Consider the following 72089-nt stretch of genomic DNA (forward strand, 5'->3'; position numbering starts at 1 on the left):
TTGCACACATTTTAATCTGCAGCTGAATGATCTTACTGAATTAATGCAATGCCATCATTTTCATTAGCTACACCTGGAAGTAAAAATGATGCATATTCTGAGCACAGTAAATGTGTTGATTGATTTTGCTAGATTAAGCATTTGCATCACTGGGTAAAGTGCATTAGTTTGTATTCATAACAGCGACTGACACTGAGAGAACAATATTATAGGGCTCGTTCTTCCATCTCTTTTACTTGCATTACTGTTTATGCTAGATATTTGCTGTGGCTACAGTCTCCTATCCATTCCCTACCCATCTCGAAAAGTTTCAAGTGTAACAAATGCAATGATATCTTCTTATTTATGTTAAACTCTTTCAACCTCGAAATGACCGACTGAAATAACATTCATTCTCACTACCTTAGCAAAGTCCTCTTTGCAGAAATTAAAATCAGTGAAGATCAGCAGCAAATGTTTCACCAAAATGTGAAGAGCTGCAGCTAGTCATTCGACTGTGATATCTAGTAATGTTGACTGACAGATGACTGGCTTACTTCCACAGTTTCCCGATTTTTTGTACTTTTGATAAGCATTGTTACTATTTGCAAACTCACAGGTTACTAATTTATTTTTACCACATAGATGAAATGTTGTGTTAAGCAACCTATACTGTAATTGATGTACTGCAGACTACACAAAGATCCCTACGTCAATGAGAAGTTGTAAAAGAGGTGAAATATAAAAAACAAAGAGTAGGTGAACAAAGGACCTTTTTTTAGCCCTGGAGCGAAATTATGAAACCTCCCTATCCTCTGACTTTTTTAAAGTTACATGCATCACAATATTAACAACATTGCACCAGTATCAAAGAAATAGAGCTATTGCCATTCCGCAAGATTGTGCACTAAAGATATCACACAAAGTCACAATCAAATGCCACTAGTGGTTCACCATTACAACTTTTTAGGCCTAGTGTTGGCCATGACATTTAGATTTTTTTTTAAATTATAGATATTGTACCTACGTTTTATTCAGTGCTTACCGTCTGACGTCAGCCTGATGTAAGAGGCTAATTTTGGTAAATAATGGTAGTGGAACAATGGAAGGAACAATAACTGGCCCACGATCACACTATTTGGGTGAGAGAAAGCTATGATCAATTCTCAGGTGTCAACCATTGAGCCACATCAGGGATGAGACAAAACTGGAAGAAAGACATTTAAAACAAAGCTTTCACTTTTCGTGTTTGCCTCAAACTTCCCTGCTGCTGCTAGGCGGCCGCAACTCAGTGCATGAGAGCCCCAAACAGGCAAGCCCTGGAAGGGGGTTGGTGGTGCAAGGACCACCAGATGAGAGAAGAATGGCTGCCAGCAGCCCCTTGACTGCCCAGACACCATCACCACACCACTAGAAAGCACCCAATCAATCAATCAATCACAATATTTATAAAGCGCGATACGTACCCGTTAGGGTTTCAAGGCGCTAAGGAGGGGGGGCTGCTAGTGGTCGAAGAGCCAGGTTTTGAGGAGTCTCCTGAAGGTGAGGAGGTCCTGGGTCTGCCGCAGGGGGGTCGGTAGGGTGTTCCAGGTCTTGGCGGCGAGGTAGGAGAAGGATCTGCCACCGGAGGTCTTGCGTTGGAAGCGGGGGACGATGGCGAGGGAGATGTTGGCAGAGCGGAGTTGGCGGGAGGGGACGTAGAAGTTGAGTCTGCTGTTCAGGTAGACGGGTCCGGCGTTGTAGAGTGCCCTGTGAGCGTGGGCGAGGAGCTTGAAGGTGATCCTCTTGTCCACGGGGAGCCAGTGGAGGTCTTTCAGGTGGTGGGAGATGTGGCATCGGCGGGGTACATCGAGGACCAGTCGGGCGGAGGCGTTTTGAATGCGTTGGAGTCGTCGGATGTCTTTTGCTGGGATGCCTGTGTAGAGTGCGTTGCCGTAGTCTAGTCTACTGCTGACGAGGGCCTGGGTCACCGTTTTTCTGGTTTCCGTAGGGATCCATTTGTAGGTTCTACGGAGCATGCGGAGGGTGTTGTAGCAGGAGGAGGAAACTGCGTTGACTTGCTTGGACATGGTGAGGGCGGAGTCGAGGACGAAACCAAGGTTGCGTGCGTGGTTGGCTGGCGTTGGAGGGGGTCCCAGCGCGGTGGGCCACCAGGAGTCGTCCCAGGTCGAGTGGGTACGTCCGAGGATGAGGACCTTCGTCTTGTCGGAGTTCAACTTTAGGCGTCTATTTCTCATCCACTCGCCAATGGACTTCAATCCCTCGTGGAGGTTGGCTTTGGCGGTGTGTGGGTCTTTAGTGAGGGAGAGGATGAGCTGGGTGTCGTCGACTTAGGAGAGAATGCTGAGGTTGTGCTGGTGGGCCAGTTGTGCGAGGGGGGCCATGTAGACGTTGAACAGCGTCGGGCTTAGACAGGAGCCTTGGGGTACGCCGCAGATAATGTTGGTGGCTTCGGAGCAGAAGGGTGAGAGTCGGACTCTCTGGGTTCTGCCGGAGAGAAAAGAGGAGATCCAGTTGAGGGCTTTTTCTTGTATTCCGGCTTCGTGGAGGCGTGTTAGTAGGGTGCGGTGGCAGACCGTGTCGAAGGCTGCGGAAAGGTCCAGGAGGATGAGGGCAGATGTTTCGCCGTTGTCCATTTGTTGTCTGATGTCGTCTGTGGCGGCGAGGAGAGCAGTCTCGGTGCTGTGGTTACGTCTGAAACCGGACTGGGAGGGGTCCAGAATGGAGTTGTCTTCGAGGTGGTGGGTGAACTGAGCGTTGACGATCTTCTCAATGACCTTCGCCTGGAAGGGGAGGAGGGAGATCGGGCGGAAGTTTTTGAGGTCGTTGGGGTCTGCCTTGGGTTTCTTGAGGAGGGCGTGGATTTCGGAGTGCTTCCAGCTGTCCGGGAAAGTCGCGGTTTCGAAGGATAAGTTGATGACATTTCGAAGTTGGGGGGCGATGGTGGAGTCGGCTTTGTTGTAGACGTGGTGTGGGCATGGGTCTGAAGGGGATCCAGAGTGGATGGAGTTCATGATCTTGCGAGTTTCGGCGTCGTCTACGTGGGTCCAGGCGGTAAGGCGGTTGGCGCAGGGGGAGTTGTCGGGGGTGGGGTCTGGCGGAGGCGTGGTGTTGAAGCTGTCGTGGATGTCGGCGATCTTCTGATAGAAGAAGGTGGACAGGGCGTCGCAGAGTTCTTGGGATGGTGGGATGTCGTTGACGTTGGCGATGGGGTTGGAGAGCTCTTTCACGATGCAGAAGAGTTCTTTGCTGTCGTGTGAGTTGTTGTTTAGGCGTTCTGTGAAGTGGGAACGTTTGGCGAGTCGGATTAGTTGGTGGTGCTTGCGGGTGGCTTCCTTGTGGGTTGCCAGGCTGTTAGGTGTGTGTTCGAGGAGCCATTTCTTCTTTAGTTTCTGGCAGGTGCGTTTGGAGGTGATGAGTTCATCTGTGAACCAGGCGGCTTTTTTCTTTTCTTGGTTGACGGTGGGCCTCTTGAGTGGTGCGAGGGTGCTGGCGCAGTCGTGGATCCACCGTCGTAGGTAGGCAGGTTCTGGGCGAGGGTGCTGGTCAGTTGGTCTTTGGTGACTTTGCTCCAGCGGCGGTGGGGGGGTAGTGGGGTGCGGTGGTGTTCGGTGTGTTTCTTGAATGTGAAGTGGACGCAGTGGTGGTCGGTCCAGTGGAGTTCGGTGGTGTGGCTGAAGGTGACGTGGTTGCGTGCGGAGAAGATTGGATCAAGCGTGTGGCCGGCGATGTGGGTGGGGGTGTTGACCAGTTGTCTGAGTCCGAGGTTGGAGAGGTTGGAGAGGTTGTCGGTCAGCGATGTGGTGTTGGTGCCGTTGTTGTTCTCCAGGTGGAAATTGAGGTCTCCAAGGAGGATGTAGTCCGTAGAGGCGAGGGCGTGGGTGCTCGTGAGGTCGACAATGGTGTCGCTGAAAGGGGCTCGTGGTCCTGGGGGTCGGTAGATGAGCATTCCCCTGAGGGTGGTGTTGGGGTCGGTGTGGATCCGGAAGTGCAGGTGTTCAGCTGTCTTGAGGGTGTCGTCCGTGTGGGTGTGGATTTTGAGGGTGGATTTGTGGGCGATGGCTATTCCTCCTCCGATTCCGTTGGTGCGATCTCTTCTGGTGATTTTGTAGCCGTCAGGGATGGCTATGGCGATGTCAGGGTCTGAGGAGTCGTTCCTCCAGTTTTCGGTCAGGAAGGCTACATCTGGGGCGTTGATGTCGAGCAGGTCCCAGAGCTCGATGGCGTGCTTTCGTGCGGAGCGTGCGTTGAGGAGTATGCAGTGGAGGTGGTTGGTGTTGGTTGTTGCAGGCTTCCTTGTTCTGTTGCAGGTGAAGTTGCAGGCGCGGCAGGAGAAGGGACCTTTGGTGTTCTTCGGTGTGGCCTGGAAGCAAGATGTGGAGGGACCGGGGTTGAGGGCGAAAGGTTCGCGGGCCGAGTAGCGACGTCTGGTGGTGCGGGGGCGTGCGGACCGGGGGGTGGCGCTGGGCGCGGTCCAGGCGCGGACGGGTGCAGACGGGCTTGCCTCTGGCGCGCCTCCTAAGAAGGGAGGGGGAGGGAGGAGCAGCTGGGAGGTGGGAGGCGGGAGGGAGCGGCGAATGGGGGTGCGAGGTGGGCCGGGCCGCAGGGAGGCAGCGGCAGGGGAAGTGGCAAGGGGGAGCGCCCAAGGGGCGAAATAGTCAGAAAATAAGGCACAAATTGGAAGAAAAGCACAAAGGCACAAAAGGCAAATCACAAAATACGGAATACAGTCACAAATACGGCACAATGCGACGCTTACCAGAAGCCCACTAGACACCAGGGATGAGGCGCAGGAGGATGCCTGCGGGTGGAGGAGGGCCTCGAACACGCTAGCAGCAGCGTGGGCGGGGGTTAGGGACACAGAGACAGCAAGGTGGTGCTGCGGACGTGGGGGGATGAGCTCTTGACCGAAAACAGGTCACAGGTCGCTCACCCTCGACGCGCAGCGCCAGCCATTAAGAAGGGAGGGGGAGGGAGGAGCAGCTGGGAGGCGGGAGGCGGGAGGCGGGAGGGAGCGGCGAATGGGGGCGCGAGGGGGGCGGGGCCGCAGGGAGGCAGCGGCAGGGGAAGCGGCAAGGGGAAGCACCCAAGGGGCGAAAAAGTCGGGGAAAAAAGGCACAAATTGGAAGAAAAGCACAAAGGCACAAAAGGCAAATCACAAAATACGGAATACAGTCACAAATACGGCAAACAGCACAATGCACAAGCGGAATGCACAAATGGGGGCAAGAGCGCAAGGAGGCAAGGCGCAGAAAGACAAAGTACACTCACAAATACGGTAAAAGGCACAAGCACAAGCGGAATACAGCAATCTGAAAAAAGGCAGAAATGGGGGCAAGAGCGCAAGGGGGCAAGGCACAGAAAAAACAAAATACACTCACATCTACGGCGAAAACGGCACAGAGCACACGGGTCTAGCGACGCTTACCAGAAGCCCACTAGACACCAGGGATGAGGCGCAGGAGGATGCCTGCGGGTGGAGGAGGGCCTCGAACACGCTAGCAGCAGCATGGGCGGGGGTTAGGGACACGGACACAGCAAGGTGGTGCTGCGGACGTGGGGGGGCGAGCTCTTGACCGAAAACAGGTCTGAGGTCGCACACCCTCGACGCGCAGCACCAGCCATTAAGAAGGGAGGGGGGAGGGAGGAGCAGCTGGGAGGTGGGAGGGAGCGGCAAATGGGGGCGCGAGGGGGGTGGGCCGCAGGGAGGCATCGGCAGGGGAAGCGGCAAGGGGGAGCACCCAAGGGGCGAAAAAGTCGGAAAAAAAGGCACAAATTGGAAGAAAAGCACAAAGGCACAAAAGGCAAATCACAAAATACGGAATACAGTCACAAATACGGCAAACGGCACAATGCACAAGCGGAATGCACAAATGGGGGCAAGAGCGCAAGGAGGCAAGGCGCAGAAAGACAAAGTACACTCACAAATACGGTAAAAAGCACAAGCGGAATACAGCAATCTGAAAAAAGGCACAAATGGGGGCAAGAGCGCAAGGGGGTAAGGCGCAGAAAAAACAAAATACACTCACATCTACGGCGAAAACGGCACAGAGCTCACGGGTCTAGCGACGCTTACCAGAAGCCCACTAGACACCAGGGATGAGGCGCAGGAGGATGCCTGCGGGTGGAGGAGGGCCTCGAACACGCTAGCAGCAGCGTGGGCGGGGGTTAGGGACACAGAGACAGCAAGGTGGTGCTGCGGACGTGGGGGGGCGAGCTCTTGACCGAAAACCCAGGCACAGCACGGAGGCAGGACGGATGGCACCTCTGGAACGAGGGTAGGCAGCAGTTCAGCCCGGAGGCAAGACATGCAGCTAACTGGCCCAGCATAATCCCCAGACCCAGGTCGGACAGCAGCTCCAGCACAGCCTGGCAGCATGGCGAGGAGGAAGCAGCAGGGGCACCAGCATGCAGCAGGTACTCAAACAAGCTCTTTCTGCCACTGAGAGTCATGCGTTATCCCTCCCTCTCATGCAGGGCACATGCACAGCAGTTCTTCCTCCCAGAGCTGGCTCTGTAAACCTTCCTCTCACTCAGGGTATTCGCTTTAACCACACAGTGCACTGCTTTTCCTCACTCGGGCGCACACTGCACATCCCCTCTCACTGTTACCTCTTCCTGGACCTCTCACTACCTTGGCTCATGCTGCATCAATTCCTCTAACTTGGGCCACGGACTCTATCCGTTCCCCTCTCACTTAGGGCACAAACTGGATCACTTCCCATGAGGGCACATACTGTTCTCGGGGACCACACTGTATGCTTTCTCTTACTCAGGGCACTCATTGCAGCCTTTTACTGTAGGCTTTCTTTGATCTGCCCTACCTACCGGGCTCAACACTTGACCTCCTTGTCACAGGCGCATTGGAGACCCCCCTGCCCTCCACAACTGGGATATCTTTTGTTGATTTGTTTTGTTGATTTGCTGACTGCAAAAAGGGAAAAAGAACACTTTTCTACTCCGATCTACACTGGAAAGAGGTCCACAATTCCTCCCATCAATCCTTCCCAAAACCAGAAACAGAAAGAGGACTCCCCTCTGTTGAGAACCTTCATATGGAAACTACCAAGGAAGGCGGCCAACTTAGAAGGGAGCCCTGGTTTGCAACAGTTTACCTGAAACATGATCTATCCTTCAGATGGTAATGCTTTCTGGCATCGAATGTAGATGGAAAAGGATGAACATGAGAAGGTCTCTTAACAGGAAGGACAGACAGTAATTATATAACTGATTTGCACTTTTCTAGGATTTCAAATTCCATCTTGGAATTTTATTTTTGTTGCACAGCAATGATCTGGCATGAAAATGATCTTCCAGTAAATTGCTAATCTCGATAACCTCGCAAGGTGGTGGCCCTAGCGTGAGGATTTAAAGCCACCCGGGCACACAAGTCTCTGCTTACTACTACACTCTTTGAGACCTATTGCTCAGGAACCTCTCCTCAACTCACCTCAAACACAACCCCAATAGGGATCTGTCTGGAAGACGTTGGATCCTTACACACTTTTCCTCAACAAACCCCCAACCTCAATACCTCTGAGAACTATCTGTAAGAAGTTGGTTCCTGGCTTCAGCCCCCAAAATGTTGTCAACACCAGCTGCCACCCCCCACCCCCCACCAAAGCCCCTTTCCAAATCCGGCGCAAATACTTTCAAGATCAAATACCCCCAAATCTTTCCAAACACGCAATGAAAAACTTTAAACACAGGACCTTGAGAGACTTCCAGAAACCCTCTTTACAGACCAATACCACAGTTAATGCAAAGGCTCTCTTAAAGCTGACCTCCTCCTTTTAACACACAACACTGATCTATGGATTAGGTCCTTATGTAGTTTTCTCCCATCCTCATCTCTCTCTAACATCCCCTTTGGACGCAAACTTAAATGCTGCTCCCCCTTTGTTTTTTTGGGCAACCTTTCTATATCTATTTACAACAATGGGAAGATCATGTTCCAAACCAACTGCACAATTCTGGACACAATTGACTTAATTTATCTCACCCTCAGGCCCTCCTATGATCCTCCGTGATCCTCCCCTCTGTTCATCCACAACACCCCACACCTACTCTCCTCCCTCCTTCCGGTCCACCCATACAACTTCTCTCACCCCGGACTCTCCTAAAATCTGCAGTGCTTCCCACAATTCATAGCTCACCGCCAAATCCAGATTTTGAACATCCCTCCCACAAACCACCTCCACACCATTCTTCTCCCACCTTACACAAACCATTATCTTTCACTCCAGCTACCATCACCACCCCTCTTTCATCCTCAGTCAGTCCATATGTCTCCCCCTTCCTCCCTTCTTTTTTTGCCTCCTGCCCCAACATCTCCAGACACTAACAACCAGCACCTCCCCACTCACACCTCAACCCCTCAGAAGCCATTCCTGACAGTTCACCCCAATTCTCCCACAATTACGGAACACAACTGGCCTCTTCTCAACAAGCTCCTTTCCTCGTTCTCACACCTCTATCTAAGAATGGACATCCCCACTTTGGCTATTTTCCAGCTCAGTGACTCTCTGTCTTCCTGTCACTCCTATCCTCATCACCTGCTGTGGACCAACCCCCCACATGTCTCCAGCATACTGAGAGACAGCCGCCTACCCAGGCCCAAAAAACCTCAACCTCCCCTTGACAATTCAGACTTACTCCATCTCCTATAGAGTTGTGCTGCTTCTAATTCTGCTACCCTTTCATGCTATCTGCCCTCTACCACCTCCTTCTATCTTCCCGAAGGAGGCTGCCAGATTTCCACTATCATCTCTGACTGCATTGGAACTCACACATACCACCCCTGTGCATGCTCATCCCCTCGTAACTTGATAAAAATCCCAACTATCCTCCCGGATGACCCAAGTGAGAAAGACAACAGCTTCTCCCTGAACTGCATGCTACACAATTGTTGATCTGCAGTCAATCATTGTTTTTAGTTATCATACTCAATCTTGACCCATAATGTTGACATTCTGATCCTCACAGAAACCTGACTTAATGTCACATCTAACCATACACTTGGCCTTCTTCTTCCTCCCAACTATTCCCTTTTGTGCCGTGACCTGGAAGATCAATATGGTGGAGGTCTTGCACTCTTTTATTGAAACTCTCTGAGAAGCCAAACCCTCCTAATGACTCACTTTCAGTCTTTAGAAAGCTTGTCAGTGGACCTAGCCACATTCTCAGCCTCCAACCTCAGATTGAATTTGACTTATCATCCACCGGGTCAAAACAACACCTTCACCAAGGAATGCATAGATTTATTCACCTATTAACTGATCAGCTCTGTAAACAATATCTTCCTTGGTGACTTCAACATACACTGGGGAGACATGGGCAACAGTGATGTGGACACTTTTACCTCCTTTCTCAAAGCCAACGTTCTCCAACAACACTGCCATAAACCTACTCATCACAAAGGTGCCATTCTGGACCTGATAATCTTCAATTACTCCTACCTAAAGACATAAGACCCAATTCCAGTCAACTGATCTGATCACATGCAGATCCCATTCCCTCTAACCGACTCTTACACCATAACATATGAGCAATCCAAGAAAGAGAAAATATGGTTGAGAGACACATCCAATCTTGACACAGAAGCCATGCCCATCAGGACCTTTCCCACCCTAATTGCAATGACACCTTATCTTGACATCAACGAGGCCAACAATAAGTTCAACTCCTGCATGGAATCCCTTATTGACAAATGTGCACCACTGAAGTGCAAATCATCCAGACGAAAACCCTCTTGGCCCTAGTTCTCTAAAGAGCTTTATGGAGGATGAAAGCTTATCAGAAAATATGAGAAAGGGTGGAGAAAAGCACCATCCTTCCTGAGTATGACTAAGCTTCGCAAAGCAAGAAAACAATACAAAGACCAAATCCTCAGAGCCAAATCCTCCCATATCAGAACCCCTGTGAATTTTGTAAAGAAAAGACCGAAGCACCTGTTTGAATTTATTGCACAGTCTATTAACCCTGGTATCACTTTGGCTCCTAAGCCATCCGTAGCCTGTTGCAATGACTTTGGGGATTTTTTTGGTAAAAAAGTCAGAGACATCCATTTTTCTGTTCCCATTAATGAATCCCTGGGAACTGTTGAGTCATTACCATGCAAAGTAATATAATTACGGTCCTCTTTCTCTCCAATCTCCAGTACCTACAACAAACAATCTCCAAAGTAAAGCCCTCAAACCAATATCAGGACACTATTCCAGGCTCTATCAGCAAACGTCTTGCCTAACACCTGCTCCCCATATGGACCACCGTGGTCAACTCCTCTGTCAATCACGGTCTCTTCCCTGAACAACTAAAAATGGGTCAAATCACTCCGCTTTAAAAAAAACAACCTTGATCCAGAGAAACTGAACAACTACCACCCAGTCTCCACACTCCCATTTTTAGGAAAAGTAATCAAAAGCTGCACAGCATACCAACTAGACACACACATCCAAACAAACAACCTCCTAGACTCTCGCCAATCAGGTTTCCGCCAGGATCATAGTACAGAAACTCCTATCCTCCAAATAGTAGACTACTCCCTAAGAGTCCTCGACTCCAGCAACTCCTGCCTTCTGATACTCCTGGATTTATCCGCAGCATTCAACACTGTCAACCATCATGACCTCCTTCATATTCTTGAACTGCACATGGGAGGTGGAGGCTCAGTCATCGACTGGTTTTCCTCTTACCTATCCAACAGTTCCCAAATTGTGAAATAGGGCAACTCATTCTCGAAACCAGTGAGCATTCATCAAGGTGTCCCCCAAGGTTCAATCCTCTCACCAACCCTCTTCAAACTCTACCTAGAACCACTGTGTGATTCTCAGAAACTCTGCGATTCTCTTCTACATCTACGCTGACAATACCCAAATATAATTTTAAAAAACTCATCCCCAGAGGATGTTGCCGTGCTTTCAAATACACTCGTAAAGATTCAAAACAGAATGTCCAACCACCATTTAAAACTCACCCCAACTAAAACATAATTTCTTTTGATCTCACCTCCTAAACCACAAACGCCGGCACAAAAAATGGATGGCCAACTTTCCCACCTTCACAGGCTGCCCCACCATTGTCACGAGTGTCACATCACTCGGCATCAGCCTGGACAGTCATCTCAATCTTCACAGCCACATAGCAGTTATGGCCAAAAGTGCACAACACCAACTGAGGCAGCTTTGGGGCATCAGGCAACTGATTCTGGAACAAGACCTCAAAACAATGGTGCAGTCTCTCATTCTCTCTAGACTATGGAATTACCCTTTACTCTGACATTCCCAAAGTTCACCTTGGCCCACTGAGAGCAACACTTCATGCAGCAGCATGCTTCGTCTTATGTCTCAAGAAATGTTACCACATTTCCCTTGCCCTGCTAACCCTCCAATGGCTCCCCATTAAATCGCTGGCCCAATTAAAAATTGCTTGCATCACCCACGGAGCACTGCACTCCTCCTTACCCTCCTATTTAAATGAAAATCTGAAAATCTCTGGAACATATAGAGGTTCCAGAAATGTCTAATCCCTGCTCCTAGAACCCCCACCTTCAGGCGAGAACAATACATGAATAAGTCCTCCTCTGGCAGCGCCATTAGAATTTGGAACTCTCTACCTCCCTCACTATGTCTAATCACCTGCCTATCAACCTTCAAAAAGGACCTCAGGCTCATCCTATTTGATAGACATCTTGGTTAATTCTCCCTCAACCAGACTTATTTACCTTCTCCAAATGAGCCTTGATCTGCCTTCGTTTAACTGTTCGTGTCCTCTGCCCTATTGTTGTAACTGTCCCTTAAGGTAACTCTTGTATACATACACTGATGTAAATGTCTGAGTTCAGCTAATATTAATGTAACCCACTGTATACCAGTATTCGGTGTGTTGTTAAGCACTCTGATGCCTCCGAGCCATGTCCGCGCTATAAAAAACAAGCATTTGCAATGTAATGGGTCTCGTGTTTGCTCGAGTTAAAGCTATTAGTGTTGTAAACTCATAACCTGACTTTTCTTGCTCCATAAACTGAAAATGAAAAGGAAAACATTTACACAGACGCAAGCCGATGGCTGCCACTACAATGAGGATGCTTTAAAGAATGCAATGGTGCACTAAGTATTCACCTGTTTATCATAAAATCCAACAGGCACCCAAGCATTGGTGCACGTTCATCGGTTAAATGAAAAACTATGTGCGATTCCTTTTTGTCAAAGGACACGCGGTAACATGGATCAGCACCGAAAAGCAAAAAACATGGATGGAAAGAGAAATAAAATTTAGTTATTATAGAATACACGAAGAACAGTCAAGAGCAATGGGCGGAGGTTTTAATAGTGTCATACTCCGAAGTAACCAGCAACACTGACTTTACTGTTTTAATTTAACAATTATGTAATAGCTTTTCTAACAGCATTAGAGAAACTTGTAGCTACTGTATAAATGTTAGCATTCCAAAATTAAGCAGTTAAGGCAGTCACCAGCCACAATCAAAGCCTATTTTATCACGCCTACAAATAAAGTTGGTGAAATATCGCCTCACTGAAAGGACTAACGCTTTCTTGCTCAAGTTTCACTATACTGGCAGCCTAGTCACACTGTTGGGCATCAGAACAGCAAGTGGAGCTTAGGCTCAGAATATAAAAGCATGGTTTGAGACATAATATACAGCACAACATATGTAACTAAGGCAGCACACTTTACAAAGACTGAAGGGGCCCTAGAACACAAACACTCAGAAGAAGTCACAAATGTCAATGTTTGCACCGGACCGAATTCCAAACTGAATACTGCTACTGTTTGAAATGGCCCTTTTTTCCAGGGTTATCCCCAAACTTTTTGCTTTCTACGGTATGAATATCCAGGCAGATAGAATTCCCGGCTAAAAAAAAGCATTTTTTTAATCAGAATAAACTCCGTCATCAGGGAAGTAAAAAGGGCAGTAGGTTCAGTACAACAACCGGTCTTACCGGGAAGAATTCTTCAGTGTGGGATAGTGTAGATAAACAGCAGGGATGGGAGGACAGGAAGGACAACACGTAGAGAGCAAGGGCGGTTTCAAGGGACCCCTTAAAGAGGCAATGCCAGTTATAGCCTTGTGGGACCCAAAGCTGCCCTCAGAGTGTTTTCTGCATGTTTTTGTGCCTGTTTCTCATTTTTTACAGTGTATTTAGTTTGTCAAAATAAATTGTAAGGTGCATTTTCGCATTTTCGCTGTATTTAAAAGCAGGCTTGTGGGATCATACTCATACTTTCAGTCAGTAGTCAGCAGGGCACACCCTTGAAGCAGCTCCAATCGGAGCACAACAGCTGGTCTTTTCCAGCTATGGCAGAGGCAACGAGGAAATTAAAGCTCTCCATTCCAAGCCAAACATGGGAGCTAAGGTAAATGAGGGCAACTGAAAAAGCCTTTCTCTGCTGTTGGTTTTATATTTGCAGAGGGAGTTGGTGGGGAGGTGGGACTGAAAACACACCCACAGTGTAAGACCAACAGGCAAATACTAAAAAAAAACAAAAGTCCCCTACAGAAGACATAAACAGGACATAGTGTAATTATACAGTAGTTGCTGCTGCTCCCAAAGTGAAAAAGGCAGGACATAGAGGCAGAACTGACCACTAGCAAGCAAGGATTTTTAAATGACATTGGAACCAACAAATGAAATAGCTGGAACCCACAGTATAAGTATACTTAAAAGTACACAACAAGTCAAACGCCTGGGCTCAACCTAATTACAAAAATAAAGAAATAAACTTGTACAGGCTTTCAGCCAGCCCTTTTCATCCATTGGTATATTACTATGTCATTTTTCATCTGCCCACTACAGCATATAGTATTGGGCGAAGAGTCAGCGCTCTTAGGACATTGAAAAACTTCCACTTTCCTGTGAGTGACACCATTGTACAGTTTCACAAGGAACACATCGGCGCACAAAGTTGTTCCATAAGGGCGAGGGACTACTAGAGCAATGTGGGGTTTTGACCGAAAAGAGTTTTGCTTTTACCCAATGTTTTTTGTAGATTGATGAGTGACACCAGGTTCCCCAACAACATCTTTTAATAAAAACAATGACAAAAAAAGCATTGACAAAGCCAAAAGGCTGTCATCCAACACCAGAGCTATTGGTTTTGCCTATGCTTGTTTCCCAAATGCATCTTTATTAGATTTTTCAACATGTGCATTATATTATCTGACAAAATGATGATATCATATAAAGCTATGGATGATTTTTCTAAATGATTCACCCTTTGTGTTATCGTCGTTCTACTAAAATATTTACCTGCAATAACATCGACTGCAAGCTATCGACTTGTGGAGTTAGAACATATTTCTCTCTGTCTGCTTACCTTCTTGATACTATATGAGTCAACATTTTGTAGTTAATATTGTTGCAGGCCGACATTTGTGTTGTTGATATTTTGACATACAACCATTTTATCTATGTCTCTCTTCTTCATTGTTGTATATCAATGAAATTCAAATCTTTTTAAAAGTGGAATTTCTTTCTTCTCGCCACCAAATGAATCACGTCTCAGGTCAATACTATCTTGTCCCTTTAATTAAGACCCCAAATACATCCAGAGTCTGTATAAAGTTGCTGGTGTAAGGTAGCCGCCAAAGAAGAGGATAACACTGGTATAACCTGTTCACCAGCACAGAAAAAACAGGCACATGCACTTCAGACTCTGCACACCACCACATGGCTTAGGAAATAAGCCTACTCTTTCATTAGGAAACAGGATGTATAAGGCACCACACAGGATTTAGGACTGGGTAGGTGACAGAGACAGGAAAACAAGGGCCTCACATGGCAATTTATGAGTGGGAATTTGTGTGCACCCCATAAAATGTTGGGATCTGTGCAAATGCAAATCAAAAGAGGAAATATATGCTGTGTAGATGTCTGCATTTTGGGGTCTATTCACAAAGGCATTTTGTAGTACTTAAAGTAGTACTCCTGTTATACTCTTTTTCATACTCACTCTAACATGCTTTGGGGATTTGGTTCAGTAATAGCAGGGAATATTCAAACTCAGTACAAACAGAAAAGACTGTATCCTTCCTGCACTTTTGTTATTAGGGTTTTGGACTTTTTGGGGCCAATGTACAAAGGCATGTAAGAGTATGCTCCTATAGCGCTATTCAGGGGCGTTATACAAGCCCCAGCAGCGCAAGGAGCTCTCCCACCCTTCCTGGCACCCCAAGGCTGAGGATTAAATTTGAGGCATTCGCGTGGCTCACACATTATGCTGGACTTCCCCTACATTTTGAGCAACGCCACTGGTACCACTCTCCATATACACTTTAATCATAAAACCACAAAAATTGCCAGGGCTGCCTTGGGTTCCCAGTCCGGCCCTGGTCCGCAGCTCCTTTTCCTGCCCCTGCGCTGACTGGTGGCCCTTGGCATTCTGTAGCGCGCCGACGACGCCGTCTGCTGCCCGCACTTCATCAAGCAGCAAACGCGCTTCGCCTGCAGCGCTTCTGGAGGGATGAAAGGAAAGTAAAATGGCGCTTTGTTGGAGAGGACGATATGGCACGCATGAGTGAACAGCAGTGAAAGGGATTTAGCGTGGAAAATTATGAATAGGCGTGCCCGTGACATACCTAGTTCTTCGAAAGTGGCAATGAGTGAGCAACAGCCGATCTTTGTAAAGCCGTGACGTGCTAATTACTATAGAATAGAATTGAGGGGGGTGGGGGGGTGCGGGGGGGGGGGGGGGAGGGGGGGCAGCGCAGCAGCGCCGCGACTAATGTCATAACTTTTAAAGAAGGCTAGCTGCAGAGACTGCAGAGCAAATGAGCATTCATGTGAGACAGACATGGTTAGATACTTGTAAAACGGGTCTTCCAATATTAAAATGTTCAGATTGTTAGTCAAGTCACAGAAAGAATAAGGGGAAAAAAAAAAAAAAGTGAGCGCAATTCATTAAAAGATTAGCCGGACAGAGGAGCAAAGACAGCGTGAACGTATCAACACGTGGTGTATCAACACGACCAGACGAGGTGCAGACGAGGTGCTGCCTGTGAACAGCAACATTTCAGAACACCAATGAGTACAAGAGTAACATGGGCCTTGACCGGAATGCAAGGCTGGGAATGTGTGGCAAACGCTGTAAATAACCCGGAGGTCAAGCAGAGGTCTGTCTAGAGGTCAGGTCACTGTCGGGCTAGCTGGACTTGTCCAGTGTTATGTTTATTCAAGACAACAGGCGCAAAGCAGAAGAAGGTGTGATTAAGTTCAAAGAGTTGTGGTATGCTGGTGTGTGGAGGCAGGTGGTCTCCTGAAAACTGTGCGGAAAGAGAAGCTCTGAACCCCTTCAGTGTGCTCCAGTTAGCTGCCCGCTCTGTGGTATTTATGCCAGTCAGTGGATTCTATACGGTAGGGTGTCGGTACTTGGTGTTCCAGCACAGTCGCAGCTTCTTTTTCCAGCTATGATAGCGCTTGTTTTTCCTGTGTTGATGGTGATTGGCGCTCCAGCACTGACAGTGCTTAGTGTTCCAGCAGTATCAGCACTTGGTGCTCCAGCAGTGATGGTGCTTGATGCTCCAGCAGAAATGGAGCTTAGTGCACCAGCAGTGATGGCTCTTGGTGCTCAGCAGTGTCAGCTCTTGGCACTCCAGCAGTGGTGGTGCTTGGTGCTCCGGCAGTGATGGTGATTGGTGCTCCAGCAGTGACGGTGCTTGGTGCTCCGGCAGTGATGGTGATTGGTGCTCCAGCAGTGACGGTGCTTGGTGCTCCAGCAGTGATGGCTCTTGGTGTTCCAGCTGTGGTGGTGCTTGGTGCTCTGGCAGTGATGGTGCTTGGTGCTACAGCAGTGACGGTGCTTGGTGCTACAGGAGTGACTGCGCTTGGTGCTACAGCAGTGACGGTGCTTGGTGCTACAGCAGTGATGGTGCTTGGTGCTCCAGCAGTGATGGTGCTTGGTGCTCCAGCAGTGACGGCGCTTGGTGCTACAGCAGTGACGGTGCTTGGTGCTACAGCAGTGACGGTGCTTGGTGCTCCAGCATTGATGGCGCTTGGTGCTCCAGCCATGATGGTGCTTGGTGCTACAGCAGTAACGGTGCTTGGTGCTCCAGCAGTGACGGTGCTTGGTGCTACAGCAGTGACGGTGCTTGGTGCTACAGCAGTGATGGTGCTTGGTGCTTTAGCAGTGATACTGATTGGTGCTCCAGCAGTGATGGTGCTTGGAGCTTCAGCAGTGATGGTGCTTAGTGTTCCAGCAGTGACAGCGCTTGTTGCTCCAGCAGTGATGGTGCTTTGAGCTTCAGCAGTGATGGTGCATGGTGCTCCAGCAGTGACAGCGCTTGTTGCTCCAGCAGTGACAGCGCTTGTTGCTCCAGCAGTGATGGTGCTTGGAGTTCCAGCATTGATGGTGCTTTGTTTTGCTCTGCTGATGCTGCTTGGTGTTACAGCTGTGTCACTTCTTGCTGCTCCAGCAGTGACAGTACTTGGTGCTCCACCAGTGACGGCATTTGGTGCTCCACCAGTGACGGCATTTGGTGCTCCACCAGTGATGGCATTTGGTGCTCCACCAGTGATGGCACTTGGTGCTCCAGCAGAGGTGGTGCCTGGTGCTCCAGCAGTGACAGCGCTTGGTGTTCCAGCAGTGATGGTGCTTGATGCTCCAATAGTGATGGCGCTTTGTGCTTCAGCAGTGTCAGCGTTTGGTGCTCCAGCAGCAATGTTGCTAGGTGCTTTAGCAGTGATGGTGCTTCAGGAGTGATGGGTCTTGGTGCTCTAGCAGTGATGGCTTTTAGTGCTCCAGCAGTGGTGGTTCTTGGTGTTCCAGCTGTGATGGTGCTTGGTGCTCCGGCAGTGATGGCGCTTGGTGCTCTAGCAGTGAAAGCACTTGGTGCTTCTGTAGTGACGGTGCTTCAGGAAGGTCAGGTTTTGGTGCTCCAGCAGTGATGGTGGGAAACGGCCTTTACTATGCAGGCCATAACCATGCAAGCCATCACCATTCAAGCATTATCACACTTGCCTGAACCACGCATGTGCCTGAACCACGCAAATGCGTGGTTAAGGCACCATGCATATGCGTGGTTCAGGCATACAGCAGGAACAGCCAGGAGAAGAATGAGGCGGTTGGTTAAGTGGGGCTGGAGTGGATGAGGGGCAATTTAGGACAGGGCGGGGTAGGTTTTAGGGTAAAGAAAGGTGGTGGGGGAGTCGAAGTAGTTTTTAGGACAGTGTGGGGTAGGGTTTAGGCTTCAGGGTTGGGGGAGGGTCTGGGTAGTTTTTAGGTCAGGGTGGGGTAGGTTTTATGGTTCAGGGTGGGTTCGGAACAGTTTTTAGGACAGGGCAAGGTAGGTTTTAGGGTTCAGGGTGGGGGTAGGAGGTCAGGGTAGTTTTTAGGACAGGGCAAGGTAAGTTTTAGGGTTAGGGCTGGGGGTCTGGGTAGTTTTTGGAACAAGGCTGGCTAGGTTTTTAGGGTTCGGGTGGGGGTCGGGGTAGTTTTTAGGACAGGGCAGGGCAGGTTTCAGGGTTCAAGATGGGGGCAGGGGTAGGGGTCGTTTTTAGGACAGGACGGGGTCACTTTTAGGGTCCAGGGTGGGGGTGAGGGTAGTTTTTAGGACAGACGGGGTAGGTTTTAGGGTTCAGGGTGGGGTGGGGGTTTGGGGTAGTTTTAGGACAGGGCAGGGTAGGTTTTAGGATTCAGGGAGTGGGTGGCAGGTTTGGGTAGTTTTTCGAACAGAATGGGTAGGTTTTAGGGTTCAGGGAAGGGTGGGGGTAGGGGTAGTTTCAAGGGCAGGGCAAGGGTTACCTTTAGGGGGGTCAGGGCAGGGGGTGTAGGACTCATGGCAGGGGGTGGACGGGGCATTTTTAAGGGCTGGGGCGAGGTGGATTGCAGAGTATGGTATCATGTGTAAGGGGGCAGGGTGGGGGGACAATTAATCACGCATGTTCCTTTACTAAACATGCTTTTACAAGCAAATTTGATGTAAAGGCATGCATGGTAAAGACATGTGTGATAAAGATGTGGTCGTTGTTGGTCGTTGTTGTGACTGCGTTCTTAAGGCATGCATGAATCCATCAAACAACCGTGATGATGGTTGGTGCTTCAGCAGTGTCAGAGCTTGGTGCTCCAGCATTGATGGTGCTTGGTGCTCCAGCAGTGATGATGCTTGGTGCTTCAGAAGCGATGCTGCTTGGTGCTTCAACAGTGTCAGCTAATGGTGCTCCAGCGGTGATGGTGCTTGTTGCTCCAGTAGTGATAGCGCTTGGTGCTTCAGCAGTGTCAGCAATTGGTGCTTCAGCAGTGATTGTACTTGGTGCTCCAGCAGTGATGGTGCTCCAGCACTGTCGGTGTTTGGTGCTCCAGCAGTGATGGTGCCTGTTGCTTCAGCAATGATGGTGCTTGGTGCTCCAGCAGTGATGGTGCTTGGTGCTCCAGCAGTGCTGGTGCCTAGTGCTCCAGGAGTGATCATGCTTGGTGCTCCTGCAGTGACTGCGCTTGAAGTTATTGCAGTGATGGTGCTTCGTTTTGCTCTGGTGATGGTGCTTGGTGTTACAGCTGTGTCACTTCTTAGTGCTCCAGTGATAGCACTTGGTGTTCCAGTGGTAACAGCACTTGGTTTTCCACAGTGATAGTGCTTGGGGTTCTACCAGTGACAGTACTTGATGTTCCTGCATTATCAGCGCTTGGTGTTCCAGCAGTGTTGCCACTTGGAGTTCCAGTGTTGTCGGTGTTTGGTGTTCCAGGAGCAATGGTGCTTGGTGCTCCAGCACTCCATGTCTCCACCGAGATGAGAAGGAAGAAGTGTAGCTGCATCCTCTCATTAGGGGCTTGGACTTCAGAGAATACGTTGCAGCACTATGTTCTTGTGCATAAAGGGCGGAATGGGTAATACTGTCTGGACCGTGGACTGCTCATGCTACCCCTTTGCCCTCTACTTAGAATAGTGGGTTTACATACATTTGGCAAGTATGATATTTCCCCTTCTTAGCTTTGGGACCTTATTGAAATTAACGACCTTTCATGTCTTTTGCCTAAATATAATTCACTCCTCCCATTTGATATTTTAACACTATTTCATTTGACCTTCCAGATTTGAATTGCCTTGTTCCAATAGCTTAATATTCCCACATGAAACTGATTTCTCTGTAGTTAACACAAAATATGTACACTCATTGCAGACAAACTAGTTCCAATATAGAACATATGCTCTATTCCGAGCTACAAAATTAAAAGTGGTGACAAGCAGTACATCAGCAAAAATGCATATATTATTATGGTAATTTATAATGTGGCTGAAATGATTGCCACCTGGTTTGACCACAAACTGATTATTTTTCCTATACAAATCATAAAGTTTTGCATTTATTTTAGCAACAAACATACCAGCTAAAAAAAAATATACATTTACTTTGTGCTTCCATCATTTCTTTGCCTTTCCAGGTCACTGCCTTACGACTAGGTGTGGGCATAATTCATGTAATTCTGTGTTGCATAATCATGTGGAATTATCCAAGAATTCAGCGAGATTATGGGAGAAGAGTGATTCTTCTTTTAGCGCTATTTCTTAGCACAAAAATGGCCCCTCACGTCCAAAATGGATGCAAGGATGCATTTTGCACTAAGAAATAGCTTCAAATGCAGCAAAACATGAATCGCAAGCACAAGCATCCGCTAATGCTTGCTCAATGTGCTATTGGGGTACAATTTCCCCCCAACTTCTAACTGGCATTTAGTGCTAATTTCTTAGTGCAAAATGCACCCTCACAATCAAAATGGACACACAGATGCATTTTGTGCTAAGAAACAGCACTAAATGCAGCAGAATACAAATAGTGAGCATGAACGTCTACTTGCACTTGCTAAATGTGCTCTTGCAGTACGATTATTTCCCCCCAAATTACTGTTTATTACGCAAGCAGGAGTAATCATATAATTAATGGTAATTCTGCATCAATGAGTAACACAGAATAACTGAAATTACTCTGGCGTAATCCAGATTCTGCTCAGGACTACTCACTAGAATAGGGCATGTGCTATTAATAGTTCATAAAAGGAAATCTGGAAAATATGTGGGAATAATAATTTAACCAATTTGATCACAACACACAGTGTTTTATAATTTGTTTTCTCTCCATTCATATTTACTAAAAGGGGTATTAATGTAACCTTATATTCTGAAAAATTAGATGATAAAAATGAGAGACTTAGAATAGGAAGGAGGCTTAGCCAAAGAGAACAATGCTCTCATTGTTGCTGAAGCATCACTCACAAAAATAAGAAGGCGGTGCAGCATGTCTGGTCCCTCCTCCCTGCTCTGGGAGGAAGATGTGCCTGCTGCAAGTGCACTGGCACTCGGGTTCTGCCTTTGGAAAGAGCAAGTACTGACACTGTTCCCTGAAGTTTGACTGGCCGGAAGGCAGGCTTCAGCATTGCTGGAGCCTCTGGTTGTTACAGGCCCTCTTCCGGATGCATGGTAAGTCAATGGGCGCAGAGGTCATAGAGATGATGAAGACACTTCTGAGGGTGATGGTGCAGCTGCGACCCCACTCAGAGCAACGTTGACAGTGGCTCGGTGACTTGTCACGGTGGTGCAGTATATTTTGGCCATACTTCCTAGCTTTAGCGTCACAGCCCACTTTGGGCACAAATGTTCAGGGTTGCAATGATGCAGTCTAGGCAAGCAGACTTCAGCACTTCACTATCGTACAGCTGCTTCAAAGTCACAGTGGCATAGTCTTCTTCAGACACTGGTGCAGATGCTTCTGGCAAGAGAGTTGACTCTCTTATCCAGGACAACACAAGTTGCTCTCTCTCCTGTCTCACTACACAGATGGACCCTCAGTTCCGGGGCCAGCTGCTTCTGCTCGCCCTAGTAGTCGGCACCTTCTGATGAGTTGGTACCCTCCTCTTTTCAGGCAGGTGACAGTCTCCAGGTGCCTGAGAAAAAAGGCAACAGCTCATCCCTCCCCGTCAGACTCCAGGTGTTGTCTCTTCACCTCTGGGATGTTGGCTGTCAGGCAGACACCATCTCTTGATGTACATCAATCCTCTGGGTACTTTGTGTAGCACCCCCTTCTTTGGCCAAAGTGATGTTGAAACCAGAACAACAAATGGATTGTCTACTCCTTCTTTTCTATAGCTAAAGCAGACCAGGGATGTGGAATCTCTGTCTGCACTTTCAGAACTGGTTCTTTCATGTGCCCTTTCCAGGCTGTCTTCCAGAGACAGCTGTAGTGTAGCATCATGTTCCTCATAGTAGAGCTGTCTCCATTGTGAAGCACCCACAACAAAGGCACAAAGAGGTGTATTATTAATGTAATAGGCACTCTGAAAAGTGATTAGTAAAAGAAACAAAAGGCTGGCATCCCACAGAGGACATTTCACACCTTAAACAATAAAGACTGCAGTTCCACTCATCACCCTGACCATCTGCCAAATCACAGTAATCAGGAAGACTAATCAGAAGCTACGTGTGACAGAAGGACCAAACTGAATTTCCAGAATGGAACCCAAAGGTTTCCATTACCCATTACTTTGGTTGACTGGTACACACACTGTATGAACTACTCAGGCCATATACAGATTTGTTGTCATGCTGTGGGATGATAGCTGTGGGACCTTTCCGTAAGTAGGCCGGTAAGTCTCCACTTCTGTGACACAGATAAGATAGGTCACAATTACTAATTCACAAAACATGATACACTGCAGCTTCTGCTCTAAATGCTAAACTCATGACAAGGATGGGAGCCTGCTGTCAAACAAATGGGGATACACTTTGTATGCTTTTCGGGGGCCAGGAGCTCACTCATGTCAAGGGACAGGCTAGGCCTTCATGTAGTAGACTAGAGTAGTGTCTGACTGGTGCCAAACTCAAATCCAGGATACAAGATACCTGCAGTTGGACACAGAGGGCAGGTGAGCATGACCATGCACTATACAGTTAACATTCCTGTCTGAAAAAGTCATCAAAAACTTTTCATTTCCATGACCATCATTTTAACCCCCTTTAAGAGACATGCAGGTGTAATTGTTCTTCTTGCCTTGGTGCTACACCTTTGCTCGCTTATACAGAAGTAAAACATCCATCAATGATGTCTGGATTTATCCAAGACTCAACACATGCATACATCTAAACAAACAAATGCCAAATAATTGCTTTGACACCAATAGCCATACACTTCGTGAAGACAGTTCTCAAAGAGAAACTGCAACTTGATTCAAATAATATTTCACATTTTGGAGGTAGAGGATGCCCTGGAATGAGCTAGAGACCACAATAAAAACCTTCTGCAAAAATATGTTCTTTTGGGATGAAGTTGCTAGCTACATTATGGCCATGCGGCAGGAACAACCACACAGATTATTTGTGTTTTATGACTATAACGACTGAAAATATAATGTACACAGTTATGTCTAGTATCTCAGGATGAGTACGTACCTGCGCATTGCTTTAATAAACGTGTAAGAGCCTAGTCAAATTCATTTATCAAATCAAACCTCTTTTGCTACCCTTTCTACAATAGGTTTGCTCCTGAGAAGCCACCCTCAGCCTTCAGTAACTCGGTGGTGGTTGTGGGAGGTGCGGGTGTGGTTCAGGACCCAGAGAAGGAAGTTATCAGTCATAGTTTTAATCTCCTATTAAAAGGCTACTTTTACTCAATAAACTCCTGCGTTTTATGTGGTTACATCCACCAGATAGGAAGTCGGCTAAGAGCAAGGCAAACACATTGCTGCAGTCATCTGTTTTCTCACCATTACAGCAAGTTTACATTTCTCACTCACTCCACACGCCTTTGTTATTATTGCGTTAAACAATGGAGAATTCTTGGCGCCAGGGGATTTGTGTTCAGCCACAGTTAACACCGCCTTTCAGGTCTTATACTGCTTTTCAACACACAACAGAAGCTCTCCAAAGTGCAGGGTTCGTCTTTCCTTTTAAAACTGCCCTTTATAGCACCTCCTAGGTGGCAAAATGGGCTTGTTTGAGAAATTTTAGGAGATGTGAAAAAATGCATGACAAGTTACTTATGTGATAGCAATGTGCAGATACCGAAATAGACACCGCTTTATAATTAATTAATGCTGACACAATACTTCAGGCAACTAAACAGTGCTTCCTGTATGTCTAAACCCATTCAATCCAAGTTTATGTGTGCTGTAATATGTAAAACATAAAGAAGGTGTCCATATCCCATTCTATAGGTCAGATCACAACACATTTTTGACTGGGGCTGTTTCATGTGCATGGACGGTAAGGACTGTTTGGTACAAATACCCTTTACCATCATATTATAAAATGATGTTTGGGCATATCCATTGTGTTATTTTGTGTGCTGAAGTGTTCTTTTGTTTTTGTCTGGTCTGTTCTTCAGTGGTATTAGTGAAATGTGATGCTGTTTTGTACTGTAGTTGTGTTTTTAATCTGTTTGCTCCTTTTCGTTGTGTTGCATTGTTTTGTTTTAATTGTGCTATGTTGCTCTGTGTATTTTATAGAGTTGTGTCCTGTTATTTATTTTTGATATGTCAACAAATGCTGCTACATTTCTAATCTAAAGAAACACAGGCCTTTAATGTAACTGTATCACATAAAGTGAGCACCGGGAGCCCTAAATTAAGATGTAGGGCCTTACTAGGACCTCGACGGAGAGGTTTCCTCCATCACAAATGTGACGGATATCCCGTCTGCCATGTTACGATCTCCATAGTATATATTGGGATCAAAGTACGGCAGACAGAATATCCCCCACATTTGTGATCAAATCAAATCATTAACATTTATAAAGCGCGCAACTCACCCGTGCGGGTCTCAAGGCGCTAGGGGGGAAAGGGGGGGTTATCGCTGCTCGAACAGCCAAGTCTTTAGGAGTCTCCGGAAAGCGGAGTGGTCCTGGGTGGTCCTGAGGCTGGTGGGGAGGGAGTTCCAGGTCTTGGCCGCCAGGAAGGAGAAAGATCTCCCACCCGCCGTGGAGCGGCGGGTGCGAGGGACGGCAGCAAGTGCGAGGCCAGCGGAGCGGAGGGGGCGGGTGGGGACGTAGAAGCTGAGGCGTCTGTTGAGGTATTCCGGTCCCTTGTTGTGGAGGGCTTTGTGTGCGTGGGTGAGAAGACGGAAGGTGATCCTTTTGCTGACTGGGAGCCAATGCAGGTGTCTCAGGTGTGCGGAGATGTGGCTGTTGCGGGGTACGTCGAGGATGAGGCGGGCCGAGGCGTTTTGGATGCGTTGCAGGCGGTTTTGGAGTTTGGCGGTGGTCCCGACGTAGAGGGTGTTGCCGTAGTCCAGGCGACTCGTGACAAGGGCGTGGGTCACGGTTTTTCTGGTGTCGGCGGGGATCCAGCGGAAGATCTTGCGGAGCATGCGGAGAGTGAGGAAGCAGGCGGAGGACACGGCGTTGACTTGCTTGGTCATGGTGAGAAGAGGGTCCAAGATGAAGCCGAGGTTGCGGGCGTGGTCTGCGGGGGTCGGTGCGGTGCCGAGGGCCGTGGGCCACCAGGAGTCGTCCCAGGCGGACGGGGTGTTGCCGAGGATGAGGACTTCCGTTTTTTCAGAGTTCAGCTTTAGGCGGCTGAGCCTCATCCAATCTGCGACGTCCTTCATACCCTCTTGTAGGTTGGTCTTGGCGCTGGCGGGGTCCTTGGTGAGGGAGAGTACAAGTTGGGTGTCGTCGGCGTAGGAGGTGATGATGATGTCGTGCTTGCGTACGATGTCGGCGAGGGGGCTCATGTAGACATTGAAGAGTGTCGGGCTGAGCGATGAGCCTTGAGGTACGCCGCAGATGATCTTGGTGGGTTCTGAGCGAAACGGAGGGAGGTAAACTCCTCCGTCACGGTCGTAGTAAGACCCATAGTCTCTGCCACAGGTTTGGGCTGATCTCTGTTAATGTCTGAGGAGCTGGAGCAGCGCCACTTTACCACCTTAGTCAGTGGTAACTGATTGCCTGTTACAGAAACCTTCCAAGTATGTACAATTTTGGGCTGAAATGTAGCGGCATTTGTTGACATATCTAAAGTGAACAACAGAGCATAACACAATAACATATACTGAGTAACAACAAAGTTGAAACATAACATGGAATATCTAAAAAATAGTCACAATACAACAACCACAGTATAAACCTAAATGATGTTGCAGTAATGCAGCACAAAAACATAGCAGCATCAAATATAAAACAACAGAACACATTGCCACTACAATAAAGTTCCACACAACAAATGTGCACAAAGGTTCTTATCACTTATTACTCACAACCCCTAGGATCGTGTTTCCACACTCCTGTTGGAAAAGGTGTTCAGAGCAAACACTGCCTTATTTTGCCACCAAGGACATGAACTCGGGCTAATCAGAAATGTTTTGTGATCTGGCCCCTGAATCAAGAAATTACTTACCACTATCTACTGTGGTAAAATATTGCTGTAAAATATTGCTGCTGCAGTTCTTCAAATATTTAACCAACCAGTCAATCAAAAACTGTGGCAGAGACCTGTCTTAATCTCGCACTTCTAATTCTCACTTCATATGATACAGCACCAAGTTTCTCAATATAACTGTTTTTTTCCCAAAAATATAATCTGCTCTGATTAAATTAATATTTGTAACACCAGTCCATAAATGATTTGCACTATCGAAATGGAGTGGCTATATTTTTAATTAATCACTATAGTAAAAAGAAAATCCCCACTTGAGCATTCCCAACCATTACAAAAGGCGATCTATTTTTTATTTCTAATATTACAGTACACATTTGCTTTCTTCTGAAAAAGTACATGCGCTCAACAAAGAACAATCACGTAGCTGATTATAGAGTTGAAATCAAATAACACAAGCATTTACAATGCATCGGGTCTCGCGTTTGCTCATGTTAGAGCTGATCGCGTTGTAAACTCCTAATCCGACTTTTCACCTATCAGGCAAAAGTGCATTTATGCACAGAACCCGAAAAAGTGAAATCAAGTACGTAAAGCGCTCGACTTCTGCCAAGGGAGATAGGGCTCGTAAATTAGAGAAAAAAAAGTCCACGAGCCCGATGGAAAACAGCGAGCCTCGCATGTTTTCTGTACTTGGTCACTGCGCTGGAGGAGGGCTAGCCACCGGAAAAGGCATGCCATATGCGTGCCTTCGACTAATGAAAGCAAGCAGATTTTATTAGGGAAGCCCACCAACCAATAAAAAACACTGATGTGAATTTGACAGGGCTCCGAGCCCTTTTATAAATACAAAAGAGTCTCCCTGCGAAACGCATGCGCGAGCGCATGCAACGCAGGCTCGACCCTAAAAAAAATAAACGTCAACTAAGTGAATACCAATTAAATTACACTGCGGGAATGAAACATAAGGCATAGAACATTGCACACCAACATTAAAGAAAAACGATTTTAACAAACTGTGAGGGTGAAAGAGAGCTTCCCCCAATGCTGGCTGTTTTCAATACAATTCAGTGGGAGAGGTTCTAGCTGTCTACTCCTGTATGTGGCATGCTTTCCACAAAGCTGAACGTCAGTGTGACCAACTCAGCCTTTCATACTTATAAGGTCTAGAAATCGGATATCACTAAATTGGGTCAGAGTAAAAATCTTTAATACTCAGGAGCAGAGTTCTATGTGCTACGAAGGAAGAGTTATAAATACTACATGTCACAATGTTTCTAGTTAGTTTCATGTCTTCCATTGGCATGTAGACGCCAAGCCACAGAAAAGTATTTAAGCTGGCACAGTATGTGCATACAAGAATTTTGGTTTTAGAATAGAATTGCATAAATGCATTATTTATACAGTTAGCATATGGCTTCATTTCATCAGGATTGCCAGATTCCACTCCTCAGGTTTCCTTTTACAAATCATTGGTTTGAGGTGTTAGTCCAAATGGTTCAATTGAAATGAAGAAGTCTAATGGTTCAATTGAAATGAAGAAGTCTAAGGCTCTCATTGGAAGTTGGGTAAAATAGGGTGGGATATTTACCACACAAGCTATTCCGAGTTTTAAACTATAAAATGAGGCCTTACGTAGGGAATCAATACTTTACACAATAAATTCTGCATATTTGGCCTTTTTTCAAGGCCTTGACACATAATAAATTGTGGCAGGCTTGACCTGCTAGAATTTATGTGGGGAAAACTCTAGTGGTGTGATAATTACCACACAACTCATAATTCCTACCTCTGTATAAACTCTTCTTTGCACAGGGATTGGAATTTAGTCGTTGACTTGTACTGATGGTCCTGAAGTTCTAGGATGAAGCAAAGTGTTAAGGAAACGTCCAGGACTGGAACATGGTCTCACTGATGAGTTGGATCACTTGTTATGCTTCCCACTACAGTATCATTCTAAAACATGTCACCAGGCCTGCCACTGCAGCTTGGGTGTGCAGTTTTAAACTGCTCTGACTTGGCAAAACAAACCTTATTCCAGGCCTAAACCTTCCGTTTTAGTACTTATAAGTCACCCCTAATGTAGGCCTTAAAAGCTTACAAGGCAGGGTGGATTGTATTTAAAATTTAGGACATTTCTAATTAATGTTTTACACATCCTGGCAGTGAAAACCCTCAAAGTCGTTTTTCACGGAGGCACATCTGGTTCGCCCATAGGATAACATTGGGTTACACTACAATAACTTACAGTGCTTAATTTCACTTTGGGAGTAGCTAGAAAAATGATGCAAGGGCTCATTTTATTAGTCATTTAAAATGCAACTTAAAGGAACATTTGGAAATGACACTTTTAGAAAGTTATCATTTTCGTGCCTAAACTCAAAAAGCTTTCCTGCCAGTGCTCACTGTCACCTGACCCCTGATGGCTCTCCTGTGGCGAGATGCGCATTGCTTCCAGACAGTGAATAAAAGGCGATGGGGGTGGGGAGGGGGACTCATCCCTTGGCAGGATGGCCTTGGGACTGTGCCTAGACCTTTCCTGATCTTCAGAGGATACCTATTCTGTCACTGGGCTGGCACATGAATCTCACAACTAGGCCAGGCTCTCTTTTTTCTCTAGTCAGGCTGGAACTAAACCCAGTGGTATGGTAGGAACTGAACAGAATTGGTCTAGAAGGGGACAAATTCTTGCCCTCCACCCACAGACTGGTACTGGACATAAAAGTGAACCCCACAGACCTCCCCTCAGAAGTCTCCTGGGCCTGCTGATAATCAGATGGACTGCCCGGAACCCAGGACCCCAAAAGCTACTCCAAGGGTCAGTTGGCTAACCTACTGTTTGACCTACAGGAACACCACAAGCTTCCTAAGGCCTCTCTCCCTGCAACTGACAAGTTGACCAGCTGACCAGCTGTAACTGACCTGCCGTTAACCATGCTCTTGACCTCTGTTGGAGTGAGTCCTAACCCCCAAGAGTGTACTCCTCCTCTCCCCAAACTGCAAGAGGTAGGACTTATAAACTTGTTGGCAACTTTTTGGGTGAAAAACGGATGGAAATCAGTATAACCGTCAAAGATGCAGCCATCGACGTTGAATAACCGGTCAGCCTCAGTTTGCAGGTTTGCACTGCTGAAGAAGATCTGAGTTCAAGAAAAGTTCCTAAGTCTGAAGGTTAGAGGGCTTCACAGGGATGAATGCGGAGTAGCATCTGAACGATGTCAAGGCATTCCTGAACATAGACTTCTGCCACTCAGACCTTTCCCACCTTTGTTGAAAACAGCACAGGGATCCTGCTCTTCAGCAGCCCATCATTGTTGGGCCCCGCTTTGAATTCAGCTTGCAGCTTGCACCGCCAACTACTCATCGATGATCACTTTTTCTCCATAAAAGTTTCTTTATCAGAAGGTAAACTTTCCACCTGAGTGTATCTGGTCTCTGTGTCCAACTTGTGCTCCATCACGGTCAGCCTTAACAGTTGGATTTGACCCAGTTGAGCCAAACCAGATAACCATGGTTGGCATTTTGTGCTATTTATTATTTAAACTATAAAAATTCACATCTCTGGTTCAAATTATTGGAGATTTTGTTGTTTTAGTGTCATTTTATTTATTAAAATAATCTAAATATTCTCTATTATCTTAAATAGGGTTGGGATTTTTCTTGCATGGTGTTTTCACTTTATTATTGTTTGGGTGATGCATAAATATTCTAAATATTGCTTCTAAGTTCAGGCTGGCTGTTTTGTGCCAGGCTACTAGAAGGTTAGGCACAGGTTTATTTAATGACTTTCGTGGTCAGTATGACAAGTATTGTGATTTTTGAGGCGAGCTCTCACCCCCTCAAATAATACCCCAATTTCTTACAATCATGTTGCAAAACATGGTCCTATCTAGGTTCTGCATGGGGGCTTGGTCTTTCTGGTGTCATTCTATTTGGTTCTGATTAGACATCATTAGGTTATGGCGTTCTCCTTCAAAGATGGTCTAGTTCCTGATGACCTGTATCTGTGACACTGCTGAGCCCTTGGTGGCCCTTCCTCTTTCTCTTCTTCTTGGCTGCCTTCACACTTTGTTGTTATTTGGATAAGGCTTCAGGGTTTCATTTGGGTTGGGATCTGTCTCTGTGTCTTCCAATATTTGCTTGGGGCTGGGATTTTCTTATGAGCCTCTTTTTTTCCTATTTCTTGTTATATGACTCGTTTTTTTCCTTTGTATGATGTGGGAACTAGAGCGGAGACAAGTGAACTTATGGAGTATATGTTGGCTCAGTTAAAGCTTTTTATTTCTCCTTAATTTCTGTGCTCCCCTGGGTCTATCCTAGGGTTTCAATGAATATATGGCTTTTGTTTTTATTCTCCTGCAGGCCACTGTTGCTTTCTTAGCCTTCTAGTTTCTTAGTTAGGAGGATCTTCCCTTTCTGTCTCCTATTTCTATTTGTATGGTGTGGAGCCCAGTTTTGGTCGACTGAACCTACTGCTTGTTTTTGCTCCTGTGTAACTTTGCTTCTGTGCTTGAGGTTCTCTGAGCTGGATTCTTCCCTTTGGTTGCAGTGTTGTTGCACTTCTTCTCAAGCTTGGGGTTTCTTTGGACCCAATCTTGGTCATTGTCGCAAATTCACCTTTTCGGCATGGTGGCCCTAGACTTTTTTGCTTTTTAATGGCCTCTGTTTTTGCTGGCCTTGGGACTCTGTACACCTTGCCACTGCTAAATAATAGTAAATTGTTTGTGCTTCTCTTCTAAATGCATAGATGCATGCATATCGGTTATATGCAGAGGATGAACAAAGCCAAAAACTTGCCTCCACTGTTTCCCTTAAGTACTTGTGAAGTGATAACATGATGTATGCCTTTGATTCCCTCTATTGCATTGGCGTTTAGGTGGTATGATACAGAGGCAGCATCATACTCTTACAAAGGGAGGGCTGTTGGCCCCTTAAATATGTCCTTTGTTTTGGGCTTAGCTAGAACCGAAAATTGAAAAGCCCCGTCATCATCTGCACAATATGGGTGCTGCTGAATGTGTCCTGGCAAATTACGCAGGGAAAAATTCAACACATTTCACTTGGTCCAGTCCACATCCCATTTCCATTTGAATGCTAACTGCCGGATCCGGGATCCAGCTGGATCACAGTCACTTTCTGCACTGTTCACAGTACAGCTATTTAACAACAGAAATATAGAAGTAGGGAAACACTCATATAATCAGTGGAGATTTGAAACGGATCAGTGCAGTTCTTCCTTACATTTTATGTAAATGTCTTTTTCGCACTTTTAACGCTTGCTCAAAGCAGGCATTAAAAGTAGGCACACCATTATTTATAATGGGCCTCAATGGGTTTTAAAAGATTATCATCTACATTTTTTACGCTAATCCTGCAAAGCTCCAAGCTAACGTCAAAAATGTTGATGCTAGTTCCCCTAACTACCGCCATCGTGCACCATATCCCAGATACAGCGCACACATGGTGGCTTCAGGGGGGAGCTAAGGGGTGCAAGTAAAGTGCAGCACCGCTTTTCTTAAATCTGGCCCTTGGTTTCTCACCTCTGCATAAGAAAGAGCTACAAAATGTATCAAAGTTATTCCCTACTTAGTTTCTAAAATATGACCTTATAGTGAAATCACATTTTTGATAGGTTAAGCAGAAATGTAAAGTAACTTTGTAACAAATATACTTTAGACTGCCTGGGCTAGAACTGGTTTGTAAATAGTTCTTCCTCTAATACCATCTTTGGCAGGGAGAGTTAACAGTTTTGGCTCAAAGTACAATTGCTTGTCTCTGGGGCAAGGAAAGGAAAATATGGCAACTACTAACTTCTGACCACTTAGCAGCGATTAGCTATCTGGAAGTGGACCAGAACCGTTGGCAAAACACAGGGCAACTTTAACAATAACTCCTTTGATGCGGAGATGCCAAGGAGGGTTTATCCTATTTATCCCTAAGATCTTCTTAGACTGTTAGGGTCCAGCCAAAGAAGGGGGAAACATTAGTTGTGACAATGTCAGGTAGGGGAGTTGCCCCAAAGATAACAAGAGGCTTGCCTGGTGTCAGCTAGGCCCCTTCATCTTGACATGATGGCCCCTAGGCAAATTCTTACAGTAAGGCAAAGAAAAGAGGAAGTGCTACATAGTGCTGCAAAATGAGGTGGAGTAATGCAAGAACTTTGCTAGGATTGGGTGGTAGAATTTGGCTAATAACTGGCTAGTGCACAGGATAAATCTGGTAACTCCATCGACACCTAGGCAGAACATCTCTGGACCTGGGAATCAGAAGTAAGAGGCCTGCTGGAATTAAAATTCTGACTTCTAACTCTTAGCCCCTGCTCACACAATAACACAAAGACTAAAGAAGATTAAAGGACCTCCTGAAACCTGCTGGCATCCGGGGACTGGAACTGCTTCCAAGGGTCCTGTTGACCTGCTTCAGCAATACAAAAAGCAGGAGGACTCCTTACTTCAAGAGGGCCCAGGTGACTGAAGAGGACTAGTTCCTGCAAGAGACCTAGTTGAGTGAGCTATGGGGCACAGAATCCTGCTCTGAGGGCAATGGGCTACACAGCTGACCAGAAGCTTTCCCAGCATCTGGAGGCTAAGTTTAAAGGTAAGAGATTTGACCGGGACAACCCACTTGGTGTATCTGACCTCTGTTTCATTATGGTTGGCCTGAAATTGTGCCTGGATCCTGGGTAACCATGAACTATGTCTTTCTGCAGCACTTACTTTTTGTAGGTGCTTTTTGCCTTAAAACTTTAAAAATCCATATCTCAAGTTCCCTTTAACCTATTCTGATGATCGAGACAAATTTTTGCTGAATGGGAACTTTACCGTGTTGTGATCTTTACATTCAAATTGCTTTTACTGTTTGTACTTAGCATGTACTTTTCTGGGGATTACCTGCTGCTTCTGTCACAGCTACCAAGATGTTGAGCAGAGATTCTCTGAACATTGAATTTTGACCTAATCATAGTGGATTTATTGGCTTGGTAGGAGTTCCACCCTCCCAAAATAATACCATATTTCCAGCATTCATTCAGTGGGTTTTCTGAGGTCCTTCAGTTTTGTCTCCTGTCTTGTGGTATACTTGAGTACTGGTGTGGCTTTTTGGCTTTGCCATTGTTTATTAATTTTTGGCTGGATGGGCTCTTCAAGGTACTTATTGATCACAGTTCTTCCTCTTGGATCATTTCTGTCTTACGTGACAGGTGTTGTGCAGGGCTGAGGCTTTGGTGGTTCTGCGTTTCATCCTTTCTTCTCCCTGGAGGTTTTTGTGTCCTGCTTAGGGTGCACTGACTCCTTTTTATTGGCTTCTTGCAATAATACAATTAGTGTGGTGCAGACTTGGTCATATTATTTGGGTCACCTATCCTCTTAGTTTGGTTTTCTGATTTTGCTTTGTTTTACTGTCTGTTGTCAACAAAAAGAGGGGGAGAAGTACTGTGAACCATCACACAGCCTCTCTATGCAAGTAGTATATCACAGGTAATGGAACACCTTTGTCAGGCCCCAGGTGTATTATCAATATCAAACAACAGTTGATAAGGACATCTCACCCACGCTTTTGTTGCATGCTTCATCATTGGTGTCCTTGTCCCATCTTGATAGGTAAATACCACCAGGATGGGCTTATCCTTTTGAGGGAGTTCAGTATAAGCATGCACTGGATAATTGCAGGAATCCAGGTAAACTAAAAAATACCTCAGGGTAAACCCAAAAGATATCTTTTATTTGTGGGTACCTTGGATATGGTTAAAAGTGTATTGTGGGATGTCTTCGAGATCAATGTTTTGCACAGTGTCTATTGTTAACATGTTTTGGATATTCGTAGTGCCCAGCTGAACCAGTGGTCTTCGTCAGGACTGGGTAGAGGGTAGCCTCAGTGCTGAGATGAGAACAAAAGTGGTCCCCTAATTGAACACCATTTCATTTGTAAGGGAAAAGTAGGCCTGAGTAGACCATTTCCGAAACTCAAGTAAGCACCTTTTTGGTGCCAAGATCAGCTTAGTTAACCGAGGAAAGGAACGGGTTGGGGTTCACAAAGGTAAAGTTAGACTTTTGATCTAAGTTTTAACCATAAGTCTGTCTTTACTACTTTTTGGTATACACAAAGGTAAGTTACGAGTAGTATCTTTGTGTCTGCACTCGGGCAGAATCTTCACACTCGGGCATAATCTTCGCACATGAGGCAGAGATCCACCCAGTTGTGGAGATTTCACCTCAAGTGGGGAGATTACACTCTGGGTGTCGAGTGAAATCTCTGGACTCTGGGCAGAGATTCTGCCCAGACTGTGGAGATTACGTCTGAGTGCGGACGTAAAGATACTACTTGTAACTTACTTATATGAATACCGAAAGTGATAAACGTAGACTTTTGGTCTAAGTTTACCTTTGTGAATTGGCCCTAAGTCTTTAGTCCCAGAGGATCTATAAAACTCAGTCCTGGGCTGTGTTCTGGAGAGAATTCCAGAAAACGTATTGAGATGACTCACCTACAGCCTTGTACACGCCTACAGGGCCCTCCACAACCTTGCACCCAGCTACTTCAACCTCCGCATCACCTATTACTGCCCTGCCAGACCTCTCCACTCCTCCCAGCAGTCACTCGCCACCATACCCCGCATAAAGAAGTCATCGGCTGGAGGAAGATCGTTCACCTACCTTGCAGCAACATGATGGAACACCTTATCTCTCCACCTCAGACAGTCGCCATGCCTACCTCAATTCAGGAAGGACCTCAAGACCTGGCTTTTCGACTGAACCCTGAAAACATACCCCACAGTGCTTTGAGACAGAGTGATTGATTGAGATGACTGACAATCAATTACTTGTAAAGGTGCATGAGCCACTTCTAAAGGTGCAAACCAGGCAATCAGAAACTGGTGAGTGTTGATGCCAGCCATCGGTTAATTGTAAGGATAGATGCCTGGCCCTCAGTTATTCGTAAAGGTGAATTCTTGTCCATTAATTACTCATAAAGGTGGTTGTCTCCCCATCAGTCACTTGTAATGTTGGATTCCTGCCCCACTGTTACTCGTAAATGTGGTTCCCTGTCTAATGTCACTTGTTCCCCGTCTACTGTCACGTGAATGCCCTGTTATCACTCAGTAATAAAGGTAGAAACCTGTCCATCATTTAGTAGCAAATGTGCATGCCTGTCCATTAATTACACTTGAAGGTAGATGCCTGGCTATGAGTCATTTGTAGAGATTAAGTTCTCGCCATCAGTTATGTCCATTGGTTTCTCATATATATATATATATATATATATATATATATATATCTCGATATATACAGATAAATTACCCAGTGATGGTCGCCACTGGGTAGTTATAGTTAGGATTGTGTTTCCCTAGGAAATTAATTTTCGTGTTGCTAAAAACCTTCGCACCATTTGACGAATCACCAAGAAACCTTCCAAAAAGGTGCTACTCTTTGACATTTTAGTGTAAGTCTGTTCAGTAGTTTGTGAGCAGTTAATGCTGAAAACTTTGTATATCTAGGGACGCCGAGCCCCTGCGGATCCCAACAGATCACAAGCTGAGATCTGATTGGCTGCCACTACTTCAACCCTTAAGTGGTAGCAGCCACTTTAGGACTCTGGACTCTGTCCTTGTCCTAAAAAAAAGTAAAAACAAAAAGACATAAGGTAGCAGCTAGGCATACCATGAACCGTTATGCCTGATGTCGGAGGGACCCTGCCTGGGCAAAAAAAAATTGTTTTTAATTTTTTGCTGCAAATCTGTGGCTTAATTTCAAAAAGATGTGCAGGAACCCACACTTGTTTTTTTAACTCCCCTCTGGGGTGGGCTAGTGTCTGGGGGGTGATTGAGGGGCATATTTATTTCATTTTTTGGGGAGAAACACACATGGTCGCCCACCCAAGGCTGATTTCAGCCCCAGGGACCCCATTCCTAGGAGCCCACCGTCTTTTTCAGGGGGAGGGGACATGCAGCCCACCTTCCTGCGCTATTTTCCACCACAGGGACCCCATCCGCAAAGGCTTGATGTATTTTTGAGGGGGTAGGGGGCATGTGGACACCTCGCTAAGACCCCATCCCCCAGGACCAGTTCACTAGCTATGTCCCTGGGAGCCCACCCAGGCTCATAGCAGCTTCCCTGCCTGTGTGCGCAGGAAAACCTGTGTTTGCTCCCACCTGGCTGGAGCATTTTCAAAATTCCCAACATGTGGGAGCAAATACAAAGTCTGCTCCCAGCTCGTGGGAGGTCTGAAAATGCTCCTGTCAGCTGGAAGCAGACTTTTGATCGGTTTCCCTGCCCAACCTGATGAGGGCAGGGAAACAGATGAAAATATTGCTCATTCCTGGTTGAAACACGGCTAGCTCCCACTGCATTTGGGGAGAAGAGCTGGGGCTGTAGGGGCCTTAGGGCTCCCCCCGGGGCTCCCATCAAGTATATGTTGGGTGCCCCGGGTGGGAACCAGGGCACCCACCTACCTTCAATAAGATCCCTGGGGAACGGGGTCCCCGGGCCCATAACAGCTCTGGGAGGGGGGCCAAGTGGCTGCCCTCCCCTTTATTTTCAGTAATGGCCCTTGGGGATTAGGCCCTCATGTTTAATAAGACTCGGGGAGAGGGCCATGCTGCCCACCTCTCTCTTAATAAATAAAAAAGGCTCTGGGGGATGGCCTCCGCAGGGCATAATAAGTCTCAGGGATGGGGACAGGTGGCCTCCTTCCCCTCTAAAATAAATAAGGCCCTGACGAATGGTGTCCCCATGATCATAATTGGTTTCCAGAGAGGGCTACCCGGGCCACCGCCTCTTTTCTCTTTTTTTTTTTAAAGACTCTTGGGATGTGGTCCCTAGGGCCAGGCCCTGTGGCCAACCCCCTGCCAACCCCCTGCTGCACACAGCCAGTGGCTGTGTGCAGTGTGGGGCTGGCTTCCTTTGGGGGGGTTGGCTACAAGGCCTGCTCACAGGCCAGGCCTCATGGCTAACCTCCCACCATTCACAGCCAAAGGCAGTGCATAACGTGGGGTTGGCTGCATCGGGGGTTTGGCCACAGGCCATCCCACAGGCCGACTCTCCCACTTTGTATGACCAAAGGCCCTGTGCAAAGTGGGGTTGGCCTCAGGACCTGGCCTCAGGGCCTGGCCGCGAGCTAAGCCTTGTGACCAAACCCCCACTTTGCACAGCTAAAGGCTATAGGCAGCATGAGGCTGGCTGCATGCGGGGAGTTGGCCGCAGGGCCTGGCTGCAGGGCCCTGCACCGACCCCAGCCGTGTACGGCCTTCGGCAGTGGTTGGATTTACAAATGGTAATTACAAATTACTTTATGTTTTGAAAAAAACTAGAAATTCACTGAAAAAAAGGTTAAAGTAATGTTATGGTTAGTCAAAATGTTTAGTCCCCACGTACTGTTTTAAACTCTATATATATTTCTGGTGAATTTCAGTGGTTTTAAAGTTTTGTCAAGTAACTATAACTCATGCCCTAAGTTAACTCTAACTCACGCCCTTGCTATGCACTGCTTATTACCCTACAAATTACATCACTCATGAGATCTTCTATGACATCATTGTTAATATCACTGCAACCTTTGCAGTGCAACTATTGATGAGAAAACTGTGTATGGAAGGGTCTCAAGGCATAGTTACCGTAGGGCACAAGTTATAGTTTCTTGACATAACTGTAACTGTTGAATTTCAGTGGTTTTCAGAGTTTAAAGCGTTATGTTGCTACTGAACATTTCACCTAGCTATAACGTTACTTTAACCTTATGTTTTTTCAGTTTTTACATGTAAACCTAGACAAAGGCAACAGAGCACTGAACGGGGACAAAGACATGCATAAAGTCAATGAGTAATAGGAGAGGAAGCGCAAACACATCACCTGGTGTAGTAAGTGCAATAAAAATACAGTTACAATTAAAAACAGTACAATTAAAGTTGATGCCTGGGAACACGTTATTGTACCATGTGGTGATTGTTGAACCGTTTGCAACGTTTTCGTTCCGTCTTCCCTTTCATTCGCTTAGTTCTTTCTCATATTATGCCAGTTCTCTTTTCTGTCTTTCTTTTACCTCTTCTCTCTTATTAGGAGTTATTTTTCAGACAACTTTCATTCCACCATTTCTATTTATTTTCCCTACTATGCATATCTTTCTCAGTTTTCGTGTTATGTTATGGTTATTGACATACTAGTGAGCGGTCACAGCTTATCTGTGTTTTTGAGAAGGAAAAAGTGATTGTGCTTTAGGCGAAAGAGAAGTATCAACAACCAAGTAACTTATGAGTCCTGAAGTGGTTCAGACTGTTATTGGGAGTAGGCCTTACATTGTCTCAAACAGATCTTGGGAAAAGGCAGGAGTCAAGGATGTTGAGGTGCAGGATAACTGGGTAGTCTGAAACAAGTTGGGTTTTGCATCTCACTGAGATGGGTGCAGCAATCTCAATGCTCATACAGGAGCAACAGATGTCCTGAATGCATTCCAGCCTGCCAGCATTTCCTGACCCACAGCAGAGATAAAAGCAAATGTGAGACCTTCATTCTAGTTGGTCAACAGCTCCGAGAGTGGCCTGAGTCAATCAAAGAAAGACTCACCTAGTTAGCACAAAGTCTAGCAAGAGTCAGGAAGGGACTACAGTCCCATCTGTTTTCCTTTTTGAATGTAATTGACAGATCTTGCAATGCTTTGTGAAATGCTGTGTCTGTAATACGCCAGCATTTGGTTGGGTCAAGCAGTGTTGTGCCCTTTGTTCCATATATGCTCTGCCTGTTTTTTGGGGAAACTGTTTACCTCTAAAGGATGGGTCTGTTTAACATTGCTCTACTCATTCATCCTTTTGGCATTGCTATCTAGGTTACTGTCATCTCATGAGAGGAACTCTGTGGCTCTGGTGAGCATCCATTGAAGCGATTTTGGGATGTGGCTCTTGATGGCCCTTTGTTCACCTAATTGGCAGTCTATCAGTCTTTCTCCTGGTTCAGGCTTCAGATTGTTGTTTTGGCCTCTGGTGTAAGTTGGAGATCTTTTTTTTTAGCTTCATGGATTGGTGGTCAACCCTGATAAGTCCCGCATCAATTTAGGTCTTCTCATAGATGATTTCTTTGCTGTTATCTACTTTCCTCCCTCCAAGACATGATCCTTAGATGCTTAGGCTTATTTGGCGGATGAGTTCGCTTTGTTGGAGCCCACCCTTCCTCTGGCTGGTCTGTGCCATTTGTCACATTTTGCACCGTGGCATGTCAGGAGCTGCTGGTGGGACTTGGTCTTGATGGGTTTCGATGCAGGTAACACTGTAATGTTCATTTTCTCACTCTGAGGACCACTATAAAGAACACAATACATTCAGGACTACGAGGAAGGTTCCCAGCTGATTTAGGGCTGCTCTCTAACTGGTTGTGGACTGCTTCACAGCAGGGAATCACTTTCTTTCTTGTTGGCATTCTCTAGAGGCAGTATGTATTCTAATGATTTTACTGGAGACCATCTGTACTGCTGCTCCTGCACTTTTTTACCATTTGCTATGCGCACAAATGCTGGCCACTCAGCAGCAGTTTACAAGGTTCCAGTTCATTGTGTTCACAGCCTCAAGAGTCCTCCCTTGCCACCTAGGATGTCACAGTCCACCTTTAGCTACAGGAGTCCGCATCCTACAAGTGGAGGCAATTCTTCCCTTGTGTGAGCCCAGAGTATTCTTCTAAGGTTTTGGTGTACAATGATATCCCTTGGGTATAGACTTTTGTAGGGCATCCGCCAAGACTGGTCTGGGTGTTGGACTCCTGCCTCTGTGCAGCCATTGATGCAGAGGGATGCAAAGGGAGGTGCTGTAATTTGGGTGATGCCATCTGTCGTTCCACTAACAGGCTTTTGCTGTCTGCAACCATCAGTTGTTGAATCTTTGTAAAACGTCTGTTTGAATGTCTTTGATCCTGCTATCTCTCCCATCTGCTGGCTTCATCCTTGTGGGTGGATCCCGGCAGTAGCCACTGCGAAGGCCCCAATTGCTGCTAAACACCTCAGCATTTCTATCCCTTTCTTTTAAAGGGTGTCTGCACATCTTGAACAGACCTCAAAACAGAGTCCTGGTCAAAGCCAGGTAGGTTACTTTGTTCCATGACAGCAATCAGTCGGTTATCCCTTGAAGGCACATTTTGTGCTGAACAGCATATATCCTTAGTATAAGTTTGAAAATCAAGCCATGCATACCATTACATATTTTTGAAATGACAAAATGTTTCACAAGAGAAAGGTCACATATCAGTGTCAACATAATCATTAGTATGCACCTATAGTCACCCAAGCACCTTTCATCATTAGGATAAATGTGCCATTCCAGGATAGAATGAATTTCCCCTGAAGACTGCCTTTTTTTGCACACAGTGACACACAGGATAGTGAGGTGATTTAGCCTCCTTCACAAGCAACCAGAGGTAGACATAACACCACCTAGCACTATGTAGAAGGCCATTGGTCCTCTTCACTTGCTAGGTGTTGCTTCCAGTTCGCCTGTCTGGTTTGTCTCTGCTGTAACAACTGAGATACAAAGGTATCTCATCCATCATAAAATGTACATAACAATTATGAGTTATGTGAGCATGCACGAAAAATTCAACAGTATTGTTACGCCAGTCCCTATTAGGCACACACTTGTCTGACTACATGTAGTCATCTACTGTGTTATCACATCCCTTTAAAAAATGCTACAATTCACACTGAGCTGTATTTTGACTGAATGGAAGGCCAACCAGACATATTGATGGAGGGCACGTGTTATACAAGCATACATTTCCCATGTATCTATCAATATTATCTCTACTTGCAGAGGTGATGTAGAAGATTTTGGTGACAGAATTACATGGGGCATCATGATCCCTTTGGTCGGTCACCTTGGACAACAACATTAGAAAATTAGACAGAATGGTATATACAACACCTGCAGGCAGCTGACAGATTAGTGTAATGGCATAGTGCCTATCAATATGTATATATATATATATATATATATATATATATATATATATATATATATATATATATATATATATATATATATATATACACTACTACGTACCAGACATGACAGGTCTGATGACAGCCATTCATGATGGCATAGACACAACTTGCATGACACATCATGACTTGATACAATAGACAAGTATCAAATCCAGCAACGGACCTCACAGTAACACAATGTGCATGAAATAGTATCCAGTGGATGTGGTAACACGTCTGAGCCCTTATTTGTCTAAAATGCTGAACAATAAGATATGTTTCTGTAATACACTATTAAACTCCGTGATTAGTTCATTTAAGTACTAATTGTGTGTGCATCTTATTGAGTTAATAAGTCATAAATTACTTACAAATAATTCATTCACACGTTTGAAGGGGTTTGTAACTGTAACTATGTTACAGTCTCCAATTGGGAATTGTAGAGGGCTATGCAAAATATATGCAAAACACAGTGCACAACAATGACTTAAGTATGCACCATTTCTGTCTGTTACTTAAATACATTGTGTGCATGGGGTGGAAGACACATGCTTTGTGATTGAAAGTTAGATTGACCTGACTCACTGCTTTTCTGCTCTTCGTACACCTGCATCTGAGCATAAAAGTCAGGCAAGTCATCACCAAAAGCCTTTCCTGCAGTGGGGTTAGACAAGACAACATTCCCCTTCCAAAACTTGCTTATGGATGGGGATTGTCCTCACTGCAGATAGAGATGGCCAATTGTGCACTGAGATGCAGATTCTGTGTCAGGGCAGGAGGCGAGGTTTATGCTTAAACTTCCATTCCTTTATTCTCCAGCAGCGTTAAAAGCAAAACTACGTTTTCCAGAATAAACTGTCAATAACAAATCAAAAGTCAGAACGGCAGTCCATGTATTTGTTCATCATGCGTTCCCCTTCCTCTTTCCTGCTTCGGCTTGCAGGAGAAGTACTGTCCCTTTAATCTCTTTTGCTGCATGAAATAAAAGTGCTAGTAAACGAAGGCAAGCACCCTGCGCAGCGATATGGTGTGGGAGCGCTTTCACAGCTCCAGTTACAACAGTTCCCTGGCTCACTAGGACCTCAGAGTCGGCGAGGACAGACGGCCCTTAGAGGGCCGCTCACTCGCGCATCTCTGTGGTTACGTGGCGCGCGCACTTTGAAGTTGTCGCCGACCGCATCAGACCTGCCTCGATCACCCCGTTCTCTGCCTGGAAGATTTGACGCCCCAGAACTGAGGTCTGTATTGAAAAACGCGCGAAGTGGTGACACCCTTTTTCAGTGGTCGGTAATCTCCCAAAAGGAATAAACATTGCGGACCGCTTGAGGGCCTGGCCCAGGCACAGGTGACTTTTCCCTAACTACCGAAGGGGGTGGGGCCCAGGGCTTGACCCAACGTGTGATTGTGCATAGCACACTGTTGCTGGCCTATCCAGGCCCTCATATATAAAGATAAATATTTACTTTGTATCTGTGCCTGCATGGCCGGCACTCCCTTAAAGGGTTTTTCTTTTCTTTAATTCCCTGGAAACCCAGTGCACCAGAATTATATATACATTCGCACAGGTCAGCCCGTAAATGCAGCGCTTAGGCACAATGCAGGCTAATGATGACTGTGTTGAGGAAGTGACCATATAGGTCCTTCCCATTGACTCGGAATTCTGTGAGGCAATTGATGCTTCTATCCACCACCCGGTGTCCTCCGCTATCGAGCTGCTAGAATGGCGACTGATTCAATTGGCATATACATGCCCCATGCCAGTGAACCTTACGGGGCCTCTGCCCCTGACCAAAGATCCCCTGTCAGGGGTGGAACAGTTGGCACCACGCCCTCCCAAGCGCAGAATGGAGGGGGGGGATGGATCTCTCCGCTTGTGATAGGGTCAAACAGGCCCTCTTGGAACACCTATCCCATCCCCTGTTGGCAGCCTCGGATGATGCCCCAAGAGCTACAGACCTTCCATGGATATTACCCTCAGAGGAGGTGGGTGAAGATGAATCCCAGGGAGATTCTCTGGATGAGGCGGGCTCTTTGAGGCCTTGGCACCCTACCGCTACGACTGGCCCCCTGGGGGTCGGTTCACTTCCACAGGAAACTTCAGATATGCTCGATCCCGACAAGACAGTCCATCCGAGATCTTCGGAGTGGTTCCCCTTTGACAAAATGGGTGCCTATGTAGTTAATCGCCTCAGGAAGCCACTTGAGAAAGAGGTCCGCATGAAGCTCAGCAGAGTGCCCACTGCCCTCGCTGTCCTGCAAGGTGACATGCACGCTGGAGATTGATATGTGCATGGGCACGTTTTTGCAGAAGCTCATTAAGGCCCGTAAAAAGGGGATCGATAGATCATGAAAGTTTTACCAGGATAAACTCCTAGGCATGGTAGGCCCACTCACCAAAAACCTGGAATTGGCAGAGGAGGCTAAGTAATTTCCGGTTGGGCCCAGAGGACAGTAATGTTTCTGGGCAATGCTAACTGCGCCCTCTCAACTGAGAGGCGCCGTTCGCTGCTCATTAACGTGGACCCAAAACTGGGTGACCTCGCTTCCACTGAGGTGGGGATCCAGGCGCAAGGGGGCCCCTTTGGGGAACCATTTGTGAGGGAGCTGGCCAAATTTGTGGCCACATTCAAATAAAGTGCAGACCTCATTAAAAAAGGTGTTCCAACCCCGCCTTTTCATTGGGGCAGGTCGAGGTAGGGGGCGATTGGCTGGCCGCTTCTACATTCAAGGCCCCACCAGAGGACAACCCTATTGCAGAGGCTAGGACGCAACCAGGGCTGAGGAGTTCTTTCTCAATAGAAGAGGCCATTGTGGCCGTGGATACAGAGATGCCTCCAAAGGTTTCTCTTGAGGACACACAACAGGTAAGGTAGATGTCTGGGTTCTGGAAACAGTGAGGGGTTTTTGCATTGAATTCTATGGATTATTCATTCAGATATCACACACATGCCCCCTAGTTTTCTTCCAGGATCAAGCCCACCTGATAGATTAGTAAGTACATGACCTGCTCCGCAAGGAGGCAATAGTTTATTCACAACTGCACTCCCGGGGGTTTCTAAGCAGTATTTTGTTGGTGGAAATAAGGGACGGCGAACAGCGCCCAGTGATCATCCTTCGGGAGCTCAACAATTGGGTGGTGTTTTGCCATTTCGAAATGGAGTGGATCCAACTCCTACACGATTTGCTACTTCCAAATGATTGGATGGTATGCCTTGACCTCAAGGACGTGTACCTCACTGTTCCTATTTTTCCTCCACATCGGCGGTTCCTGCAGTTTGAATTGCGGAGCAATACTTATGAATTCACAACCCTTCTGTTCGGCCTCTCCTCCGCCCCTTGGTGATTCACCAAGGTACATAAACCTGTGATAGAGCATCTGCACTTTCAGGGTTATCGCATCATGATCTATCTGGACGATATACTCATCATGAATCAATGCCCATTATGCCTACAAGACCAGCTGCAGGATGTGATCACCCTCCTGGGTTTCATTATAACCTCGCAGAAATCACTGCTCACTCCCTCCAGACAGGCAACCTTTCTGGGATTTGTCATCAACTCTGTAGACAAAATCCTCAGTGTCCCTTTCAGAAAGGTATCCAAGATCTGCAGGGAGTTAAGGAAAATCCTTTCTAAAGCTTCCACTTCGTTGCCTCAGGAAACTTTTCATATTAAAAGCTCTTCAATTAGAAAACAGAAAGAGTGAAAAATGGAAACACTGTCACAATTGTCTCACAGAACCTATTTCACATGTCACTTTTAGATAAGTAGTGAAGTTATTTTGTGGACTATCCCTTCAGTCTCCATTTTGAATGTTGCAGCATGATGCGATAAAACATCTAAATTATGTAATATTATGAATGGCAGTTATTCCATAAACTAAGTGAACAAGATTTTATTTCAGAAAATATATTCCAACATGAAGATGTACACCCGCTGTATAAAATTGAATATTTTGGTATTTGCAGTTATGAAACTATATTATTGGACGATATTGAGATAAGATATGTACATTGCACATGGTATTAGTCACGTATACTTGGTGCATCACTTGAGCCGGTGGGACACCAGCAGTTAATTTTCCTCACCTGATATTTCCCGAGAACAAGATCCGGAAAAGCACATAAAGAAAAAGAAGGGGAAGATAAAGACGGAAAAGCATCTCAGAAGGAGAAAACCGTAACCTTCAGGAGTGCAATAAAATGGTAGGAAGTGTCTGGTAGTGGATGAGAGACTGCCGAGGTTTGGTAGTCGGCATGCTGACATTTAAGGCCTCATTTACAAGCCCTTTGCACCTTCACTACCTCATTTTTTTTAACTAAACGATGGCACTAGCAGAACACTGCACTGCTCCATATTTACAAACTGAGGCATTGGCCCAAATCATCAGTTTCTAAAGCCCTGTGTCACATTATACCTGCACCAGGTATAATGTATGCAGGGTAGGCATTCCCACGGAAAAAGCCATGTAGGACTGACGCAGTGAAATTTACAACTTTTCACTGTCATTCTACGACTTCACTGCATCAAAATATTACCACATGCTCAGAGCAGGCATAAAATTGATGCAGGGCTTTTTCCTAAGGGACTGTCCTCGCATTGATAGAGATGCATCAGTTTAATGATGCAACTCCAGCAATGTGTCAGTTTAGTACCAACAGATGTGTCCGAGTTTCTGACGCATCTTTGAAAATGTGCACCTTGGAGCTCTGTATTGTAAATACAGCGCATCCATGGTGTAGTTAGGGGGTGTGTGGCAGGCACAAGAAATTTTACGTATCAGTGCTGATGCATCAGATGCTTGTAAATGAGGTACCTGGGGGCCTTTGAGTACAGCTTTCAGCACCAGGACCCATTCTGTTCTGAGGTGTATGATGTGTTAATCACATTATCAGCATACAGATGTTCAATATGTTATTGTCCAAGAGACGGGTAGCTACAGGTTTATAATTCGCCAAAGGATAGGTCCTCTACAACATCTAGAAAATGGTGTCCCAGAATGAACGTGGGCGGCTGAAGATAACATCTCCTGTACTTGACACAACACTCTTCAGTCAGAGTGGTGACCTCCAATAGTGGGGTCTCAGCTGAAGTAGGACTCATTCAGATGTGTCTTACTTGCACCCCCAACTCATGAACCACACCACAGATGAGAGATCAGAATTCGAATGCAGCACATTGGTGAGGTCACTATGCATGAAAGGCCAGCAGAATCTTACACTTCACTTCTGGAGAGTACATTGACACCCTGTCATGGGATCCAGGAGTCTGAAGCATGTTCCTCTGGAAAGTTAATGTCACTTGTTTATATGTTCTGAAATATTGTTACAGTGTAACATGTGCACAGTTGATTGCTCCAGGTACATGTGAGAAGTGAATACCGAATGAAGCGAGTCTGCATAGCCCCTATACAGGGAGATTGTCATCCCTCGTTGCACTGCTTTGCCACGTATAATATCAGTTTATTTAATTTCTTCTCCATCTATTTGAAGGACAATTTAATTAGTTGTTTCTCCTAAAGAAACAGAAAAGAATCCAACACAATTCTGTATCCAATAACTACGTCTCTGATCCACACGTCTTGAAGTGAATAATTAATCTTTGGTAGTTACATTGCCGATTATCTTCAATATGGCGTGTACACATGATTTTAAGGATACTGTTAACTTTTGTCCTAGTTTAAATAGAAATAACATTCATGAAACCATACAGGCTATGGCAATGTCACGTACGTCATCACACAGATGTATATGGTGCACAGGACATGGTCGGTGCAAGTACCCAAATTGGATGGGCTGAGAGATCCCTGTTGTGATACCACTGGCCACCCAGAGGGTTCTTCCAATAAAAATGGTAGAGGAACCAGTAGTCCAGAAATGTTGGAGGAAAACAGTATCTCCCAATACCTCCTTATCAGCTTTTCCAAACAGAATGATCATTCATTCATAAATCCTTGATCTCCTTACCCACTTACTCCTAATAATTAAGGCATTGCTACAAAGCCAGCAGTATACATTTTGGAGGAGTTGTTTGAGTGTGGGTAACTTACTCATGACCAGCACCAGTGTTTGTTTGGACACTTGGGGCATATTTATGGCAAAGTGACACAGCACAGCAAGCCACCTTGCTGCCCTGTGTCACAGAGAAAAGGCAGGGTGCTGTATTTAAAAGAATACACTGCATTAGTTCCTTCATCCTTGAGCTGGCACCATTGTGGTTGACTGGCTCCAACGCAGGCACCCTTGCACTATAGTGCAAGGGTGCCTGCATTGTAAGGGGGATTGTTTTTGTGTAGGAAGGGGCACCTTTCTGCACAAAAACAATTCCATGAGGCATATTCCTCTTTCTATGTGTGGTTCAGAATGCAGCACACATAGAAAGAGGAAGTAACAAGGAGGAATAAAGACATTTCTCCTTGTTACGCCTCAGCTGGGAAGGCATAGCCTTTTGGCGCATTCCCAGGTCTACCACTTTTGGAAATCTGGGAATTTGTCAAAATTCATAGATGCTGCATCGAACACCCATGCAACACCACTGGAATGCTTCCTGGGGCAGAGTAGCACAACAGCCTTGCATGGTTTCATAAATCACATTTTGGGCTAGCATTGTGCATGCACTACGTTGCATGGTGCAAGTGTGACACAACTACCCTCATAAATATGTCCCTTGATATATTTGCTGCACTGTTGGACTGTTGGTCTGGACGCTTTGCGTTAACCTTGCATGTTGGCAACGTTGCATTTTGTATTCATATTTAATAATTTGTGTTCCTATAAAGAACACTAAATTGTGTTGAGACTTGATGAAAGTTAGAGGCAAGATTCAATGTGTTGTGTAGAATTAGAAAATCAAGCTTGCACTTCAAAACTTTCTCGAGAACAAAAGTGACCAGGTTTCCCCACAGATAAAGCAGGAACCAATTCCATGGCTTGTGACCAAATCTCCGGTCTTCTTAAAACATGCAACTGGGATGGGGTACTGTTTAAAAAGATGTGAGCTCACCAGATTAGCAGAATAGGTCAGTGCACGGAGAGTTTCTGAGAAAGGTAGTAAGGGGCCAGTCCAACAAAACACTTAAGGCCATATGTATATAAAATAGGAACTGTGATTTCATAATTGTGATCTTACCAAAACGCAAATAGAAAATTTCAATTCCTAATGTACAAAATAAAGATTTCTAAAATAGTGATTCCCAAGGGGTTCATAAATAGACCAACCTCATGAATATTAATGAGGTAGGTTGCAATTTGCTACCCATTAGGAATCGGGACATCATAGGGATGGTAGTTTGCTCTGTGATTGCTCTTTAATAAAGCAAAGTTTATTTTAAACACAGCCTGTTTTCTTTAAACGAAAATGAGGTGTGTTTAAAAAAAGAAAGAAAGAAAAATAAACTTTAAAATTGTGTTTTTTAAGAGTATGCAGTGGTCCGTGGTACCACTGCCTGCTCTTAAAAATATTTGTTTCAATATTCACAATGGGGGAGGGGTTCCCAAGTGAGCCTGCAATTCATATAGGCAAGCTTTGCAGTGCCTCTCATAGGTGTAGTGAGTGCTTTATGAATATTACAATTCAATTCAATTGTGGAAATTATTACAGGAGGCAGGTTCTATAGAAGCTTCAACAGAGGTCATAGCACAATTTTCAGAAAAGTCTGGGATGACACCAGAACAAAGGAATCTTTTTCCTACCTTAACAACAAATGCTGCATGGTGTTTTCGGTGGTTCTAGGCAGCAAAGACTGGGAGGGGAACTTCCTGCATGCAAGAGGGCTTCTAAGCTTGTAGGAGGTTTACCCGGTTTGGTAAACCCCTAAAAGTTAAAGATTGGTGCTGGACTGATTGCCAGGTCAAAACACGAGTTGTTCACTTAAACCTGAAAGCAACTCTGGATGCCAAGAATCTCATTAATGAAGAAATGTTTGAAAGGCTCAACCCAGTCCTGAATTTGGGGAAATAAATATATGTACAGTCAGATACACCTCAATGCGTTTATTTGCTATGGCCAGAATTCTTATAGAGAAGATAGCTTTCATAGCCTCAAAGATGGCTTTTCTAACCATTTGAGGCAGTCTTCCACATGGCTAAAGTACCTGCATCCTTAGATGACTGTCTGATGGGGCTGTTGTAAGAGGAAGTTCTGTACATGTCAAAAGTGTCACAAATTGCAACAAAAATGATCAATGAAACATCGAAATCCATACAAATTATTACATCCGAAACTACCAGTCGTGAGTGGGTGTGGTGGAGAAACGGTGTAGGTTTGTGGCCACAATTAATTAAGCTAAGTTCCAAGAACTTTGATATCAATAACAGTTGCATCATATGATAAAATAACTGACCAGGAGCCACTGAAAGGCTTCAAATAGGCAGTATGATAAAGCTCAAAGCACTGATCAACTATGGAGTTTGTGGTCCAGGAGGGCTGTGGACACCAGACCTTTGATGATCATCAAGTCAATGCACCACATAACCAGGAGAAAATTCATCCAGTTTGTGAACATCCTTGGCTAGGATTGATGAAGGGGGTGAGAGGAGTTGCTAAGATGAGAACTAGAATACCAGGCTGTACTTTGTCTAGTTTATTAGTCCTTGCAAATCTTTAGATATTGAACCCACCCTGGACCAAGAGTGGGATAATCGATAAAGTTCCAATAAAACCTCTGATAACTAAACAGAATAGCTAATCTAGGAGCACCCTTTAAGTCCTGAATTGATTGGGAACACAGTTTTATAATGAATAGTAGGGTCTAATGAAAAAACATAATTGACAATGCCTCGTAAAGTTAGTTTGTGAACAGTAGGGGCATCTAAGAAGCCTCATATTTATTTAAGGTTAGTTATTCCTTCCTAGCATATTAAAAACAATCCTGACAAAAATCAGAAGAGGAGCCTCCACAGTTTGGCAGCTGTCAAGCAGATTAAAAGCAGAGAGATAGCAGAACAGTCAGATAAGGTAGCAGGGCAATTACATTGTGACACCTGTAGGTAAACAAGCATTTGCAATGCAATGGATCTCGTGTTTCCTCGGGTTAGAGCTATTAGCGTTGTAAATTCCTAAATGGACTTTTCTTGCTACATAAATTGAAAATGAGAAGTTAAACGATTGACTTACGTAGGCCGATTCAAAGCGCCACAGTCGCCATGAGCATGAGCACGAAGGAGAGACACAAAAGGAAAAAGAAGTTTGCTTGCAGTCAAACGTATCAGCAGACCTGTAATTATCCATGTCACAGGGTCGATGGCCAAGGCGGTAACAAAATTGTCCAACGTCAGGACAAACGTAAAGCATTTACCAATGATAGCAAAGGATTTTTGAAAGGCAAGCCCATAAACGAGTGATAGTGATGGACGTGGTTAAAAGCCCACAGACAGATTACAACAGGCCAGAGTGCTTGTGCGCTTGACCTAAAAAGCAGCATAACAAACCACGCCTCACAGTGCATGACCACACAGGTCCAAATAGCCTTCACAAATGGGTTTTCATAAGACTTGTAAAGCCTGGGACAATGAGGAATAATATGTATGGAGAGTTCTGTCGGAGAGGGCTAAGGAAATTGCCTTGCTGTCTTAGGTGTCACCCGCTCACAAATGAAGTTTAGGTGAATCAAATGTGAAACGACAACACCACAAAGAAAAGAAATAAGGACGTTAAAAGCATATACGTACATTACAAGAAAAGTCAAAGAAAACCTGAGTCCTGCCCAAGATGTCTCTTGCCATCACGGAGCATCAGTCTAACTGACATTGTGACTTCTTAATTGAATTAGTTGGCTCTCAAGTTCACAACCAGCACTAATGTAGATTAGCCGGAGGCCAGTTAATCTCTAGCTAGTTAATCTCTGTTGCCAAATATATTATCATTGCTCTGCTAATTACAGTTTTAAACAATGGTGACTGCATGATACTGTGCATACATGATTGCCAAAGACAGATTTTGTATTTGATTGTGATTTTGGACTTGTGACTAGAAAATGAAATGGGCCGTCTCTTGATGGACTTGCGTGATGTGAAGGCGTTATGTATATTTTCGTTGTTCTGTCTGGTTTTTATTTTTGTATTAATGTTGTTTTCTGTCGACACAAAAGTTGACTGCAATTTGTTGTGACCTTACTTTTCTATTTGCTTGTTTTTTGTTAATTTACATCTGTACTTCAAGCTCCAGACTCATGTATTTGTTCAGATCCTTCGAAATTTAATTGAGTGCCCTTTTTACAGTGTATGACTTAGTTCCAGTCAGATTAGTTTTGGAGTACTACTTAAGTAAGTGGGGATGTTTCCCTTTGTGACTGAGAGTACATCTTGGCTGACTTCCTTATGTCTGAGTGTTTCATTTGATTTGCATTGCCCATCCTGGGCCACTGCTTCTTTTCCCCTTGCCATGCCCTTTTCTAAGTCAATATTTCCAATTTTTTGCTCCCATCCCCTTGAAAGGTTACACACCAGTAAGCTTTTCTTACAGAATATTTTAGAGCACGGGAAAGTATGCATTTGGACCATAGCACAGAACACATGTCTAAATGTGGTCGGTTGTGAATTAAACATTTTTAAGCCTGGCGCAAACAGTGGGTATGCACCAGGTGCAGTATTATGAATGTAGTTTTTGTCTGTAGTTTGGACCATCTAAATGTACAAACTAAGGGCCAGATGTAGCAAGATAACAAATTGCGACTTGCAATTTGCGAGTCCGTGCGACTCGCAAATTGCAAGTCGCAATTTGCTATGCAGTACGGTGTCTCAGACACCGACTGCGACTCGCTATGGGGTCGCAATGACCCACCTCATGAATATTCATGAGGTGGGTCGCTAATTGCGGCCCCATAGCGAGTCCAGGCACTCGCAAACATGGAGGCCTGCTGTCGTCAGCAGACCTCCATGTTTGCGACTGCTTTTCAATAAAGCAGTTTTTTTTTTTCAAAGTGCAACCCGTTTTCCTTAAAGGAAAACGAGCTGCACTTTGAAAAATAAACCGAAACCTTTAGTTTCGGTATTTTTCAGGGCAGGTAGTGGTCCATTGGACCACTGCCTGCCCTGAAAAATAATTTTTGGGTCCAGTCACAAAGGGGAAGGGGTCCCATGGGGACCCCTTCCTGTTTGCGACTGGGTTACCATCCACTTCCAGTGGATGGTAACTGCAAGTCCATTTGCGACCGCTTTCGCGGTCGCAAATGGAATTGCATACCAGTGCGACTCGCAAATAGGAAGGGAACACCCCTTCCTATTTGCGACTCTGAAATGCATTTTGCGAGTCGGTTCCGACTCGCAAAATGCATTTCTGCATAGCAAAGAGGCTTTTGCGCCTCGCAAACGGCGATTTTCGCCGTTTGCGAGGCGCAAACCCTTTGCTACATCTGGCCCTAAATGTTTAGTGACTGTGTTTTTCGTATTGTAAACTACACCGTAACAGTTAAGCAGATACCTTCTTAAACGCGTGAGCAACAGGTTAGCAAAAAATAACATAAGCAGATTGGCACACATCTGTCTCTCAGCCAATGTAATACCTTCTTCTCAGACTGGCTGGAGCATAAGAGATTAAGCTTTCAAAATGACTGCATAGACCTGATCAGTTATATAACACCAAGTTCAACCTGGAAAGCGTTCCGTTTCCTGTCAGTCAGTAAGCAACCTTATCAGAACTTCTGGCTGATCATAGTCTTGGTCTGGAAAGAGCAGCTGGAGTCCCTGTGACCTTACCAACGTGCATGAAACGCCAATGCCACTGAAACAGACTTTAAGCATACGAGAACAGATTCTTATCCCAAGCACTGTACCTTATACACAACTACTTTCCGGAAGTGGCTTGAAGAACGTAGGGCCGTATTTATAGGCCGATAGCGCCACAGGAGAGCCACTATTTGTGACGCTCCTGTGGCGCTAAGCACAGCGCTGTATTTACGCCACCTTGTAAATACGGCCCCTTCCCATGCAGAACTGTGCGTGAAAGGGGTGTGCAATGGGTGTTGCTGTGGGCGTACCACAGCAACACCCATTGCATTTTGACGCTGCCTCAGATTTATGAAATTTCATAAACCTGAGGCAGCGCCAAAATCTAACGCCACCTCAGGGTTGCCTTAGCAGGGCGCAATGAGGAGGAATACTTCTATTCCTCTTTGTTTTTAGCCTTTTCTATGCATGCTGCATTCTGCTGCACGCATAGAAAAAGCTAAATGCCAGAAATAATTGTTTATGTGCAGGAAGGTGTCCCTTCCTGCACATAAACAATCATTTGAAAATGATGCTTTGGCACTTCTGTGTGTGCTGCACAGAAGTGCCAAAGCGCCATTAGTGACTGTTTATGTGCAGGAATAAACAATCACACCCTGCACATAAACAATCACACCCCTCAACACAGACATCCTTGCACGATGGTGCAAGGATGCCTGCATTGGCAGCTACAGTTAGCGCCAGCACAGGGGGAAACGCAGGGGTGCGCCGTATTCCCTTAAATAAATTGAAGCAGCGCTGCCAATTTTGGCGCAGCATCGCGCTGCACCACTTTTCTTTAAATCTGGCCCATAAGGTGCTTCAAGGAAATCTTGATATAAATACATTGGGTGCATTAAAGCTATTCACATGGAGATTTTACCCTGGTCACAAACCAGCTTTATAAAAACACCCAATAAGGCCCAGATTTACACAGAGCAAACAAAACACGATGCAGAAGAACTGTGCTATGTGTACAAAGATGTAGCTGTTCTTCTCTCTCACTCTGCTGGCACACTTTTGCCTGCCATGTGCTAATGCGGACACCCTTGCACTCGTCTTCATCAATGACTTTTGCACCAACAAGTCACCATAGTGAAAGGGTGTCTATTTTGTGGGAAGCATAGGTTTTGTGCTGGAAGGGAGTCCCTTCTTGTACAATACAAAGCTTTAAGATTTTTTTGACTTTGAATGTATGTTGTACAATGCAGCACGCATACAAAGTGGGAAAATCTAAGAGAAATGAAAACATTTTTTCTTTGGAGGTGGGAATTTACCTCAAGTCCATGAGTGGTGCATGGAGGCACCCACTACCACTTTTGGAAATCTAGGAATGCGTCAAAATCCATGGATGCTGCATGGGAACACCCACGCAACACCACTGAATGCTTCCTGGGTCAGAGTAGCACAACAGCCTTGCATGGTTTCATAAATCACATTTTGGGCTAGCACTGTGCATGCACTGCGTTGCATGGTGCAAATGCAACACAACTACTCTCATAAATATGACCCTTGGTATATTTGCTGCACCTGTGATGGGGCCTATCTTGGTTATTCTGCATCAAACTACGTTTTCCACTGCCTCCCCCTTTTTGGGCTCTTGGTCTGGATGCTTTGCTTTAACCTTGCATGTTGGCAATGTTGCACTTTGTATTCATATTGAATTTTTTTTTTTTTATAAAGAACACTAAATTGTGTCGAGACTTGATGAAAGTTAGAGGGAAGATTCAATGTGTTGTGTAGAATTAGCAAAAAAGCTTGCACTTCAAAACTTTCTAGAGAACAAAAGTGACCAGCTTTCCCACAGATAAAGCAGGGACCAATTCGATTCCTTGTGACCAAACCTCCGGTCTTCTTAAGACGTGCAACTGGGATGGGGTACTGTTTAAAAAGATGTGAGCTCACCAGATGGGTAGAATAGGTCAGTGCATGGAGAGTTTCTGAGAAAGGTAGTAAGGGGCCAGTCCAACAAAGCCATAGAAATTCATCAGTTATAGAGTGTCTCAAATAACTATGGACCAGATGTATCATCCATTTTTGCATTCGCAAACGTTGCAAATGGCCGTTTGCGAATGCAAAAATGCCTTTCAGTATCTATGAAAGGCATTCGCAATGCAAATTTAAGGAATCGCTAAAATAGCGATTCCTTAAAATTGCGACCCCGTTTAGAAAATCGCAAATTGCCATTCTCTAAATAAGAAATCGCAAATAAGGAATCCTTATTTGCGATTTCTAAACCACATGTAACAGGTAATTCCTTAATGCAAATTGGGCATTAAGGAATCACTATTACCACCAAGGTGAGCTTGGTGGTAACCATGTGCAAATTTTAAAAATGCATTTTTTAAATTGACATGTAACACACACATGCCCCTTTGGCATCTGTGCGCCTTACATGTCCTTAATAAAATTCTTGGGGTGCAGCAGAGGGGGCCTTAGGCCCCAAGCACCCTGGGGTTTGCATTTCCCAAATTTGCGAATTCCAGTTAGGAATTCGCAATTTGAGAAATGCAAAAAATTAGCAAATATGGGCCCACAGGCCCATAGGTGCGAATGGGGCCGGTATCTCAATTTGCGATTCGGTAATAGCATTTGCGATTTTTAAGAAATCGCTATTACCGCATTGCAAATATGATACATAGCATTTTGTGATTCAGAAATAGCGATTTCTTAAAAATCGCTATTACCGAATCGCAAAAGGCTTTTTTTATTCATCTGGCCCTATAACTCATGCCCTAAGGTAACTATAACTCGTGCCCCTACCATGCCCAGTTTTATGCTAAATTAATTTGACTGCAAATGTTACATTGATATTAATAATGATATTTTCAAAGATGCCATGAGTGATGTATTATTTGGGGTAATTAGCATGCATGGTGAGGGCGTGAGTTATAGTTACTTTAGGGCATGAGTTATAGTTACTTAAGATAACTCTAACTGTAACTGATACATTTCTATGATTTGGTACGTTTAGAATGTGAGCCTAACTATAACGTTCCTGTAACCTTTGGGTTTTTAAGTGAATTTCTATGTTTTTTTAAATTCTGTTTCCTAACTATAACATCCCTGTAATCTTTGTTTTTATCAGTGAATTTCTTGGTTTTTCTTTCAATATAAAGTCATTTTCATTACTATGGCGGTCATTCTGACTTTCCTGCTAGGCCGGCGGGCAACCCCCAGAAGGCCGCCCGCCGGCCCAGCGGGAGAGCCCCTTCAACAATGAAGCCGGCTCCGAATGGAGCCGGCGGAATTGAAGGGGTGCGATGGGTGCAGTGGCACCCGTCGCGATTTTCAGTGTCTGCACAAGCAGACACTGAAAATCTTAATGGGGCCCTGTTAGGGGGCCCCTGCACTGCCCATGCCTGTGGCATGGGCAGTGCAGGGGCCCCCAGGGGCCCCACGGCACCCGTTCCCGCCATCCTGTTCCTGGCGGTATTTACCGCCAGGACCAGGATGGCGGGAAGGGGGTCGGAATCCCCATGGCGGTGCTGCAAGCAGCGCCGCCATGGCGGATTCCTTGGGTCAGGGGTAAACCGGCGGGAAACCGCTGGTTGCCCTTTTCTGACCGCGGCTTTACCGCCACGGTCAGAATGGCCCTGGAAGCACCGCCAGCCTGTTGGCGGTGCTTCCGCGGTCCCCGGCACTGGCGGTCATGGACCGCCAGGGTCGGAATGACCCCCTATATGTTAATCCAACCACCGCCGCACAGGGCCAGCCAGGCCATGGAGCCAACCCATATAACAAACCAACCCTGCACTGCGCACACCCTTTGGCCATGCACAGTGGGGGTTGCACAGGGCCTGGACTGTGACCAGTCCCTATAGCAACCTAGCCCCACATGGCCTCCACTTCCAGGCTGATCTTGGCTCCGGGGATCCCATTGACCTGGACCCAGCTTCAATATTTATTCATTTATTTAGGGAGGGGGCCGCGTGCCCCCCCCTCCCCAGGCCAAGTTTGGCCCCAGGGACCTCATCCCCCAGAGCCCAGCCTAAGCATTTAATTTTTTGTGGGGAAGGGGGCCACGCAGCCCCCATTCCCAGGTTGATCTTGGTCCTGGGAACCCCATCTCCTGGTTGCAGCCTAATTATTTATGTTTTTATGGGGGGCTCTCCCTCGTTGTGAGCAGAGTGTTTGAGGTGGCTTGGCAGCAGCTGTCAATGCTGCAGCCAAGCTACAGCAAATAGTTATGCCCTGGGGTTGGGCACCCAGGGACATAGCAGGAGTCGGCCCTGGGGGGTGGTGGTGCCCAGGGCCATCAATGGCTCCTCGAAGGGGGGGCCACGTGGCCCTCCTCCAATGAAAATAGCCCCAGGGAGGTGGTTGTCCCCAGGGCTGCAGGGGGGCCACGTGGCCCCCACATAAAATTACATTAAAGCCCTTGGGAGGTGGCAGTCCCCCGGGCAGTGGGGGGGGCACGTGGACCCCCCACATCAAATTACTTTAATACCTCGTGGAGGTGGCGGGCCCCAGGGCAACCTTGTTGAAGTGTTGGCAGCCAATCAGACCTCAGCAACAGATCGGAAGGCGTTGTGAATCCTTCGCAACCCTATATATACACATTTGGATTTACACCAAATAACAAATGGGCTCTTTCTAGACCAAGAGCTACCTTTCTGCTAAATTTGGTGTAATTCCGTCCAGTGGTTTGGGCGCTATCGCTGTGGAATAATGAATGAGGAAAATGCATTTTGTGAACCCCCTTTTTCTCATCCCCTGCTTGGCAGATCACCCCAAAACTTTCCAGACAGATGTTGAAGTGAGCATTGTATATTCTTGAAAGATTTTGTGAAGATTCATCAAACAGTGCCAAAGTTATTAGCAAAACAAAAAACACTCTTTCTATAGAAACTATGTCCTAACTATAACTACCTAGTAGCCACTAGGTTTCATATATATATATATATATATATATATATATATATATATATATATATAATATGTGTGTGTTTGTTTGTGTGTGTGTGTGTATATATATATATATATATATATATATATATATATGTATATATATGTATATATATATATATATATATATACACACACACATACATAAATAGGCAAATGCGATCTGGAAAACCTGGCGGCACACTCAACTGCCAGTCCTGGTAACATCAATGATTACAAATAAAAAGGGGTTCACCGCACTTCAGGAATCCAACAAATGAAGTTTATTGTTCGAAGCAACCACCGATACGTTTCGACTCTAACAAATCTCGCTCGTGGTTAGTGAGTCCTACATCTATTTCTCTTTAAATACAACTGATCCATTCAGCTGACCATGATGCATTCTGGATTCAATAGTGCATTTAATTAAACAGTTACAATTACACTAATTAAAAAACATGAAACTATAAACACATATACATTGCCTTTGTTGGATTCCTTGAGTGCGGTGAACGTTTTTTAAATTATTATTATATATATTGATTTCTTTTCAATTTACTTTATTAGACTGTTTCCTTCAATGGTACTGATGTGTGAGAGAGAGAAAGGAAAACTGTTTTACTGTTGCATAGAAAACATGGGGCCTGATTCACAAAGGTAAGTTTACAAGCGGAGATCTCCTCAGGAATGGAATACACCATTTCCGTAACGAGATCTCAGCCTAGATTTAGACTTATAAGTCTCTACCTCCTCCAATGGATGGTGGACACTGCTATGACCACATTTATAACAGTAAAATTAGCAACTTTCATGACTGTATGTGGAGATTTCCACCACAGAGATATCCCCTAGCAAGGAACAAGAAAAATAGTTATAGTTAAATAAAGATTGTAAAAAAAATCTAAAAAATCTTTTAACCTAAAGCACAAAAAACTCTCTTCCCTAACTCCTCTTCATCTAGGACTTTTGCACCAACAAGTCAAAACAGACCAGGTCAAAAACGTAACATAATACTTAAATATAATTTAAATTAGTTATATATTAACATTATTTTTTTAAAAGAAATTTCATTAATTAAGTTTTTTTATTTCTCTACTTATACAGTGTCAGTTATGTTGTATTTATTACATGAGTGGTTGCAAATTATGTTTTGTGCTAATATTATTGTAAAATTATTTTTAGGTTACAGTTTACATTTAATTATATTAAACTTATTTAACAGTTAAAAATAAATAATGTAAATCATACTAAAGAATAAAAACTCAAACATTTAAACTGAATGTGATGTACATTTTAATTTATTGTATATTTATTCCTATAAGTGTTTAATGTTTAGCACTGCTTACATTGTTTCTTTGTTTTCGGTGTGTAGCAGTAAAGGCAGGAGGTCACATGCGGTGCTTGACTTATTCCAGGGCGTGGCTGCTGTACTTGTTACCAGTAGTTCTACAAAAAAAGAAGTAGAAGTGTATTTTGTGAAGAGGATCTGTTTTATTTATTTGTTGGTGTTTTTGCTTTTACATGTCACTCTCTAAACACCTCCTTTGGTTTCCCTTATTGTAGTCAATAGTCACCATTTTCTTAACACTCATGCTTATACCTACTACCTTTTCCTCCATGTGCAGAAATCTACATCACCCAGATGGGGATCTCCATACAGAAAAGATTTGAGATTTGCGAATTGCATTTTGTAGTACAAAATAAAGTATTACTTTACAAACTCCAAAATAGCTTTTGTGAAAAGGACTCATGGATGTAGTTTATGTAAATGTTTTCCATAAAAAATTCAAAATACAATACTTCAGTCAAGGGACTAGGACGAGGTTGTGTTTATTTTACTAACAACATCATTTTTAGGAGTGGGAGAGGTAGACAAATTCAACTCAAATCCCTTCCTACGTGGGGCCGTATTACATATATGACACACTTTCCCTGTTTGAACCATTGCGCACCTTTAATAGGTGTGTCATGGGCAAACAGCAAACGTGCATTATATTACCATGAATACACTCCCCCTAGGGCATCTGCGAACTTGTGCTGCCCTGGGACAGTGCATTCAATTGAAATATGGAGCGGCTGCTTTAAAGCTTCCATGTTTCACTGTGCAGACAGCAACCCACCTGTACTTTAAAGAGAGGAGAGAGATACCCTTGCAGGATCACTCACTACACCCATCTGCAGGGGGATGTCTGGAAGATCCATGTGACCTCTTTCTCCCTACCAGAGGGATGCCTTTAAGAGGTGCACTGAAAGTGTGCCATGTTTTTGTGGTGCACTTTCAGTGCACCTCCTTCAGCCATGTTTGCCTCTGCGCCACATCCATAATACAGCATGGGCGCAAAGGCAGAGATTCCCTCACTAGAACAGGGCTCCCTCTAATGATAGCACTCAATCAATCGTTTAATACTTGTAGAGCGCAGCTAATCACCCAATAGTATCTCAAGGCGCTTGGGGGGAAGCGGTAAGTGAAGGACAGAGGAGATCAGGTGAAGAGCCAAGTTTTGAGGTCCTTTCTGAATTGGGAAAGCGTGGGAGATCTTCTGAGGTGGATCGGGAGGGAGTTCCAGGTCTTGGTGGCGAGGTGGGAGAAGGACCTTCCTCCTGCTGTGGCCTTCCGGATGCATGGGACGGCGACGAGTGCAAGGTCGGCAGAGCGGAGGTGCCTGGTGGGCATGTAGAAGTGAAGTCTTTGGTTGAGATACTCTGGTCCGGCATTGTGGAGGGCTTTGTATGCGTGCATCAGAAGTTTGAAAGTAATTCTCTTGTCTATTGGGAGCCAGTGCAGGTCTCTCAGTAGGGCGGAGGTGTGGCTGTGTTTGGGGGCGTTGTTGATAAGACGGGCGGAGTCATTCTTGATGCATGGCAGTCTTTTTAGTACCTTGGTGGTGGTTCTGGTGTAGAGTACGTTGCCGTAGTCCAGGTGGCTGCTGACGAGGTCCTGGGTGACTGTTCTTTTGGTTTCGGCAGGGATCCTTTTGAAGATCTTCCTAAATATGTGCATGGTGTTGAAACAGGTGGAGGAGACTGTGCTGACTTGGCGGTTCATTGAGAGAGAAGAGTCCAGGATGAATCCGAGGTTGCGGGCGTGGTCGGTGGGGACGGGAACATTTCCGAGGGCCGTGGGCCACCAGGAGATGTCCCACGCTGAGGGGTTGTTGCCGATGACGAGGACTTCAGGTTTTTCGGTATTTAGCTTGAGGCTGCTCTCCTTCATCCATGTGGCGACTGCCTTCATTCCGTTGTGGAAGTTGACTTTGGCTGTGTGTGGGTCGTTGGTGAGGGAGATGATTAGCTGAGTGTCGTCGGCGTATGAGATGATGTTGAGTGCATGGTGTCTGGCGATGGTAGCTAGGGGGTCCATGTAGTGGTTGAAGAGAGTAGGGCTCAGAGAGGAGCCTTGCTGGACACCACAGATGATCTTGATGGCCTCTGAGTAGAAGGGGGGGTTGGACTCTTTGGGTTCTGTCAGACAGGAAAGAGGTGATCGATTCTACAGCCTTGTCTCAGATGCCGGCGTCGTGGAGACAAGTTCGTAGGGTGTGGTGGGAAATGGTGTCGAAGGCGGTGGACAGGTTGAGGAGGATGAGAGCTGCGGTCTCACCCCAGTCTAGGAGGATGCAAATGTCGTCTGTGGTGTCGAGGAGGGCAGTCTTGGTGCTCTGGTTGCTCCGGAAGCCAGACTGAGAGGGGTCAAGGATGTTGTAGAGTTCGATGTGTTTGGTGAGTTGACTGTTGACAGCCTTTTTGATGACCTTGGCTGGGAAGGGGAGTAGAGAGATGGGCCGGAAGTTCTTGAGGTCATTTGGGTCAGTTTGGTCAATTGGGTCAGCGGTTGGTTTCTTCAGTAAGGGCTTGATTTCGGCGTATTTCCAGATTTCTGGGAAGATGGCGGTTTCGAAGGAGCGGTTGTTGATGTGCCGGAGTTTGGGTGCGATGGTGCTACTTGCTTTGTTGAAGATGTGGTGGGGGCAGGGATCAGAGGGAGAGCCAGAGTGGATGAAATTCATGATGTTGAGGGTTTCCTCCTCGGAGATGTAGGACCAGCAGAGTAGGTGGGGGGCTTTGGTGGAGCTTCGGTGGAGGCTATGACGGTGTTGGGCGTGGGGTGGTCCTGGGTCGGAAAACTGTCATAGATGTCTGCTATCTTGCAGTGGAAGTAGGTGGAGAGGTTGTTGCAGAGTTCTTGTGATGGGAGGATGTCCGTGGAGTTTGTTCTGGGGTTGGTCCGTTCGCTGATGATCGTGAAGAGTTATTTGCTGTTGTGTGCGTTGTTGTTTATGCGTTCCTGGAAGGCAATTCTCTTTGTGGTCCTGATGAATTGGTGGTGTGTGTTTAAGGCTTTTTTGAAGGCTTCATGGTTGATGGGGGTCTTGTCAGTGCGCCATTTCCTTTTGAGGCATCTGCAGTTTTTGTTTGGACTCCTTGAGGGCTGGGTTGAACCAGTTGGCTTTCTCAGGTGAGCGTCTGTTGGAGGGTTTCTTGATGGGAGCTAAGGTGTTGATGCAGTCTGAGATCCAGTTGATGAGGTCCTGGGCAGCTGTATTGGTGTCAAGGTCATCTGGGGGGGAAGGGGGGTGAATTGCTAAATGTGCACCACCACTATCTCTATTACAGAAGGAGTTGCATGAGTGTCTGTGGCTCCTTCTGTAATACCAAAGTGCCCCGGGGGCTCCCAAAGCGGGCACTCTCTATAATACGGCCCCTGATATTTTTCTGTTTTGCTTTATAATTCAATAGCAGCTTAGCATTCTATCATATTACAACTATTAATGAATGTAGCACAGTTCATGCCATTACTCCTCCTGTAGTTTGGCAGCAGCAAACCTATTTACCATTTTCCGTGCCAAATTAATGCAATTTTACCATCAACTGTTCTTAAAAGTTGCAAATTTTGGAACTCTTTATCTTCTGTCTTTTAAACTAATAATTCTTTGGTGCTGTTTGAGAAAGTCATTCAGGCTCAGATTTTCTAACACCTTGTGTAGTATTCTTCACAGAAGTGACGCAAACTCAGCACAAAATGTTGGGGTGGAATTTACTATCCAACTCAAATCAGGATTTGCATGTGAAAGTTCCTAAAAATAATGCAAAGTTGCTCTGTGTGCTAGTTTGTGTTACTTTGCATCAAGGGGGCATTTTATGGGTGGTACATGGGCATTCCCATGCTAACCATCAATGGGTTTTAACACAAATCCATATTTGCTAACATTTGTTGAAGGAGATTTGCTTCAAAACCTTACTCCTCTGCGAGGCAGGTTGGGAGGGGTCCCTTCTAGTATAAAACTACGATTTAAGGTTTTTCCCACTTTGCATGTATGTTGTACAATGCATTGTTCAGCACACATACAAAGTGGGAAACGTCTTAAAGAATGGTTATGCATTAGAGAACACACACATACTCTCTTGCACTCAAGGATCTGTGCATTGGAACAGGGCAAAAGTTCACCAGCGCACTGGTGAAGAAAAAATGTGCCACATCTTAGTAGATATGGCACATTTTCTTACTTTTTCTTTCTCCTATGACGCGAAACAATGCAGCAACTGTAATTGCTGTAATGCTCTGTGTCGAATAGTAGTAAACCTGGGCCTCAATGTCATCTCTTCTAATGATAACTTATCTTTGTATAAATCCTACCTCTAGTACATTTCATTATTTCCATTTGTTTGCATAAATTGTTAATAGTAGTTTTGTCATGCAGATTGTGTTTATAATGTTTATGTTTTGATATTTTGATATTCTCTCTTCCTCTGATCTGGACTGTGTTTTTTTGCAGTATGTTTTAAATGATTATTTATTTCTCATGTGCTTGTTCTCAATGTAGCCCTGGTGAGCATGTACATTCTATAAAAAAACAAAAACGCATGGAATGCCCGGCCCTGGGGACCACCACCTCCCTGAGGCCAATTACTATTTCATACTATTTTTAACACAGGGAGGGGGCCACATGGCCCCCCTCCCGGGCCATATACGACCCTGAGCGGTCTCCCTCCTGGAGCCAATAATGGCCATGGGGACCACCCGTCCCCCCCAGGGCAGGCCCCTGCAATCTCCCATGGTGCCCACCGTCGGGAGATAGTTATTTGCTTTCGTTTGGAGGGAGCTGTGACAGCTCCTGCCAAGCGAGAGCAAACTATCTCTGCTCCCAGAACGTGGGAGCTGTCAAACTGCTCCCGCATTCTGAGAGCAGAGTTTTCATTTGTTTGCTTGCCCATTGTCATGGAAGACTCTTGACGGAGCTTCTGAAATGATGACACCTTCCCTTTTTACTTACTTTTTGCCACCCTTAGTTATCCTCATTTTACCTTGGATGTAGTTTTTCCAAATTCTTTTTGTATTTAATTTCTTCTTACTTTTTCTCCCCATGTTTTGTAGCCCAGCACATGTCAATTAGTGACTTGCAAATTTAGGAATTTCCCTTTGCTTAGATAGTTGACTTAGGCGATTCTTAGGTTGCTTACATGTATAGGAGAGTTGGTCAGCGTTTCTTTTCCAAACACTCGATTCTTCTTTATTGTTCTGCATAGCTCTTGTTGAATGTTTAGTGTGCTTAATGTAAGTTTGTCTAAACTTCTTTCGTCGTCTGGGACATCCTTCGGTGATACTGTATCTTTATAGCTTGGTTTTGAGAATCATCTACATTAATCGGAGTATAAGCTTGTAATAAAACCCTTTAACTTTATTTCTGACTTGGGATTTCCTTGTGTGGCCAAAGTGATCATACTGTAAATTAAATGTTGATTAATTGCGATGTTAACCTCTCTTACCCCTTGCTAGGGTGAAAAGATTTGTCGACCCTGTTTAGAGCACACCTGAAATGCTCCAGCAGTTTAAAACCATAAAAAGCACTGAAATATGCCAGTTATAGGGCCAGATTTACAAGGCCCTAATGGAACCTTCCGCCACATTAGCTTAATTTTTTTTTACCCTAATGCAGCTCAACAAGGCAAAAATTGTTATTTAAAAAGTGGCGCAATGCATGTATTTCGCAAGACCGCCGAAGTACCGCCGTGCTGAAGATCGACAGTGGTGGCGGTCTTCCGCTCGGCCTATTATGACCGTTGGTAGCCCGCCGTCCTTGTTCCGATGGAGAGCCGCCAACAGCCATACTGGCGGGAGGCGGGGAAGTGGAGGTTGCTCCACCTCTACCGCCACGCCAACAGAACACCACCCAGCGAATCACGTCCTGTGATTCACCGTGGCGGTGTTCTGTTGACGGTGTGGTGTCGGCGGAGCAGCCCCCATGGCTCCCGTCCCCTCCCGGAGGATCGTCGGACCAGGTAAGTCGATCGTCCGTGAGGGGAGGGGGTGGAGGGGGTGTTGTGTGTTGTATGGGTGCATGGGGGTGTGTGTGTGTGTATGTAGAGGGGGTGTGTGAGTGCGTGTATGCCTGCGGGGGTGTTGTGTGTATGGGAATGAGTGCGTGTATGTCTGTGGGTATGTCTGTATGGATGTGTGTGTGTATGTCTGTATGTGGGTGTGCGTGTATGACTGTGTGTGTGTGGATGTAGGCATGTATGTTGGCGTGTGTGCGTGTCAGTATGTAAGTATGTAGGTGGTGCCTGCGTGCGTGTCGTGTGGGTATGGGTGGAGTGATGCTGGGGGTCAGGGTGGGGGGTGGCAGGGGTGGTGGGGGGGCAGGGGAGGGCGTCAGGGTGGGGGTTGGGGGTGGGGGAGACCCCTATCAGTGCCAGGCAAGGAATTCCCTGGCACTGATAGTGCTTACTGCCATGGTTTTCATGGCGGTTCAGACCGCTGGAAAACCGCGGCGGTAAGCCGAGTCAAAATACCGCCGGCGGTATAGTGACGGACGCCGGGCCGGAGAACCAGGTCTCCAGCCCGGTGGGCGGAACGGGGAACCGGCGGATGACCATGGCGGTAACCGCCATGGTCATAATACAAAAAAAAAGACCGCCAGCCTGTTGGCGGTCTTACCGCTGGTTCTCCGCCTTCCGCCAGGGTCGTAATGACCCCCATAATGTATGCAAGGGGGCGTTCTGGTGTCAGGAGGCCCGCAAAAATGGCTCAATGAAATATACAAGATTTAATTGCGTCATTTTTGGCATCATTTTTAACACCTGCTCAAAGCAGGCATTAAAAGGACGCACGCATTGAAGTCAATGGGTCTCCTTGCACTTTGCTGCACTAGCATCAACATATTTGACGCTACTGTAGCAAAGCACCACAATAGCATAACATTTTTTGACACTATTGGCCTAAAGTGCACCATGGTGCGACATATTGTAAATACGGTGCACCCATGGTGTCGTTAGGTGGCGGTGGGGGTGCAAGGAATCTGCCGCATCAGTACTGACGCGCCAGGTTCTTGTAAATCTTGGCCATAATTTAGTGAACTTACCATAACTAGTGCCCCCTTTAAGCGCTACTTTTGATCTCATCTTACATCACTCATAACTTTGGGATTGGGATTTCTAATGTCTGTTAAGAATTGCAATGCTCTTTTGTGTATTACACATTGAGACTTTGAATTAACAAAGTCAGCTGCATTGGCTTTGTGAATCAGAAGTCTTTCATGCATGAGGCCTGTGTTGTATTTTTTCTGATCTCCGTCTCTTTGATGATTATTTTGAGATTTTATTTGTTTTCATTTTTTCTTACAGGCTTGCAATGCTAAAAATGAACTGCTTTTCTGAAAGTCTGACACAGCAAGACTCTTGACATTTTTCTTATTAGTATAACAGCCTGGTCCCAGAGTCACCATCACATACATCTCAGGTAGATTAACCCCCGGACAGTCAAGCTCTACTGCCAGAGATATTATTGTCCGTGCCCAGTTAATTACGGTTTTAAACAGAAATGCAGATGTAGAGGATAGTCAAATGGGTTTTTTATATGGCTTTTAAAGGTATTGACTTCCTCAAAATGCATACAAATAGTGTATTCAGGTGCTTGTAGGCCTTGGAGAGGCTCAGTCGAACAGCCAGGCCTTGAGAGCCCTTTGGAATTCAGTAAGTGAGGTGATGGTCCAGACCTGTGTGGGGAGGCTGATCCAGGTCTTTGTTGGGAAGGAGCGTCCATCTTCAGTAGATGGGAGAGTGTGGGCAAGTGACAGGGAGGCGTAGCGTAGTCTTCTCGACAGTTGGTGATGGTTCAGGCAGTGGTTAATGTACGCAGGTTGTTGGTTGTGTGGACCCTTGTGTGTGTGGGTCAGTAGCTTAAATTGGCATCTCTTCTGTACGGGGAGCCAGTGGAGATGCCTCATGTGCAGAAGAGATGATGTTGGTTTATAGTGGGAGGTTGAGGATGAGTCTGGCTTTGGAGTTTTGGATGGTTTAAAGTCTCTGCAGGAGTTGTGCGGCCATTCCTATGTAGAGAGCATTGCCATAGTCCAATCGGCTAGTGATTAGGGCCTGTGTCAGGTTCTGTCACGTCTAGAGTTAGCCACTTTATAATCTTATGTAGCATACGCAGAGTGAGGAAGCAGGCGGAGGAGAAGGCATGTATCTGTGATTTCATGGTGAGCTTGTTATTGATGATGATTCTGAAGTTCCTGGCTTGATTGACGGGTGTGGGTCCTAGGTTTGATGGCCACAAGGAGCTGTTCCATGTGTTGTTGTTGTTGCCAAATATCAGGGCTTTCATCTTGTCTGTGTTCAGCTTCAGGTAGTTGTTCTTCACTCATTTGGTGACGCTTGTCATGCCTCTGTGCAAGTTGGCCTGGTGGTGGTGGGGTCATCGGTGAGTGAGAGGATAAGTTGGGTGTCATCTGCGTAGGATATTATGTTGAGACCATGAGTTCTGACAATGTTGGCCAACGGGGTCATATATGCATTGAAGAGCATGGGGCTGAGAGATGGGCTCCGGGGGACACAGCAGACAATATCCTTGGGTTAGGTGGTGAAAGGTGGTAGGTGGACTCTCTGGTGGTCATTACAACCCTGGCGGTCGGCCAACAGGCCGGCGGTAAAAAATTTTGGAATCACGACCGTGGCAGAAACCGCCAACAAAGACAGCCACTTTAACACTCCGACCGCCACGGCGGTACAAACAAACAGCACGGCGGTCACCGCCAACAGACAGGCGGGAGACAATGTACTGCCCATACTATTATGACAGGCCAATCCGCCACCTTTTCCGGGGCGGATTCACCGCGGATAAAAACACGGCAGAAACAGGAATCCCGAAGGGAAAACTCTCACCTCTACACACTCCACGAAGAACAAGGACGCCATGGACCCGGAACTCCAAATCCTACCTGCAATAGTCTTCCTGCTCCTCTACCAGGAGCATGAACGCTGGCGGCGAAGACCACGGTGAGTACTGCACCTACGACACAGGGGAGGGAAACAACAGGGACATACACACGCAACACCCCCACCCTCACCCACTACAACACACACACTAATGCATATCAATACATCACAGTTACACCCCCCAAACCCCCTGGAAGAATGCAAAGACAATAGAAAATGAGTGTAACCATTGTAATATATTAAAAGCAAGTAGGCAGAAATATATATATACACCATGTACATAATATATACCAAGCATAGTAGTCCAGGTAGTGTTCTAAGAAAGTCCGTGGAACACTGGGACCACACGGTATGGACGAGGCCCACACAAGATCCCCGACCATGACGGAGAGAAGACTGCAGGGGCATCAGAGAGCAACTAAACAGGCACCCCAGGGGGAGGGAAAGGGAGGTCACCTCAACCGCTTGAGTGCACGACGCCAAATACACGAGGGGGCCACATGCCCACCGTTACATCCTGGGGAGTGCAAAGCCACAGTCTCACAAGTCTCTACAGTGGGTGGGTTGCCCACTGTTCCATCCTGGGGAGTGCAAAGCCACAGTCTCACAAGTCTCTACAGTGGGTGGGTGGGTTGCCCACAGCCATATCCTGGGGAGTGCAAAGCCACAGTCTCACAAGTCTCTACAGTGGGTGGGTTGCCCACTGCCATATCCTGGGGAGTGCAAAGCCACAGTCTCTTAAGTCTCTATGGTGGGTGGGTTGCCCACTGCCATATCCTGGGGAGTGCAAAGCCACAGTCTCTCGAGTGGATACCAGTCTCCACTGGTTCTGGAGGGGGCATGGTGCCCAGAGTGCTTCATCCTGCTTAGGACAGAGGTAGTGGATGTATCTCTCCACTGGTTCTGGAGGGGGCTTTGTGCCCAGAGTGCTTCATCCTGCCAAGGACAGAGGGAGTGGATGCCTTTCTCCATTGGTTCTGGAGGGGGCTTTGTGCCCAGAGTGCTTCATCCTGCCAAGGACAGAGGTAGTGGATGTATCTCTCCACTGGTTCTGGAGGGGGCTTTGTGCCCAGAGTGCTTCATCCTGCTGAGGACAGAGGTAGTGGATGTATCTCTCCACTGGTTCTGGAGGGGGCTTTGTGCCCTGAGTGCTTCATCCTGCTAAGGACAGAGGGAGTGGATGTATCTCTCCACTGGTTCTGGAGGGGGCTTTGTGCCCAGAGTGCTTCATCCTGCCAAGGACAGAGGGAGTGGATGCCTTTCTCCACTGGTTCTGGAGGGGGCTTTGTGCCCAGAGTGCATCATTCACCCGTGACGGACTCAGTTGCGTCAGTGCCCTTGCCGCTCATGGGCCAGTGGTGCTTGGGATGGCGGTGCCCTGTTCAGGGGTGCTTGAGATGGTGGTGCCCTGTTCAGCGGTGCTTGAGAAGGCGGTGCCCTGTGCAGCGGTGCTTGAGATGGCGGTGCCCTGTGCAGCGGTGCTTGAGATGGCGGTGCCCTGTGCAGCGGTGCTTGAGATGGCGGTGCCCTGTTCTGCGGGGCTTTTGCTGGCGGTGCCCTGTTCAGCGGGGCTTTTGCTGGCGGTCCTTCATGGCCCAACGGGGCTTTTGCTGGCGGTCCTTCATGGCCCAACGGGGCTTTTGCTGGCGGTGCTTTATGGCCCAGCGGGGCTTTTGCTGGCGGTGGCCTCCTGGGCAGGTGCTGGCGGTGGCCTCCTGGGCAGCTGGGCTGTTGCTGGCGGTGGCCTCCTGGGCAGCTGGGCTGGTGCTGGTGGTGGCCTCCTGGGCAGCTGGGCTGGTGCTGGCGGTGGCCTCCTGGGCAGCGGGGATGATGGCGGTCTTCTCCGCCGTGCTGCTCTTCCCAGACTTGCCGGGTTTCTTGTGGCCCTTCCCCACCTTGGAAGGTGTCACAGCTGACTCCGCACTCCCACCTGTATCCCTGGGAGCGGCTTTGGTGGCTGGAGTCTTCCCCCTCTCTCGCCGGGCACTGGCCAACTTCTGATGCTTCACAGGTGGGGGACTGTCTGTGCTGTCGCTCCGTGCCACACTGGCTGCCCTTGTGGCTGGTGTGCTCCAGATTCCGGTGACTACAGGCACCACTGGTCCCGGAGATGTTGTGGCTGAGGTGCTAGTTCGGGACTTATGAGATGGACGGGGTGGGGGAGGTGTGGGAAAGAGGTCAAGGGTGGACAGGAAAAGTTTTTTGGACACACTGGGACGGATAGCTGGAGGGGGTTTGGGAGTGGAGGAAGAGGTGGTGGTTGTAGGAGGTGTATGTTTGGTGACTTTGGGTGAAGGTGCATGCGCTGGAGGCTGTCGTGAGGTGGATGGCTGTTGGGTGGGTGTGTGCCTGCGTTTGTGTATCTTGGGAGGGGGCGTCACAGACACACTGGGAGAGGACACGGGACGTGTGAATGCTGGTGGGGGTGGTGACTGCACGTGAGCGGGGTGTGGTGGTGGGTGTGCTGGAGAGGGACGTTGTGGCTGTAGATGTAGTGCATGCAGGTGTGAGTGTAGACGAGACTGGGAGGGAGGAGGGAGATGAGGAGGGGGACACAGTGGAGGCAGTGGATGTTGCTGTGTCTGCATGTGTGTGATGCTTGCGTGAATGCCTGTGGGATGTGTGGTGCTTATGTTTGCCTGAGCTACCCTTGGGTGTTGACGTGTGTGCATGTTGGTCTGTAGGTGTGCTTGGGATAGGCTGAGGTACAGGGGATTGGGTTGGGGTGGAGGAAGTTGGAGGGGGGAGGCTAGAGATGGGGACAATGGCTGCCATCAGTGCTGAGGCCAGAGTCTGAAAAGCTCGCTGAAGGGCCGCCTGACCAGAATGAATGCTCTCCAGGAATGCATTTGTTTGTTGCAACTGCCTCTCTACACCCTGGATGGCATTCAAAATGGTAGACTGCCCAACAGTGAGGGACCTGAGGAGGTCAATGGCCTCCTCACTGAGGGCAGCATGGGTGACTGGGGCAGGGCCTGATGTGCCTGGGGCGAAGGTGATGCCCACCCTCCTGGGTGAGCGGGCACGGGGCAAAGTCTGAAGGGCTGCTGGGAGGGCGGTGCTGGTAGGGGGGGTACCTGTAGATATGGGGGGCACAGATGTTGCCGCCACCACAAGGGAGCTCCCATCAGAGGACGAGTCTGTGTCGCTGGTCTCAGCTCCTGTCCCCACCGTGGAGCTCCCCTCGCCCTCCGTCCCACTGGTGAATTCAGACTCCGTAGTCTCGCCCTCCAGGGCCATCTGGGATGCAGCTCCCTCGTGCTCCGGTGCCACTGCTCCTCCGCCTGATGATGCTAATGCACACAAGAACAGGGAGACCACAAAAAGGGGGGGGGGGAGACAGAAGAGAGACATTTTGAGTGCATGCATTACAGCTACCGTTGGCGGACACGACAGACACAGAAGCCCCCTGCACTACGCCGCGCTCTTGGGCTCCACTGTTCAATTCCTGGGAAATGGCCTACAAGGCTATGGACGACATCTGCACACACAGATGACACAGGGGCATGACTAGGTGTACTTGGCACTCTACAGAAGTGGGCTGGGATGCCACATGGCCTGCCTTACGGAGGGGCCTTGCCTACGGAACTCGCCCTGGCCTAGGAAACCCACAGCCCACCTCCCCCACCCAGACAACTCCACTGCGCGCAAAGTCAGCAGAATGAGAGTGTACTCACCCCCTTGTGTCTGCTGTGATGCCCTCAAGCGCCCATCCAACTCCGGGTAGGCCACCGCCAGGATCCAGAACATCAGGGGGGTCATGGTGCGACGGGCACCCCTCCCACGTTGGGAGGCCATCCCCAGCTGAGCCTCCACCGTCTTCTTGCTCCAGCAGCGAATGTCCTCCCATCTTTTACGGCAGTGGGTGCTCCGTCTGTGGTAGACCCCCAGGGTCCAGATGTCCTTGGCGATGGCTCGCCAAATATCTTTTTTCTGGTGGGCGCTGACCTACATGAAATGTACAGGGGAAAAAGAGAAGTTATTACCAACTGCACCGTGAAAGTGATTGGTCCCCATCCCTACCCTTGCCATGTGGCACATGCATTC

The 72089-nt window shown here is 46.4% G+C and overlaps 1 protein-coding gene across 1 annotated transcript; it reads right to left on the reverse strand.

The window, feature by feature from the left end:
- Positions 1-16535: 16535 nt before the first annotated feature.
- Positions 16536-42553, reverse strand: LOC138297139 (ice nucleation protein-like). The gene is made up of 2 exons (XM_069236632.1): positions 42366-42553; positions 16536-17685 (listed from the first exon to the last, which is right to left on the reverse strand). Exons 1-2 carry the CDS (start codon positions 42551-42553, stop codon positions 16536-16538), a joined length of 1338 nt encoding a protein of 445 aa, XP_069092733.1.
- Between the last annotated feature and the right edge of the window lie 29536 nt (positions 42554-72089).

This window comes from Pleurodeles waltl, chromosome 5, assembly GCF_031143425.1.
Source record: "Pleurodeles waltl isolate 20211129_DDA chromosome 5, aPleWal1.hap1.20221129, whole genome shotgun sequence".
Lineage (NCBI taxonomy): Eukaryota > Metazoa > Chordata > Amphibia > Caudata > Salamandridae > Pleurodeles > Pleurodeles waltl.

Coding starts and splice junctions, on each gene's coding strand:
- LOC138297139 (XM_069236632.1), bottom strand. CDS start 42,553: ATGTTTATTCCTTTTGGGAGATTACCGACCACTGAAAAAGGGTGTCAC. Junction 17,686..42,365: donor GTAACCACAGAGATGCGCGA/GTGAGCGGCCCT, acceptor TCACTCCTGAAG/CACCATCACTGCTAAAGCAC.